The sequence below is a fragment of the Phalacrocorax carbo genome, unplaced genomic scaffold (assembly GCF_963921805.1).
Source record: "Phalacrocorax carbo unplaced genomic scaffold, bPhaCar2.1 SCAFFOLD_38, whole genome shotgun sequence".
NCBI lineage: Eukaryota > Metazoa > Chordata > Aves > Suliformes > Phalacrocoracidae > Phalacrocorax > Phalacrocorax carbo.
In genome coordinates, this window is record NW_026990518.1 from 331,288 (window position 1) to 402,304 (window position 71,017).

A 71,017-nucleotide genomic window follows, 5' to 3' on the forward strand; every position below is an offset into this window, starting at 1 on the left:
ATAGACTTGTTCAATAGTTAGCAAGCGATCGTGTTCGAAATTGTCCGTAAGGTTTTCTGTTGTTAAAAACATAGCAGGATTCAGTATAGCAGTAGTCTTCGATTCCACATGGTCTTGTTCTAACAGAACAACTTGATATTTCAACATTCTGCTAAGGGATAGCCAACGACCCCCCTTTTGTTCTAAAACAGTCACCGCTATGTGCGGGACACATACTGTCATCTTTTGTCCCATTGTTAACTTTGGGGCTTCCTGGATCGGCAGCGCTGCTGTTGCCACTGCCCGTAAACATCCAGGCCATCTTTTACTCACGTGGTCGAGTTGTTTGGAGAAGTAGCCCACGGGTCTCTTCCAGGTTCCCAGTCGCTGTGTCAGCACTCCAAGGGCTAAATGTTGTCTTTCGTGGACAAACAACTCAAAAGGTTTAGCGAAATCGGGTAGGCCTAATGCAGGGGCCATCACTGAGGCTCTTTTCAGTTCTTTGAATGCCGTTTGGCATCCGGGCGTCCAGGTTAAATATTTATCCTTTGATTCTTTCAGTGCCTCGTATAATGGTTTTACATACAGTGTGTAGTTCAGAATCCAGAGCTGACGCTATTTCACTATTTTCAGAAAAGCTCTCAGTTCCTTCGGGCCGCAAGGTTCGGGAATTTGACAAATAGTTTCTTTCTTTTCACTTTCTAATTGTCTTTGTCTTTGAGATATTTCGAATCCTAAATAAATGGCTGTTGCTTCTCCTCCTATTTGGGTTTTGTTTCTGGAAACTCCGCATCTTCCTTGGCCCAGAAAATTTAAAAATTTCAAAACATTATTCTTTACTTTCTGCCACTATCAGAATGTCGTCTGCATTCTGTAACAATATGCCTCTCCCTGGGTTCTGTTTTTTCTAGACATTTCTATATTTCTAATTTTTTTTCTTGCCAGCTGAGTCCCAAATATCGTAGGACTAATTTTAAATCCTTGTGGAAGTACGGTCCATGTTAGCTGTGTCTTTCATTCTGTGGTGGGGCTTTCCCATTCCAAAGCAAATAGGCTTTGACTTTTTATGCCTGGAGGTATGCAAAAGAAGGCATCCTTCAAATCTAGTACAGTAAACCATTTATGCTCCTCCTTTAAAAGAGGTCAGTAAAGTGTATGGATTAGCTACTACCGGATGTAGATCTTGGACCACCTGAGATATAGCCCTTAAATCGTGAACCAGCTAATACTCTTTGCCTCTAGATTTCTTTACTGGCGGCACAGGAGTACTATATTCTGATTCACATTCTATTAAGAGCTCATATTCTGAAACAAATTTATAATTAACTTCTCTAATCCTTTTCGAGCCTCTCGCTTAATACGGTATTGTTTTTGTCTTACCGGCTTGGCTCCAGGCTTTAAGGTTACTTTTACCGGCTCTGCCCGCTTAGGTCGCTCCGGAGCTCCGCTCGCTCAAACCAAAGGAATTACTACGTTTTCCACTTCTTCGGGAACCTGTTCCTCCCTGGAGGAATCCTGTAACATAAACGCTCTCGCCTCTGTGGCTTTTGATTCTGTTCTGGTATTAGTAATTTAATCTCTCCATCTTTAAAAGTTACTTGAGCATCTAATTTACTTAATAGATCTCATCATAACAGAGGCAGTGGACATTCAGGCATATACAGAAACTGGTGAGTTGCCCATTGCTTCTCCAATTTAAACTTTAATGGCTCTAAGAAAGGCTAATTTTTCTTTGCCCTGTCGCACTAACAACACCTACTGGTTTATGATCAACTTTCTCTTTACGTGTATTCAATACCAAAGAAGTGGCTCCCGTATCTACCAAAAATTCTATTTCTTCATTCCCTAGCTTCAGTGTAACCAGGTGTTCAGCTAGGGTTGATTCCTCTGGTCTCCTTCATGCCAAGCTACTTCAAGCATTTTACCCAGATCTCTGGATTCAGGTTCTTCTAGTTTCTGAAGGTTTTTTTACTCCCCCCCCCCGCCCCCCCCAATCTGGGGCTGATTGTCTTATGAATATAGAGACCAACTGAATAGCTTTTTCTGTTTTTTTCTGGGTTCAAATGAGTATATTTTCTGGTGGTCACCTTCAGCCTTTCCATAAAGGCTGAAGGGGGGGACTCCTTTAATTCTTGTCTCACTTAATAAATGGGTCAAAATTTATGGCTTTTGGCATTGCATGTCTTACTCCAAATAAAATCTGTCTCTGACATCTAGTCAACATTCCCCTGGGTCCTGGCTGATTAGGGTCCCACTCGGGATTTGTAGATGGAAAATTCTTATTCGTTGTTCTCTGTAAATTCCTGTTAGCATGTGCTCCCTGCACCTGCCTTCTGGCTGTATTCAATACTATTTTCTTGTCAGTTCCATCAAGTGAAGTATCCAGTATCACAAGTAGAGCAACACTTCAAGTTCTCACCACATTTTCCTCTTTTCAGAAACATTGCCGTAGAATCCTGTGGACATATCTCACGCTGTTTCTGCCACTCTGGATGATTCCACAGTGTAAAGAACAAATCAACATATGCCACTTCTTCCCATTTGCCTTCCCTTTTTACAAAACAACATTAATTGCAAGATGGTATGATATTGCAATGTCTCCTGTTCTGGCCATTCGTGCCCACCTTCCAATTGATACGTTGGGCACCAATGATTGCAATATTCAATTAATGGTTTCCGAGTTAGTGGGTCATCACCCCCGATGTCTTTCCAGTGCTTCAAAGTACATCCCAAAGGTGTTCTCTGTGGGATAGGTTTCTTACTCAGAAATGCTCCCATCTCCCAGTCGACTAGCAGTTGTGATAGTGCACTATCACAAATAGTAGTCAGAGGGACTCCAACCCCCGTTAGAGGTCTCACTGGGATCTGTAGCCCCCTGCTAGATATCCCTGGAGACTTCAACCCCCTGTTGAAGACCCCCCTACCCTCGGGTCCCGCTCCACAGGCTTTCGCCTAGCAGAGACTTACCAGCCGAGGTACCTCTTGGCCCCAACCCTGCGTGGCTTTCGCCGCGCCTTACGGGCAGGCCTGTGGGACTCAAACCCACTATCCTGTCCTATGTGGGAAGCTAACGCCACATATTATTCTACCTAAGTTTCTTCTTAAACGAATGCCTTGTTTACTTCAGTCCAGGGGATCTTTCTCAGAATTCTCTGGCCTGGGGATCGGAAGCTCTCCCCAAGAATTCCTTGGGGCTGGCTGCAGGTCCCACGGTCCTGCGGATCCGTCGAGATTCAAAAGCAGGTTCCCATCTGGGGTGCCAAAACTGTTACCAAAAAACACGGTAAAATCGGAAATATCTATTCAACACCAATCTAGTATTAAAGAGCAGGCGTTCTTTATTCACGGCGCCAGATGCACGGGGGATCGCTCCTCCTGGCGTGCGTACCTCACACACCTTTCCCGTAGAATTTGTAGATCAAAATTTTACGTATTCATACATATTCATTATCGTCCTGTCTACTGATCGGTACAAACTGGCTCGTTCCGTATGTAAATCACTGCGCAGGCTCGGTGGTGGTCCGTGAGTCGGTGGTCGCGATCTCCCCCTGCCAGAATTGCCTTTTACCTTCTTGGCTCTTAATCTTGGCAGTCTTGGCTAGTTTTCTCAGTGCGCTACACGAAACCGCGTTTTGTCATCCTTTTCTGACAGAAGCACGTTGTCTGTTGTTCTGCTGACATTAACGATCGCCTAGGGACTAAAATGCAGATCGACAGATGCGCTGATTCGTACGCTCCGTGTTCCCGTAATGGAACACCGTCTCTGGTTGGTTGATTTCATCGCTTTGGTTACACCTGTTCCTGTTGTTCAGTTTCTTCTTTTTTGGCTTTGTGTGATTCTCTCTGTGATTCTGTTTTTCTCTGCCTCGCTTTTCCCAGCTCCCCGTCCCTCACTTTGAATACCCGTTATCCTTCACCAGCTCACTCTCCCTTGGTTGCCATCCCCGTTTCTGAGTTCCTCCTGCTTTGCCACGTAGCCCGTGACTTTTTTCTTAATCTCTCTCTGTCTGCCTCAACGCTCCCGCCGCGCTTTTTAGTTCGTCTGCTCTGCTCTGTACCCTGCTACTGTTACTTGCCTGCCTGAGTTCTTCTCTGTCCAGCTCCCTTTCCCTATTCTTGAATTCCTGTTCTTCCTGCACCCGCCGCTGTTCCCTGTGATCTCCGTCCCCTCTGTCCAGCTCCCTGTCCCTAGGTTTTAATTCCTGCCTCTGCCCGCCGTAGCCCGTCTAGATTTTTCTCTCGGCCTCTCTCTCTGTCCGGCTCCCCCTCTCTGTGTTCTAATTCCACGTTCTCTGTCACGTAGACCCGTGCTATTTGTTTGTCCTCATCTCTCTCTGTCCAGCTCCTTGCTGCTATGTTTTATTTCTTCCCTCTCTGTCTGTCTTTGTAGCCCATTGCCGTTGTGTGTTTTGTTTTTTTTTTTTTTTCCTACTTGTTTCTTCATGTGTCTCTGTCTGCCTCCCAGTGCCTGATCTTTAATTCCTCCTTCCCTGTAGGCCGCTGTTCCTTTTTTCCATTCTACATTGTGTTCTCTTTGGTCTCCTGTTCTTATTCATCGATTCCCTCCTCGCCGCCCTGTGGCTTGTCCCCATTTTATTGTTGCGCCTCTCTCCCTCTCTCTGGCTTCTTGCCCCTGTTTTGAAAATTCCTCCCTCTCTTCTCTCTTCCCTGTTGGCCGTGTGATCTTCAGCCTTTCTCCATCTCTTTCTGCCCAGCTCTCTGTGTCTATTCATTAATTCTTCCCTCTCTGCCCTGTAGCCTGTAGCTTTTGTCCTTTCTCCATCTTGCTGTCTCTGGCTTCCCCGTGACCCTGTTTTAGAATTGTTTCTCTCTCCTTTCTGTACGCATTGCGATTCCTTTTGCTCCCCATCTCCCTTTGTTTTGGGTGGTTTTTTTTTGTTGTTGTTTCTCTGGCTCCCTGTCCCTAATTCTTAATTCTCTGCCTTCTCGTGCTCTGTACCACGTAGCCCCATGGTTTGTTTTGTGGTGTTCCCTCCCCGGCCCCTTCCCTCCGTTGTTGGCTGTCTCGGCTCCCTGTCCCCGTGGCTTCATTCTTCCCTCTCTGCCCTGTTCTTGTCGCTTGTCTTGTCTGTCTCCATCGCGCTCGGTCCAGCTTCCTGCCCCTATTCTTCTTTCCTCCCTCGCTGTCGTGCTGCCTGCCCCAGGTTCTTTGTGCGTCTCCAGCCTGCTCCTCTTCCTTCTTTGTTGGTCTGTGTCCTGCTCTTCCCCCCTCTTTCTGCTGCCTCTCTTCCCCTCTCTCTGCTGCTTGTATCTCCACCTCCGTCAGGCTCCCTGTCCTTCTCTGGCCGTCCTGTTCCCTGCCTCGTGCCTTCTCACTACACGCACACACGCCCCCCCGCCCCCGTCCAGCTGGCTGCCGCTCTTCTCTTCTCTCTTCCTACTGTCCTGTGCCCTGCTCCTCACCTTTGGTGGCCTCCCCCTCTGCCCAGCAGCCCGTCGCTCCAGGAGCCAGGCGACGGACGGTCCCTTCCCTGCCAAACGCGGACAAGTGCGTGCCGTGGTTTAGCCCCAGCTGGCAACTCTGCACCAGGGAGCTGCTTGCTCGCTCCACCCTCAGTGGGCTGGGGGAGAGAGCTGGAAGGGTAAAAGTGAGAAAAATCATGGGCTGAGATCAAGACTGTTTAATAGGTAAAGCAAAAGCTGTGCGTGGAAGCAAAGCAAGGAATTAATTCACTCCTCCTTTTCGGCGGGCAGGTGTTGAGCCACCTCTGGGAAAGCAGGGCTCTGTCATGTGTCATGGTTACTTAGGGAGAGAAATGCCGTAGCCCCCCCCCCCCCCCCCCCCCAAGGACTCCCCCTTCTTCCCCCAGCTGCGTGTGCTGAGCATGATGTCAAATGGTATGGAATATCCCTTTGGTCAGTTAGCTGGGAAAGCTTTCCCAGCTGTCCCAGCCTACTTGCTGGTGGGGCACTGAGAGAACCAGAAGAGGCCCTGACTGTGGAAGCAGTGCTCAGCAAGAACCAAAACATCTCTACATTATTAACGGTGTTTTGAGCATAAATCCAAAACGTATCCCTTCCTAGCTACTGTGGAGAAAATGAGCACTATCCCAGCCACCACCAGCTCCGTGCGGCTGCGGCAACGGCGGCCGAGGTGGCCTTGGGGCAGGGGGAGCGTTGGGGACCCTGAGCCACGAATCGCTCCTGGGACTTGTTACGTGCGCGCCTGCACCAACAGCTGCCCTCTCCTTTGGCCTGAGGGCTGCGTTTGCGCTCCCTTGGCGTGGGGCAAGGGTCTGTGACGGAGCCCGGGGGAGGAGGTGGTGCACTGTGGGGGTGAGGGGAGGGGGCCCCCCGTTGCTGCTGCGCCTCAGCTGTGGGCGGGGTCTGGCTGGAGGAGCCCCAGGTGCGGGCAGTGGGGCTGGCGGTGCCGGCTCCTCCCTGGAAAAGGGGTGGTGCCCTGCTCCGGGGGGCCAGTGTGAGCCGAGGGCGGGGCGGAGCGGAGCTGTGGCCGAGCGTCAGCGGGCTGCGAGTGTAGCGAGGGAGGAGGTGAGCGGGGGCTGGGTGGGGGGCCGCTGCGTGCCGGGTCAAGCCCCGAGGAGGGCTGCGGCGGGGCAGCGGCGGGTCGGAGCGGGCGGTGGGGAGAGCGAGGCTGTGCTGAGGGCTCGGTGGGGCTTCCGGGTGCATCGGCGGGAGGGGCGGTGCCCCGCAGGGTGAGAGAGCGGGGAGGGCGGGCTCGCGGCGTGGCGGGAGCTGTGGTGGTGCGTGTGGCGGCTGGGCGGGCGGCCGTGTTGTGGCGCAGAGCGTGCCGGGAGCTGTAGTCCTTGCGGCGGGGGGCTGCCGGGCGGCCGTGTTGTGGCGCAGAGCGTGCCGGGAGCTGTAGTCCTTGTGGCGGGGGGCTGCCGGGCGGCCGTGTTGTGGCGCAGAGCATGGCGGGAGCTGTAGTCCTTGTGGCGGGGGGCTGCCGGGCGGCCGTGTTGTGGCGCAGAGCATGCCGGGAGCTGTAGTCCTGGCGCAGTGGCTGCCGGCCCTGTCACGTGGCTCGCCGGGGCGCGGCGGGAGGCGCGGTGTTCCGGCGCTCGGGTGCCGGGCGGCCGTGCCGCGTACGGTAGGCGCGGTGTATTTTTGGGGTTGGATTCGTGTTGATTTCTGGGGGCTTCCAGGTGCGGCCGCTCCCCGAGAAGCGGTGAGTTCCCCGGGAGCTGACAGAAGGGAAGAGGGAAAGGAGGAGGACCTTTTCCCCCTGCCCAGGGCGCAGATGATGGCCGCCGCCTCCCCGGCTCACCGGAGCTCCCGCTCAGCCTCCCCTGGCCCCCCCTTGCCCCGTGCGCCTGCCCCCAGCCCCGGCACCTCCCCTGAAGCGTGCTGCGTAGCCCTTGGCCGCCCCCAGGCCCTGTCGTGAAGGCAGCGAGCCGGCCCTCGAGCGCACTGGATTCCCCCTCGGCGCAGGGGCCCTTAGCAGTAGCGCGGGGAAGGGGCGGTGTGTCCAGAAGCCCCTGCGCAAGGAGGGGCTTTGGCCAGGGTCGATCGACGGTAATGACGGTCGCTGTTTCTTCTTTCCCTCTCCCAGAGACCGTGCTGAGGACGTGGTTGTCTGTCCTTCCCCCGGGGATGCCGTTGACTGCAGCCGTCTCAGGCTTGCGTGGCTTCTCTCTGCCCGGTGTTGCCATCCTCGCAGCGCGGGGGCGAAAAGGGACACACAGAGCCCTTCCCGGCTGTGGACAGGAGCTGCCTCGGCTGAAGCTGGAGACGCCAACGAAAGGTAAAGCAGAAGAAACTGAAGGCGCTCTGGCTGCCAGCTGCCTTCCTGCCGCAGGCGAGAGAGAGCCTGTCCCTGCAGGTGAGGGAGGGAGGATCCCCCTTCGTAGCCCGCAGCGGGCCAGGCCACCAACGTGCACCGCAGGGTCTGTACGCGTAACCGGGAGTTGGGTACGGGCGTGTAGTGCACGAGCGAGCTAGGCTACGTGCCTAGGAAGCCTCATCTCGTAAGAGCGGTAAGACACCCATGTATCCTCTTTAGGTGGAGGACGGCCTAGAGTCTGGAGCTGCAGAAGAGGCAGGGCGGAGAGGAGGGGAAAGAAGCATCTGAACGGCTAAATTGTGCCAGCAGCGCTGAGAGCGAGAGTCGCGGTGAGTCCTGGGCCACTGGGGCCCCGTTGCCTCTCTTGTGCGTCCTGGGCCCTCCCTGTCTCTCCCCTGGCCCCCTCTCTTTCCTTACCTGCTGCAAAATTTTTTTATTTTTTTTTTTTGGCGCCCCCCCGCCCCTTCTTTCTCCATCTCGCTCTGAGTGGCTCCCTGCCTCCCCGTCTTTTCAGGCCTCCCTCTCTCTGTCCTGTAGCCTGTGGCTACTTGTTCTTTCTCCGCCTCTCTCTGCCTGGCTCTGGCTCCGTTTTTATTTTTTTATTCCTCCTGCTCTGTTCTGTAGCCTGTCGGTATTTTGTCTTTCTCTGGCCCTCTTGGTCTGACTCCGTGTGTTACCGAAAAACGCGGTAAAATCGGAAACAACTCCTCAACGCCGATTTAGTATTAAAGAGCAGGCGTTCTTTGTTCACGGCGCCAGATGCACGGGGGATCGCTTCTCCTGGCGTGCGTACCTCACACACCTTTCCCGTAGAATTTGTAGATCAAAATTTTACGTATTCATACATATTCATTATCGTCCTGTCTACTGATCGGTACAAACTGGCTCGTTCCGTATGTAAATCACTGCGCAGGCTCGGTGGTGGTCCGTGAGTCGGTGGTCGCGATCTCCCCCTGCCAGAATTGCCTTTTACCTTCTTGGCTCTTAATCTTGGCAGTCTTGGCTAGTTTTCTCAGTCCGCTACACGAAACCGCGTTTTGTCATCCTTTTCTGACAGAAGCACGTTGTCTGTTGTTCTGCTGACATTAACGATCGCCTAGGGACTAAAATGCAGATCGACAGATGCGCTGATTCGTACGCTCCGTGTTCCCGTAATGGAACACCGTCTCTGGTTGGTTGATTTCATCGCTTTGGTTACATTTCCCCCCTTTGGAAGTTTTGAAATAATCATTTTCTCAATACTTCCATCTTAGATCAATAATATTCCACTATGTCAGTTCAGTGTTTGGTTCATCTTCTCAAAATTTTCACTTGATTGTGGTCTCTAGGGCATATGCAGGTTCCATCTTATACCCAAAATTTTATTAATTTGTTGAACTACCTCTGCAAAAAAATGTGGTCCTCTCTCAGAGGACATTCCTGTTGGCACTCTAAATCTTGGTATTATTTCTTTCAGCAACATCTTAACTACTACTCTAGCTTTGTTGGTGCAGCACGAGAAAGCTTCTGGCCAACTAGAAAACTTGTCCATCAGCACTAACAAATACTGCTATATCTATTTTGTCTGGGTAACTCAGAGAACTTAATTTGCTAATAATTTCCGGGAGAATTTTTTGTTTTGTTACTCCTAAAGGTGGTTTCCTTTGGTTCAGGGGATTATTTCTAGGACAGATTGGACACTTAGCTACCATGGGTTTAACTGTTCTTGTCATGCCTACACACGCTACAGATGCTTTTAAACTCAAAACCGTAGCATCTACACCCTAATGTGTTTGCTCATGCTTTTCTTTTGCAAGTTCTGTCATAACTTGTGGGGTTGTTATTATTATTACTTGTTTTTCTGGTGTTACCTACCATCTCTGTGTTTTGTGATGCTTCCAATTGTTCTGCTAATTGCTCATCCAATTTATTATAATAATCTCGGTTTCAACTTTGGAATTCCGATCTGTTTTACTGGTACTAGTGCAAGGATACCTTGCTCTGCAGTCCTCTTTGCAGCTTTATCTGTCAATCGTTTGCTTATGTTTACAGCCGTCTGGCCGAATTGATGAGCTTTGCAACGCTTTACCGCCACTTCTTTTGGTTTCTGCACGTCTTCCGGAAGTTGGAGAATGTCTTCTTTATGCTGTATCAATGATTCTTGGGCTGATGGCAGTCCTTTTTCCTTCCCAGTAGCTCCATGATCGTGGATCACACCAAATGCATGTTTGGAATCAGTCTAGATATTTATCCTTCGTCCTTCTGCCATTCGCAGAGCTCGCTTCAACGCTACCAATACTGCTTTCTGTGCTGAGGTGTTCGCAGGCAGCGCCCCTGACTCCATTCCCTCGGCGGTGATAACGACAGCATATCCGGCCATTCTCTTCTCGCCCAGAGCTGCTTCCATCTGTAAACAACTCCAGATCAGGATTTTCCCAGAGGTTTGTGTCTCAGGCCTGGTCTGCTGGAATAGACTTGTTCAATAGTTAGCAAGCGATCGTGTTCGAAATTGTCCGTAAGGTTTTCTGTTGTTAAAAACATAGCAGGATTCAGTATAGCAGTAGCCTTCGATTCCACATGGTCTTGTTCTAACAGAACAACTTGATATTTCAACATTCTGCTAAGGGATAGCCAACGACCCCCCTTTTGTTCTAAAACAGTCACCGCTATGTGCGGGACACATACTGTCATCTTTTGTCCCATTGTTAACTTTGGGGCTTCCTGGATCGGCAGCGCTGCTGTTGCCACTGCCCGTAAACATCCAGGCCATCTTTTACTCACGTGGTCGAGTTGTTTGGAGAAGTAGCCCACGGGTCTCTTCCAGGTTCCCAGTCGCTGTGTCAGCACTCCAAGGGCTAAATGTTGTCTTTCGTGGACAAACAACTCAAAAGGTTTAGCGAAATCGGGTAGGCCTAATGCAGGGGCCATCACTGAGGCTCTTTTCAGTTCTTTGAATGCCGTTTGGCATCCGGGCGTCCAGGTTAAATATTTATCCTTTGATTCTTTCAGTGCCTCGTATAATGGTTTTACATACAGTGTGTAGTTCAGAATCCAGAGCTGACGCTATTTCACTATTTTCAGAAAAGCTCTCAGTTCCTTCGGGCCGCAAGGTTCGGGAATTTGACAAATAGTTTCTTTCTTTTCACTTTCTAATTGTCTTTGTCTTTGAGATATTTCGAATCCTAAATAAATGGCTGTTGCTTCTCCTATTTGGGTTTTGTTTCTGGAAACTCCGCATCTTCCTTGGCCCAGAAAATTTAAAAATTTCAAAACATTATTCTTTACTTTCTGCCACTATCAGAATGTCGTCTGCATTCTGTAACAGTATGCCTCTCCCTGGGTTCTGTTTTTTCTAGACATTTCTATATTTCTAATTTTTTTTCTTGCCAGCTGAGTCCCAAATATCGTAGGACTAATTTTAAATGCTTGTGGAAGTACGGTCCATGTTAGCTGTGTCTTTCATTCTGTGGTGGGGCTTTCCCATTCCAAAGCAAATAGGCTTTGACTTTTTATGCCTGGAGGTATGCAAAAGAAGGCATCCTTCAAATCTAGTACAGTAAACCATTTATGCTCCTCCTTTAAAAGAGGTCAGTAAAGTGTATGGATTAGCTACTACCGGATGTAGATCTTGGACCACCTGAGATATAGCCCTTAAATCGTGAACCAGCTAATACTCTTTGCCTCTAGATTTCTTTACTGGCGGCACAGGAGTACTATATTCTGATTCACATTCTATTAAGAGCTCATATTCTGAAACAAATTTATAATTAACTTCTCTAATCCTTTTCGAGCCTCTCGCTTAATACGGTATTGTTTTTGCCTTACCGGCTTGGCTCCAGGCTTTAAGGTTACTTTTACCGGCTCTGCCCGCTTAGGTCGCTCCGGAGCTCCGCTCGCTCAAACCAAAGGAATTACTACGTTTTCCACTTCTTCGGGAACCTGTTCCTCCCTGGAGGAATCCTGTAACATAAACGCTCTCGCCTCTGTGGCTTTTGATTCTGTTCTGGTATTAGTAATTTAATCTCTCCATCTTTAAAAGTTACTTGAGCATCTAATTTACTTAATAGATCTCATCATAACAGAGGCAGTGGACATTCAGGCATATACAGAAACTGGTGAGTTGCCCATTGCTTCTCCAATTTAAACTTTAATGGCTCTAAGAAAGGCTAATTTTTCTTTGCCCTGTCGCACTAACAACACCTACTGGTTTATGATCAACTTTCTCTTTACGTGTATTCAATACCAAAGAAGTGGCTCCCATATCTACCAAAAATTCTATTTCTTCATTCCCTAGCTTCAGTGTAACCAGGTGTTCAGCTAGGGTTGATTCCTCTGGTCTCCTTCATGCCAAGCTACTTCAAGCATTTTACCCAGATCTCTGGATTCAGGTTCTTCTAGTTTCTGAAGGTTTTTTTACTCCCCCCCCCCGCCCCCCCCAATCTGGGGCTGATTGTCTTATGAATATAGAGACCAACTGAATAGCTTTTTCTGTTTTTTTCTGGGTTCAAATGAGTATATTTTCTGGTGGTCACCTTCAGCCTTTCCATAAAGGCTGAAGGGGGGGACTCCTTTAATTCTTGTCTCACTTAATAAATGGGTCAAAATTTATGGCTTTTGGCATTGCATGTCTTACTCCAAATAAAATCTGTCTCTGACATCTAGTCAACATTCCCCTGGGTCCTGGCTGATTAGGGTCCCACTCGGGATTTGTAGATGGAAAATTCTTATTCGTTGTTCTCTGTAAATTCCTGTTAGCATGTGCTCCCTGCACCTGCCTTCTGGCTGTATTCAATACTATTTTCTTGTCAGTTCCATCAAGTGAAGTATCCAGTATCACAAGTAGAGCAACACTTCAAGTTCTCACCACATTTTCCTCTTTTCAGAAACATTGCCGTAGAATCCTGTGGACATATCTCACGCTGTTTCTGCCACTCTGGATGATTCCACAGTGTAAAGAACAAATCAACATATGCCACTTCTTCCCATTTGCCTTCCCTTTTTACAAAACAACATTAATTGCAAGATGGTATGATATTGCAATGTCTCCTGTTCTGGCCATTCGTGCCCACCTTCCAATTGATACGTTGGGCACCAATGATTGCAATATTCAATTAATGGTTTCCGAGTTAGTGGGTCATCACCCCCGATGTCTTTCCAGTGCTTCAAAGTACATCCCAAAGGTGTTCTCTGTGGGATAGGTTTCTTACTCAGAAATGCTCCCATCTCCCAGTCGACTAGCAGTTGTGATAGTGCACTATCACAAATAGTAGTCAGAGGGACTCCAACCCCCGTTAGAGGTCTCACTGGGATCTGTAGCCCCCTGCTAGATATCCCTGGAGACTTCAACCCCCTGTTGAAGACCCCCCTACCCTCGGGTCCCGCTCCACAGGCTTTCGCCTAGCAGAGACTTACCAACCGAGGTACCTCTTGGCCCCAACCCTGCGTGGCTTTTGCCGCGCCTTACGGGCAGGCCTGTGGGACTCAAACCCACTATCCTATCCTATGTGGGAAGCTAACGCCACATATTATTCTACCTAAGTTTCTTCGTAAACGAATGCCTTGTTTACTTCAGTCCAGGGGATCTTTCTCAGAATTCTCTGGCCTGGGGATCGGAAGCTCTCCCCAAGAATTCCTTGGGGCTGGCTGCAGGTCCCACGGTCCTGCGGATCCGTCGAGATTCAAAAGCAGGTTCCCATCTGGGGTGCCAAAACTGTTACCAAAAAACACGGTAAAATCGGAAATATCTATTCAACACCAATCTAGTATTAAAGAGCAGGCGTTCTTTATTCACGGCGCCAGATGCACGGGGGATCGCTCCTCCTGGCGTGCGTACCTCACACACCTTTCCCGTAGAATTTGTAGATCAAAATTTTACGTATTCATACATATTCATTATCGTCCTGTCTACTGATCGGTACAAACTTGCTCGTTCCGTATGTAAATCGCTGCGCAGGCTCGGTGGTGGTCCGTGAGTCGGTGGTCGCGATCTCCCCCTGCCAGAATTGCCTTTTACCTTCTTGGCTCTTAATCTTGGCAGCCTTGGCTAGTTTTCTCAGTCCGCTACACGAAACCGCGTTTTGTCATCCGTTTCTGACAGAAGCACGTTGTCTGTTGTTCTGCTGACATTAACGATCGCCTAGGGACTAAAATGCAGATCGACAGATGCGCTGATTCGTACGCTCCGTGTTCCCGTAATGGAACACCGTCTCTGGTTGGTTGATTTCATCGCTTTGGTTACATTTCCCCCCTTTGGAAGTTTTGAAATAATCATTTTCTCAATACTTCCATCTTAGATCAATAATATTCCACTATGTCAGTTCAGTGTTTGGTTCATCTTCTCAAAATTTTCACTTGATTGTGGTCTCTAGGGCATATGCAGGTTCCATCTTATACCCAAAATTTTATTAATTTGTTGAACTACCTCTGCAAAAAAATGTGGTCCTCTCTCAGAGGACATTCCTGTTGGCACTCTAAATCTTGGTATTATTTCTTTCAGCAACATCTTAACTACTACTCTAGCTTTGTTGGTGCAGCACGAGAAAGCTTCTGGCCAACTAGAAAACTTGTCCATCAGCACTAACAAATACTGCTATATCTATTTTGTCTGGGTAACTCAGAGAACTTAATTTGCTAATAATTTCCGGGAGAATTTTTTGTTTTGTTACTCCTAAAGGTGGTTTCCTTTGGTTCAGGGGATTATTTCTAGGACAGATTGGACACTTAGCTACCATGGGTTTAACTGTTCTTGTCATGCCTACACACGCTACAGATGCTTTTAAACTCAAAACCGTAGCATCTACACCCTAATGTGTTTGCTCATGCTTTTCTTTTGCAAGTTCTGTCATAACTTGTGGGGTTGTTATTATTATTACTTGTTTTTCTGGTGTTACCTACCATCTCTGTGTTTTGTGATGCTTCCAATTGTTCTGCTAATTGCTCATCCAATTTATTATAATAATCTCGGTTTCAACTTTGGAATTCCGATCTGTTTTACTGGTACTAGTGCAAGGATACCTTGCTCTGCAGTCCTCTTTGCAGCTTTATCTGTCAATCGTTTGCTTATGTTTACAGCCGTCTGGCCGAATTGATGAGCTTTGCAACGCTTTACCGCCACTTCTTTTGGTTTCTGCACGTCTTCCGGAAGTTGGAGAATGTCTTCTTTATGCTGTATCAATGATTCTTGGGCTGATGGCAGTCCTTTTTCCTTCCCAGTAGCTCCATGATCGTGGATCACACCAAATGCATGTTTGGAATCAGTCTAGATATTTATCCTTCGTCCTTCTGCCATTCGCAGAGCTCGCTTCAACGCTACCAATACTGCTTTCTGTGCTGAGGTGTTCGCAGGCAGCGCCCCTGACTCCATTCCCTCGGCGGTGATAACGACAGCATATCCGGCCATTCTCTTCTCGCCCAGAGCTGCTTCCATCTGTAAACAACTCCAGATCAGGATTTTCCCAGAGGTTTGTGTCTCAGGCCTGGTCTGCTGGAATAGACTTGTTCAATAGTTAGCAAGCGATCGTGTTCGAAATTGTCCGTAAGGTTTTCTGTTGTTAAAAACATAGCAGGATTCAGTATAGCAGTAGTCTTCGATTCCACATGGTCTTGTTCTAACAGAACAACTTGATATTTCAACATTCTGCTAAGGGATAGCCAACGACCCCCCTTTTGTTCTAAAACAGTCACCGCTATGTGCGGGACACATACTGTCATCTTTTGTCCCATTGTTAACTTTGGGGCTTCCTGGATCGGCAGCGCTGCTGTTGCCACTGCCCGTAAACATCCAGGCCATCTTTTACTCACGTGGTCGAGTTGTTTGGAGAAGTAGCCCACGGGTCTCTTCCAGGTTCCCAGTCGCTGTGTCAGCACTCCAAGGGCTAAATGTTGTCTTTCGTGGACAAACAACTCAAAAGGTTTAGCGAAATCGGGTAGGCCTAATGCAGGGGCCATCACTGAGGCTCTTTTCAGTTCTTTGAATGCCGTTTGGCATCCGGGCGTCCAGGTTAAATATTTATCCTTTGATTCTTTCAGTGCCTCGTATAATGGTTTTACATACAGTGTGTAGTTCAGAATCCAGAGCTGACGCTATTTCACTATTTTCAGAAAAGCTCTCAGTTCCTTCGGGCCGCAAGGTTCGGGAATTTGACAAATAGTTTCTTTCTTTTCACTTTCTAATTGTCTTTGTCTTTGAGATATTTCGAATCCTAAATAAATGGCTGTTGCTTCTCCTATTTGGGTTTTGTTTCTGGAAACTCCGCATCTTCCTTGGCCCAGAAAATTTAAAAATTTCAAAACATTATTCTTTACTTTCTGCCACTATCAGAATGTCGTCTGCATTCTGTAACAATATGCCTCTCCCTGGGTTCTGTTTTTTCTAGACATTTCTATATTTCTAATTTTTTTTCTTGCCAGCTGAGTCCCAAATATCGTAGGACTAATTTTAAATCCTTGTGGAAGTACGGTCCATGTTAGCTGTGTCTTTCATTCTGTGGTGGGGCTTTCCCATTCCAAAGCAAATAGGCTTTGACTTTTTATGCCTGGAGGTATGCAAAAGAAGGCATCCTTCAAATCTAGTACAGTAAACCATTTATGCTCCTCCTTTAAAAGAGGTCAGTAAAGTGTATGGATTAGCTACTACCGGATGTAGATCTTGGACCACCTGAGATATAGCCCTTAAATCGTGAACCAGCTAATACTCTTTGCCTCTAGATTTCTTTACTGGCGGCACAGGAGTACTATATTCTGATTCACATTCTATTAAGAGCTCATATTCTGAAACAAATTTATAATTAACTTCTCTAATCCTTTTCGAGCCTCTCGCTTAATACGGTATTGTTTTTGTCTTACCGGCTTGGCTCCAGGCTTTAAGGTTACTTTTACCGGCTCTGCCCGCTTAGGTCGCTCCGGAGCTCCGCTCGCTCAAACCAAAGGAATTACTACGTTTTCCACTTCTTCGGGAACCTGTTCCTCCCTGGAGGAATCCTGTAACATAAACGCTCTCGCCTCTGTGGCTTTTGATTCTGTTCTGGTATTAGTAATTTAATCTCTCCATCTTTAAAAGTTACTTGAGCATCTAATTTACTTAATAGATCTCATCATAACAGAGGCAGTGGACATTCAGGCATATACAGAAACTGGTGAGTTGCCCATTGCTTCTCCAATTTAAACTTTAATGGCTCTAAGAAAGGCTAATTTTTCTTTGCCCTGTCGCACTAACAACACCTACTGGTTTATGATCAACTTTCTCTTTACGTGTATTCAATACCAAAGAAGTGGCTCCCGTATCTACCAAAAATTCTATTTCTTCATTCCCTAGCTTCAGTGTAACCAGGTGTTCAGCTAGGGTTGATTCCTCTGGTCTCCTTCATGCCAAGCTACTTCAAGCATTTTACCCAGATCTCTGGATTCAGGTTCTTCTAGTTTCTGAAGGTTTTTTTACTCCCCCCCCCCACCCCCCCCAATCTGGGGCTGATTGTCTTATGAATATAGAGACCAACTGAATAGCTTTTTCTGTTTTTTTCTGGGTTCAAATGAGTATATTTTCTGGTGGTCACCTTCAGCCTTTCCATAAAGGCTGAAGGGGGGGACTCCTTTAATTCTTGTCTCACTTAATAAATGGGTCAAAATTTATGGCTTTTGGCATTGCATGTCTTACTCCAAATAAAATCTGTCTCTGACATCTAGTCAACATTCCCCTGGGTCCTGGCTGATTAGGGTCCCACTCGGGATTTGTAGATGGAAAATTCTTATTCGTTGTTCTCTGTAAATTCCTGTTAGCATGTGCTCCCTGCACCTGCCTTCTGGCTGTATTCAATACTATTTTCTTGTCAGTTCCATCAAGTGAAGTATCCAGTATCACAAGTAGAGCAACACTTCAAGTTCTCACCACATTTTCCTCTTTTCAGAAACATTGCCGTAGAATCCTGTGGACATATCTCACGCTGTTTCTGCCACTCTGGATGATTCCACAGTGTAAAGAACAAATCAACATATGCCACTTCTTCCCATTTGCCTTCCCTTTTTACAAAACAACATTAATTGCAAGATGGTATGATATTGCAATGTCTCCTGTTCTGGCCATTCGTGCCCACCTTCCAATTGATACGTTGGGCACCAATGATTGCAATATTCAATTAATGGTTTCCGAGTTAGTGGGTCATCACCCCCGATGTCTTTCCAGTGCTTCAAAGTACATCCCAAAGGTGTTCTCTGTGGGATAGGTTTCTTACTCAGAAATGCTCCCATCTCCCAGTCGACTAGCAGTTGTGATAGTGCACTATCACAAATAGTAGTCAGAGGGACTCCAACCCCCGTTAGAGGTCTCACTGGGATCTGTAGCCCCCTGCTAGATATCCCTGGAGACTTCAACCCCCTGTTGAAGACCCCCCTACCCTCGGGTCCCGCTCCACAGGCTTTCGCCTAGCAGAGACTTACCAACCGAGGTACCTCTTGGCCCCAACCCTGCGTGGCTTTTGCCGCGCCTTACGGGCAGGCCTGTGGGACTCAAACCCACTATCCTATCCTATGTGGGAAGCTAACGCCACATATTATTCTACCTAAGTTTCTTCGTAAACGAATGCCTTGTTTACTTCAGTCCAGGGGATCTTTCTCAGAATTCTCTGGCCTGGGGATCGGAAGCTCTCCCCAAGAATTCCTTGGGGCTGGCTGCAGGTCCCACGGTCCTGCGGATCCGTCGAGATTCAAAAGCAGGTTCCCATCTGGGGTGCCAAAACTGTTACCAAAAAACACGGTAAAATCGGAAATATCTATTCAACACCAATCTAGTATTAAAGAGCAGGCGTTCTTTATTCACGGCGCCAGATGCACGGGGGATCGCTCCTCCTGGCGTGCGTACCTCACACACCTTTCCCGTAGAATTTGTAGATCAAAATTTTACGTATTCATACATATTCATTATCGTCCTGTCTACTGATCGGTACAAACTTGCTCGTTCCGTATGTAAATCGCTGCGCAGGCTCGGTGGTGGTCCGTGAGTCGGTGGTCGCAATCTCCCCCTGCCAGAATTGCCTTTTACCTTCTTGGCTCTTAATCTTGGCAGCCTTGGCTAGTTTTCTCAGTCCGCTACACGAAACCGCGTTTTGTCATCCGTTTCTGACAGAAGCACGTTGTCTGTTGTTCTGCTGACATTAACGATCGCCTAGGGACTAAAATGCAGATCGACAGATGCGCTGATTCGTACGCTCCGTGTTCCCGTAATGGAACACCGTCTCTGGTTGGTTGATTTCATCGCTTTGGTTACATTTCCCCCCTTTGGAAGTTTTGAAATAATCATTTTCTCAATACTTCCATCTTAGATCAATAATATTCCACTATGTCAGTTCAGTGTTTGGTTCATCTTCTCAAAGTTTTCACTTGATTGTGGTCTCTAGGGCATATGCAGGTTCCATTTTATACCCAAAATTTTATTAATTTGTTGAACTACCTCTGCAAAAAAATGTGGTCCTCTCTCAGAGGACATTCCTGTTGGCACTCTAAATCTTGGTATTATTTCTTTCAGCAACATCTTAACTACTACTCTAGCTTTGTTGGTGCAGCACGAGAAAGCTTCTGGCCAACTAGAAAACTTGTCCATCATCACTAACAAATACTGCTATATCTATTTTGTCTGGGTAACTCAGAAAACTTAATTTGCTAATAATTTCCGGGAGAATTTTTTGTTTTGTTACTCCTAAAGGTGGTTTCCTTTGGTTCAGGGGATTATTTCTAGGACAGATTGGACACTTAGCTACCATGGGTTTAACTGTTCTTGTCATGCCTACACACGCTACAGATGCTTTTAAACTCAAAACCGTAGCATCTACACCCTAATGTGTTTGCTCATGCTTTTCTTTTGCAAGTTCTGTCATAACTTGTGGGGTTGTTATTATTATTACTTGTTTTTCTGGTGTTACCTACCATCTCTGTGTTTTGTGATGCTTCCAATTGTTCTGCTAATTGCTCATCCAATTTATTATAATAATCTCGGTTTCAACTTTGGAATTCCGATCTGTTTTACTGGTACTAGTGCAAGGATACCTTGCTCTGCAGTCCTCTTTGCAGCTTTATCTGTCAATCGTTTGCTTATGTTTACAGCCGTCTGGCCGAATCGATGAGCTTTGCAACGCTTTACCGCCACTTCTTTTGGTTTCTGCACGTCTTCCGGAAGTTGGAGAATGTCTTCTTTATGCTGTATCAATGATTCTTGGGCTGATGGCAGTCCTTTTTCCTTCCCAGTAGCTCCATGATCGTGGATCACACCAAATGCATGTTTGGAATCAGTCTAGATATTTATCCTTCGTCCTTCTGCCATTCGCAGAGCTCGCTTCAACGCTACCAATACTGCTTTCTGTGCTGAGGTGTTCGCAGGCAGCGCCCCTGACTCCATTCCCTCGGCGGTGATAACGACAGCATATCCGGCCATTCTCTTCTCGCCCAGAGCTGCTTCCATCTGTAAACAACTCCAGATCAGGATTTTCCCAGAGGTTTGTGTCTCAGGCCTGGTCTGCTGGAATAGACTTGTTCAATAGTTAGCAAGCGATCGTGTTCGAAATTGTCCGTAAGGTTTTCTGTTGTTAAAAACATAGCAGGATTCAGTATAGCAGTAGTCTTCGATTCCACATGGTCTTGTTCTAACAGAACAACTTGATATTTCAACATTCTGCTAAGGGATAGCCAACGACCCCCCTTTTGTTCTAAAACAGTCACCGCTATGTGCGGGACACATACTGTCATCTTTTGTCCCATTGTTAACTTTGGGGCTTCCTGGATCGGCAGCGCTGCTGTTGCCACTGCCCGTAAACATCCAGGCCATCTTTTACTCACGTGGTCGAGTTGTTTGGAGAAGTAGCCCACGGGTCTCTTCCAGGTTCCCAGTCGCTGTGTCAGCACTCCAAGGGCTAAATGTTGTCTTTCGTGGACAAACAACTCAAAAGGTTTAGCGAAATCGGGTAGGCCTAATGCAGGGGCCATCACTGAGGCTCTTTTCAGTTCTTTGAATGCCGTTTGGCATCCGGGCGTCCAGGTTAAATATTTATCCTTTGATTCTTTCAGTGCCTCCTATAATGGTTTTACATACAGTGTGTAGTTCAGAATCCAGAGCTGACGCTATTTCACTATTTTCAGAAAAGCTCTCAGTTCCTTCGGGCCGCAAGGTTCGGGAATTTGACAAATAGTTTCTTTCTTTTCACTTTCTAATTGTCTTTGTCTTTGAGATATTTCGAATCCTAAATAAATGGCTGTTGCTTCTCCTATTTGGGTTTTGTTTCTGGAAACTCCGCATCTTCCTTGGCCCAGAAAATTTAAAAATTTCAAAACATTATTCTTTACTTTCTGCCACTATCAGAATGTCGTCTGCATTCTGTAACAGTATGCCTCTCCCTGGGTTCTGTTTTTTCTAGACATTTCTATATTTCTAATTTTTTTTCTTGCCAGCTGAGTCCCAAATATCGTAGGACTAATTTTAAATCCTTGTGGAAGTACGGTCCATGTTAGCTGTGTCTTTCATTCTGTGGTGGGGCTTTCCCATTCCAAAGCAAATAGGCTTTGACTTTTTATGCCTGGAGGTATGCAAAAGAAGGCATCCTTCAAATCTAGTACAGTAAACCATTTATGCTCCTCCTTTAAAAGAGGTCAGTAAAGTGTATGGATTAGCTACTACCGGATGTAGATCTTGGACCACCTGAGATATAGCCCTTAAATCGTGAACCAGCTAATACTCTTTGCCTCTAGATTTCTTTACTGGCGGCACAGGAGTACTATATTCTGATTCACATTCTACTAAGAGCTCATATTCTGAAAAAAATTTATAATTAACTTCTCTAATCCTTTTCGAGCCTCTCGCTTAATACGGTATTGTTTTTGTCTTACCGGCTTGGCTCCAGGCTTTAAGGTTACTTTTACCGGCTCTGCCCGCTTAGGTCGCTCCGGAGCTCCGCTCGCTCAAACCAAAGGAATTACTACGTTTTCCACTTCTTCGGGAACCTGTTCCTCCCTGGAGGAATCCTGTAACATAAACGCTCTCGCCTCTGTGGCTTTTGATTCTGTTCTGGTATTAGTAATTTAATCTCTCCATCTTTAAAAGTTACTTGAGCATCTAATTTACTTAATAGATCTCATCATAACAGAGGCAGTGGACATTCAGGCATATACAGAAACTGGTGAGTTGCCCATTGCTTCTCCAATTTAAACTTTAATGGCTCTAAGAAAGGCTAATTTTTCTTTGCCCTGTCGCACTAACAACACCTACTGGTTTATGATCAACTTTCTCTTTACGTGTATTCAATACCAAAGAAGTGGCTCCCGTATCTACCAAAAATTCTATTTCTTCATTCCCTAGCTTCAGTGTAACCAGGTGTTCAGCTAGGGTTGATTCCTCTGGTCTCCTTCATGCCAAGCTACTTCAAGCATTTTACCCAGATCTCTGGATTCAGGTTCTTCTAGTTTCTGAAGGTTTTTTTACTCCCCCCCCCCACCCCCCCCAATCTGGGGCTGATTGTCTTATGAATATAGAGACCAACTGAATTGCTTTTTCTGTTTTTTTCTGGGTTCAAATGAGTATATTTTCTGGTGGTCACCTTCAGCCTTTCCATAAAGGCTGAAGGGGGGGACTCCTTTAATTCTTGTCTCACTTAATAAATGGGTCAAAATTTATGGCTTTTGGCATTGCATGTCTTACTCCAAATAAAATCTGTCTCTGACATCTAGTCAACATTCCCCTGGGTCCTGGCTGATTAGGGTCCCACTCGGGATTTGTAGATGGAAAATTCTTATTCGTTGTTCTCTGTAAATTCCTGTTAGCATGTGCTCCCTGCACCTGCCTTCTGGCTGTATTCAATACTATTTTCTTGTCAGTTCCATCAAGTGAAGTATCCAGTATCACAAGTAGAGCAACACTTCAAGTTCTCACCACATTTTCCTCTTTTCAGAAACATTGCCGTAGAATCCTGTGGACATATCTCACGCTGTTTCTGCCACGCTGGATGATTCCACAGTGTAAAGAACAAATCAACATATGCCACTTCTTCCCATTTGCCTTCCCTTTTTACAAAACAACATTAATTGCAAGATGGTATGATATTGCAATGTCTCCTGTTCTGGCCATTCGTGCCCACCTTCCAATTGATACGTTGGGCACCAATGATTGCAATATTCAATTAATGGTTTCCGAGTTAGTGGGTCATCACCCCCGATGTCTTTCCAGTGCTTCAAAGTACATCCCAAAGGTGTTCTCTGTGGGATAGGTTTCTTACTCAGAAATGCTCCCATCTCCCAGTCGACTAGCAGTTGTGATAGTGCACTATCACAAATAGTAGTCAGAGGGACTCCAACCCCCGTTAGAGGTCTCACTGGGATCTGTAGCCCCCTGCTAGATATCCCTGGAGACTTCAACCCCCTGTTGAAGACCCCCCTACCCTCGGGTCCCGCTCCACAGGCTTTCGCCTAGCAGAGACTTACCAGCCGAGGTACCTCTTGGCCCCAACCCTGCGTGGCTTTCGCCGCGCCTTACGGGCAGGCCTGTGGGACTCAAACCCACTATCCTGTCCTATGTGGGAAGCTAACGCCACATATTATTCTACCTAAGTTTCTTCTTAAACGAATGCCTTGTTTACTTCAGTCCAGGGGATCTTTCTCAGAATTCTCTGGCCTGGGGATCGGAAGCTCTCCCCAAGAATTCCTTGGGGCTGGCTGCAGGTCCCACGGTCCTGCGGATCCGTCGAGATTCAAAAGCAGGTTCCCATCTGGGGTGCCAAAACTGTTACCAAAAAACACGGTAAAATCGGAAATATCTATTCAACACCAATCTAGTATTAAAGAGCAGGCGTTCTTTATTCACGGCGCCAGATGCACGGGGGATCGCTCCTCCTGGCGTGCGTACCTCACACACCTTTCCCGTAGAATTTGTAGATCAAAATTTTACGTATTCATACATATTCATTATCGTCCTGTCTACTGATTGGTACAAACTGGCTCGTTCCGTATGTAAATCACTGCGCAGGCTCGGTGGTGGTCCGTGAGTCGGTGGTCGCGATCTCCCCCTGCCAGAATTGCCTTTTACCTTCTTGGCTCTTAATCTTGGCAGTCTTGGCTAGTTTTCTCAGTGCGCTACACGAAACCGCGTTTTGTCATCCTTTTCTGACAGAAGCACGTTGTCTGTTGTTCTGCTGACATTAACGATCGCCTAGGGACTAAAATGCAGATCGACAGATGCGCTGATTCGTACGCTCCGTGTTCCCGTAATGGAACACCGTCTCTGGTTGGTTGATTTCATCGCTTTGGTTACATTTCCCCCCTTTGGAAGTTTTGAAATAATCATTTTCTCAATACTTCCATCCTAGATCAATAATATTCCACTATGTCAGTTCAGTGTTTGGTTCATCTTCTCAAAATTTTCACTTGATTGTGGTCTCTAGGGCATATGCAGGTTCCATTTTATACCCAAAATTTTATTAATTTGTTGAACTACCTCTGCAAAAAAATGTGGTCCTCTCTCAGAGGACATTCCTGTTGGCACTCTAAATCTTGGTATTATTTCTTTCAGCAACATCTTAACTACTACTCTAGCTTTGTTGGTGCAGCACGAGAAAGCTTCTGGCCAACTAGAAAACTTGTCCATCAGCACTAACAAATACTGCTATATCTATTTTGTCTGGGTAACTCAGAAAACTTAATTTGCTAATAATTTCCGGGAGAATTTTTTGTTTTGTTACTCCTAAAGGTGGTTTCCTTTGGTTCAGGGGATTATTTCTAGGACAGATTGGACACTTAGCTACCATGGGTTTAACTGTTCTTGTCATGCCTACACACGCTACAGATGCTTTTAAACTCAAAACCGTAGCATCTACACCCTAATGTGTTTGCTCATGCTTTTCTTTTGCAAGTTCTGTCATAACTTGTGGGGTTGTTATTATTATTACTTGTTTTTCTGGTGTTACCTACCATCTCTGTGTTTTGTGATGCTTCCAATTGTTCTGCTAATTGCTCATCCAATTTATTATAATAATCTCGGTTTCAACTTTGGAATTCCGATCTGTTTTACTGGTACTAGTGCAAGGATACCTTGCTCTGCAGTCCTCTTTGCAGCTTTATCTGTCAATCGTTTGCTTATGTTTACAGCCGTCTGGCCGAATTGATGAGCTTTGCAACGCTTTACCGCCACTTCTTTTGGTTTCTGCACGTCTTCCGGAAGTTGGAGAATGTCTTCTTTATGCTGTATCAATGATTCTTGGGCTGATGGCAGTCCTTTTTCCTTCCCAGTAGCTCCATGATCGTGGATCACACCAAATGCATGTTTGGAATCAGTCTAGATATTTATCCTTCGTCCTTCTGCCATTCGCAGAGCTCGCTTCAACGCTACCAATACTGCTTTCTGTGCTGAGGTGTTCGCAGGCAGCGCCCCTGACTCCATTCCCTCGGCGGTGATAACGACAGCATATCCGGCCATTCTCTTCTCGCCCAGAGCTGCTTCCATCTGTAAACAACTCCAGATCAGGATTTTCCCAGAGGTTTGTGTCTCAGGCCTGGTCTGCTGGAATAGACTTGTTCAATAGTTAGCAAGCGATCGTGTTCGAAATTGTCCGTAAGGTTTTCTGTTGTTAAAAACATAGCAGGATTCAGTATAGCAGTAGTCTTCGATTCCACATGGTCTTGTTCTAACAGAACAACTTGATATTTCAACATTCTGCTAAGGGATAGCCAACGACCCCCCTTTTGTTCTAAAACAGTCACCGCTATGTGCGGGACACATACTGTCATCTTTTGTCCCATTGTTAACTTTGGGGCTTCCTGGATCGGCAGCGCTGCTGTTGCCACTGCCCGTAAACATCCAGGCCATCTTTTACTCACGTGGTCGAGTTGTTTGGAGAAGTAGCCCACGGGTCTCTTCCAGGTTCCCAGTCGCTGTGTCAGCACTCCAAGGGCTAAATGTTGTCTTTCGTGGACAAACAACTCAAAAGGTTTAGCGAAATCGGGTAGGCCTAATGCAGGGGCCATCACTGAGGCTCTTTTCAGTTCTTTGAATGCCGTTTGGCATCCGGGCGTCCAGGTTAAATATTTATCCTTTGATTCTTTCAGTGCCTCGTATAATGGTTTTACATACAGTCTGTAGTTCAGAATCCAGAGCTGACGCTATTTCACTATTTTCAGAAAAGCTCTCAGTTCCTTCGGGCCGCAAGGTTCGGGAATTTGACAAATAGTTTCTTTCTTTTCACTTTCTAATTGTCTTTGTCTTTGAGATATTTCGAATCCTAAATAAATGGCTGTTGCTTCTCCTATTTGGGTTTTGTTTCTGGAAACTCCGCATCTTCCTTGGCCCAGAAAATTTAAAAATTTCAAAACATTATTCTTTACTTTCTGCCACTATCAGAATGTCGTCTGCATTCTGTAACAGTATGCCTCTCCCTGGGTTCTGTTTTTTCTAGACATTTCTATATTTCTAATTTTTTTTCTTGCCAGCTGAGTCCCAAATATCGTAGGACTAATTTTAAATCCTTGTGGAAGTACGGTCCATGTTAGCTGTGTCTTTCATTCTGTGGTGGGGCTTTCCCATTCCAAAGCAAATAGGCTTTGACTTTTTATGCCTGGAGGTATGCAAAAGAAGGCATCCTTCAAATCTAGTACAGTAAACCATTTATGCTCCTCCTTTAAAAGAGGTCAGTAAAGTGTATGGATTAGCTACTACCGGATGTAGATCTTGGACCACCTGAGATATAGCCCTTAAATCGTGAACCAGCTAATACTCTTTGCCTCTAGATTTCTTTACTGGCGGCACAGGAGTACTATATTCTGATTCACATTCTACTAAGAGCTCATATTCTGAAAAAAATTTATAATTAACTTCTCTAATCCTTTTCGAGCCTCTCGCTTAATACGGTATTGTTTTTGCCTTACCGGCTTGGCTCCAGGCTTTAAGGTTACTTTTACCGGCTCTGCCCGCTTAGGTCGCTCCGGAGCTCCGCTCGCTCAAACCAAAGGAATTACTACGTTTTCCACTTCTTCGGGAACCTGTTCCTCCCTGGAGGAATCCTGTAACATAAACGCTCTCGCCTCTGTGGCTTTTGATTCTGTTCTGGTATTAGTAATTTAATCTCTCCATCTTTAAAAGTTACTTGAGCATCTAATTTACTTAATAGATCTCATCATAACAGAGGCAGTGGACATTCAGGCATATACAGAAACTGGTGAGTTGCCCATTGCTTCTCCAATTTAAACTTTAATGGCTCTAAGAAAGGCTAATTTTTCTTTGCCCTGTCGCACTAACAACACCTACTGGTTTATGATCAACTTTCTCTTTACGTGTATTCAATACCAAAGAAGTGGCTCCCGTATCTACCAAAAATTCTATTTCTTCATTCCCTAGCTTCAGTGTAACCAGGTGTTCAGCTAGGGTTGATTCCTCTGGTCTCCTTCATGCCAAGCTACTTCAAGCATTTTACCCAGATCTCTGGATTCAGGTTCTTCTAGTTTCTGAAGGTTTTTTTACTCCCCCCCCCCACCCCCCCCAATCTGGGGCTGATTGTCTTATGAATATAGAGACCAACTGAATTGCTTTTTCTGTTTTTTTCTGGGTTCAAATGAGTATATTTTCTGGTGGTCACCTTCAGCCTTTCCATAAAGGCTGAAGGGGGGGACTCCTTTAATTCTTGTCTCACTTAATAAATGGGTCAAAATTTATGGCTTTTGGCATTGCATGTCTTACTCCAAATAAAATCTGTCTCTGACATCTAGTCAACATTCCCCTGGGTCCTGGCTGATTAGGGTCCCACTCGGGATTTGTAGATGGAAAATTCTTATTCGTTGTTCTCTGTAAATTCCTGTTAGCATGTGCTCCCTGCACCTGCCTTCTGGCTGTATTCAATACTATTTTCTTGTCAGTTCCATCAAGTGAAGTATCCAGTATCACAAGTAGAGCAACACTTCAAGTTCTCACCACATTTTCCTCTTTTCAGAAACATTGCCGTAGAATCCTGTGGACATATCTCACGCTGTTTCTGCCACTCTGGATGATTCCACAGTGTAAAGAACAAATCAACATATGCCACTTCTTCCCATTTGCCTTCCCTTTTTACAAAACAACATTAATTGCAAGATGGTATGATATTGCAATGTCTCCTGTTCTGGCCATTCGTGCCCACCTTCCAATTGATACGTTGGGCACCAATGATTGCAATATTCAATTAATGGTTTCCGAGTTAGTGGGTCATCACCCCCGATGTCTTTCCAGTGCTTCAAAGTACATCCCAAAGGTGTTCTCTGTGGGATAGGTTTCTTACTCAGAAATGCTCCCATCTCCCAGTCGACTAGCAGTTGTGATAGTGCACTATCACAAATAGTAGTCAGAGGGACTCCAACCCCCGTTAGAGGTCTCACTGGGATCTGTAGCCCCCTGCTAGATATCCCTGGAGACTTCAACCCCCTGTTGAAGACCCCCCTACCCTCGGGTCCCGCTCCACAGGCTTTCGCCTAGCAGAGACTTACCAACCGAGGTACCTCTTGGCCCCAACCCTGCGTGGCTTTTGCCGCGCCTTACGGGCAGGCCTGTGGGACTCAAACCCACTATCCTATCCTATGTGGGAAGCTAACGCCACATATTATTCTACCTAAGTTTCTTCGTAAACGAATGCCTTGTTTACTTCAGTCCAGGGGATCTTTCTCAGAATTCTCTGGCCTGGGGATCGGAAGCTCTCCCCAAGAATTCCTTGGGGCTGGCTGCAGGTCCCACGGTCCTGCGGATCCGTCGAGATTCAAAAGCAGGTTCCCATCTGGGGTGCCAAAACTGTTACCAAAAAACACGGTAAAATCGGAAATATCTATTCAACACCAATCTAGTATTAAAGAGCAGGCGTTCTTTATTCACGGCGCCAGATGCACGGGGGATCGCTCCTCCTGGCGTGCGTACCTCACACACCTTTCCCGTAGAATTTGTAGATCAAAATTTTACGTATTCATACATATTCATTATCGTCCTGTCTACTGATTGGTACAAACTTGCTCGTTCCGTATGTAAATCACTGCGCAGGCTCGGTGGTGGTCCGTGAGTCGGTGGTCGCGATCTCCCCCTGCCAGAATTGCCTTTTACCTTCTTGGCTCTTAATCTTGGCAGCCTTGGCTAGTTTTCTCAGTGCGCTACACGAAACCGCGTTTTGTCATCCGTTTCTGACAGAAGCACGTTGTCTGTTGTTCTGCTGACATTAACGATCGCCTAGGGACTAAAATGCAGATCGACAGATGCGCTGATTCGTACGCTCCGTGTTCCCGTAATGGAACACCGTCTCTGGTTGGTTGATTTCATCGCTTTGGTTACATTTCCCCCCTTTGGAAGTTTTGAAATAATCATTTTCTCAATACTTCCATCTTAGATCAATAATATTCCACTATGTCAGTTCAGTGTTTGGTTCATCTTCTCAAAATTTTCACTTGATTGTGGTCTCTAGGGCATATGCAGGTTCCATTTTATACCCAAAATTTTATTAATTTGTTGAACTACCTCTGCAAAAAAATGTGGTCCTCTCTCAGAGGACATTCCTGTTGGCACTCTAAATCTTGGTATTATTTCTTTCAGCAACATCTTAACTACTACTCTAGCTTTGTTGGTGCAGCACGAGAAAGCTTCTGGCCAACTAGAAAACTTGTCCATCAGCACTAACAAATACTGCTATATCTATTTTGTCTGGGTAACTCAGAAAACTTAATTTGCTAATAATTTCCGGGAGAATTTTTTGTTTTGTTACTCCTAAAGGTGGTTTCCTTTGGTTCAGGGGATTATTTCTAGGACAGATTGGACACTTAGCTACCATGGGTTTAACTGTTCTTGTCATGCCTACACACGCTACAGATGCTTTTAAACTCAAAACCGTAGCATCTACACCCTAATGTGTTTGCTCATGCTTTTCTTTTGCAAGTTCTGTCATAACTTGTGGGGTTGTTATTATTATTACTTGTTTTTCTGGTGTTACCTACCATCTCTCTGTGTTTTGTGATGCTTCCAATTGTTCTGCTAATTGCTCATCCAATTTATTATAATAATCTCGGTTTCAACTTTGGAATTCCGATCTGTTTTACTGGTACTAGTGCAAGGATACCTTGCTCTGCAGTCCTCTTTGCAGCTTTATCTGTCAATCGTTTGCTTATGTTTACAGCCGTCTGGCCGAATTGATGAGCTTTGCAACGCTTTACCGCCACTTCTTTTGGTTTCTGCACGTCTTCCGGAAGTTGGAGAATGTCGTCTTTATGCTGTATCAATGATTCTTGGGCTGATGGCAGTCCTTTTTCCTTCCCAGTAGCTCCATGATCGTGGATCACACCAAATGCATGTTTGGAATCAGTCTAGATATTTATCCTTCGTCCTTCTGCCATTCGCAGAGCTCGCTTCAACGCTACCAATACTGCTTTCTGTGCTGAGGTGTTCGCAGGCAGCGCCCCTGACTCCATTCCCTCGGCGGTGATAACGACAGCATATCCGGCCATTCTCTTCTCGCCCAGAGCTGCTTCCATCTGTAAACAACTCCAGATCAGGATTTTCCCAGAGGTTTGTGTCTCAGGCCTGGTCTGCTGGAATAGACTTGTTCAATAGTTAGCAAGCGATCGTGTTCGAAATTGTCCGTAAGGTTTTCTGTTGTTAAAAACATAGCAGGATTCAGTATAGCAGTAGTCTTCGATTCCACATGGTCTTGTTCTAACAGAACAACTTGATATTTCAACATTCTGCTAAGGGATAGCCAACGACCCCCCTTCTGTTCTAAAACAGTCACCGCTATGTGCGGGACACATACTGTCATCTTTTGTCCCATTGTTAACTTTGGGGCTTCCTGGATCGGCAGCGCTGCTGTTGCCACTGCCCGTAAACATCCAGGCCATCTTTTACTCACGTGGTCGAGTTGTTTGGAGAAGTAGCCCACGGGTCTCTTCCAGGTTCCCAGTCGCTGTGTCAGCACTCCAAGGGCTAAATGTTGTCTTTCGTGGACAAACAACTCAAAAGGTTTAGCGAAATCGGGTAGGCCTAATGCAGGGGCCATCACTGAGGCTCTTTTCAGTTCTTTGAATGCCGTTTGGCATCCGGGCGTCCAGGTTAAATATTTATCCTTTGATTCTTTCAGTGCCTCATATAATGGTTTTACATACAGTCTGTAGTTCAGAATCCAGAGCTGACGCTATTTCACTATTTTCAGAAAAGCTCTCAGTTCCTTCGGGCCGCAAGGTTCGGGAATTTGACAAATAGTTTCTTTCTTTTCACTTTCTAATTGTCTTTGTCTTTGAGATATTTCGAATCCTAAATAAATGGCTGTTGCTTCTCCTATTTGGGTTTTGTTTCTGGAAACTCCGCATCTTCCTTGGCCCAGAAAATTTAAAAATTTCAAAACATTATTCTTTACTTTCTGCCACTATCAGAATGTCGTCTGCATTCTGTAACAATATGCCTCTCCCTGGGTTCTGTTTTTTCTAGACATTTCTATATTTCTAATTTTTTTTCTTGCCAGCTGAGTCCCAAATATCGTAGGACTAATTTTAAATCCTTGTGGAAGTACGGTCCATGTTAGCTGTGTCTTTCATTCTGTGGTGGGGCTTTCCCATTCCAAAGCAAATAGGCTTTGACTTTTTATGCCTGGAGGTATGCAAAAGAAGGCATCCTTCAAATCTAGTACAGTAAACCATTTATGCTCCTCCTTTAAAAGAGGTCAGTAAAGTGTATGGATTAGCTACTACCGGATGTAGATCTTGGACCACCTGAGATATAGCCCTTAAATCGTGAACCAGCTAATACTCTTTGCCTCTAGATTTCTTTACTGGCGGCACAGGAGTACTATATTCTGATTCACATTCTATTAAGAGCTCATATTCTGAAAAAAATTTATAATTAACTTCTCTAATCCTTTTCGAGCCTCTCGCTTAATACGGTATTGTTTTTGTCTTACCGGCTTGGCTCCAGGCTTTAAGGTTACTTTTACCGGCTCTGCCCGCTTAGGTCGCTCCGGAGCTCCGCTCGCTCAAACCAAAGGAATTACTACGTTTTCCACTTCTTCGGGAACCTGTTCCTCCCTGGAGGAATCCTGTAACATAAACGCTCTCGCCTCTGTGGCTTTTGATTCTGTTCTGGTATTAGTAATTTAATCTCTCCATCTTTAAAAGTTACTTGAGCATCTAATTTACTTAATAGATCTCATCATAACAGAGGCAGTGGACATTCAGGCATATACAGAAACTGGTGAGTTGCCCATTGCTTCTCCAATTTAAACTTTAATGGCTCTAAGAAAGGCTAATTTTTCTTTGCCCTGTCGCACTAACAACACCTACTGGTTTATGATCAACTTTCTCTTTACGTGTATTCAATACCAAAGAAGTGGCTCCCGTATCTACCAAAAATTCTATTTCTTCATTCCCTAGCTTCAGTGTAACCAGGTGTTCAGCTAGGGTTGATTCCTCTGGTCTCCTTCATGCCAAGCTACTTCAAGCATTTTACCCAGATCTCTGGATTCAGGTTCTTCTAGTTTCTGAAGGTTTTTTTACTCCCCCCCCCACCCCCCCCAATCTGGGGCTGATTGTCTTATGAATATAGAGACCAACTGAATTGCTTTTTCTGTTTTTTTCTGGGTTCAAATGAGTATATTTTCTGGTGGTCACCTTCAGTCTTTCCATAAAGGCTGAAGGGGGGGACTCCTTTAATTCTTGTCTCACTTAATAAATGGGTCAAAATTTATGGCTTTTGGCATTGCATGTCTTACTCCAAATAAAATCTGTCTCTGACATCTAGTCAACATTCCCCTGGGTCCTGGCTGATTAGGGTCCCACTCGGGATTTGTAGATGGAAAATTCTTATTCGTTGTTCTCTGTAAATTCCTGTTAGCATGTGCTCCCTGCACCTGCCTTCTGGCTGTATTCAATACTATTTTCTTGTCAGTTCCATCAAGTGAAGTGTCCAGTATCACAAGTAGAGCAACACTTCAAGTTCTCACCACATTTTCCTCTTTTCAGAAACATTGCCGTAGAATCCTGTGGACATATCTCACGCTGTTTCTGCCACTCTGGATGATTCCACAGTGTAAAGAACAAATCAACATATGCCACTTCTTCCCATTTGCCTTCCCTTTTTACAAAACAACATTAATTGCAAGATGGTATGATATTGCAATGTCTCCTGTTCTGGCCATTCGTGCCCACCTTCCAATTGATACGTTGGGCACCAATGATTGCAATATTCAATTAATGGTTTCCGAGTTAGTGGGTCATCACCCCCGATGTCTTTCCAGTGCTTCAAAGTACATCCCAAAGGTGTTCTCTGTGGTATAGGTTTCTTACTCAGAAATGCTCCCATCTCCCAGTCGACTAGCAGTTGTGATAGTGCACTATCACAAATAGTAGTCAGAGGGACTCCAACCCCCGTTAGAGGTCTCACTGGGATCTGTAGCCCCCTGCTAGATATCCCTGGAGACTTCAACCCCCTGTTGAAGACCCCCCTACCCTCGGGTCCCGCTCCACAGGCTTTCGCCTAGCAGAGACTTACCAACCGAGGTACCTCTTGGCCCCAACCCTGCGTGGCTTTTGCCGCACCTTACGGGCAGGCCTGTGGGACTCAAACCCACTATCCTATCCTATGTGGGAAGCTAACGCCACATATTATTCTACCTAAGTTTCTTCGTAAACGAATGCCTTGTTTACTTCAGTCCAGGGGATCTTTCTCAGAATTCTCTGGCCTGGGGATCGGAAGCTCTCCCCAAGAATTCCTTGGGGCTGGCTGCAGGTCCCACGGTCCTGCGGATCCGTCGAGATTCAAAAGCAGGTTCCCATCTGGGGTGCCAAAACTGTTACCAAAAAACACGGTAAAATCGGAAATATCTATTCAACACCAATCTAGTATTAAAGAGCAGGCGTTCTTTATTCACGGCGCCAGATGCACGGGGGATCGCTCCTCCTGGCGTGCGTACCTCACACACCTTTCCCGTAGAATTTGTAGATCAAAATTTTACGTATTCATACATATTCATTATCGTCCTGTCTACTGATCGGTACAAACTTGCTCGTTCCGTATGTAAATCGCTGCGCAGGCTCGGTGGTGGTCCGTGAGTCGGTGGTCGCAATCTCCCCCTGCCAGAATTGCCTTTTACCTTCTTGGCTCTTAATCTTGGCAGTCTTGGCTAGTTTTCTCAGTGCGCTACACGAAACCGCGTTTTGTCATCCGTTTCTGACAGAAGCACGTTGTCTGTTGTTCTGCTGACATTAACGATCGCCTAGGGACTAAAATGCAGATCGACAGATGCGCTGATTCGTACGCTCCGTGTTCCCGTAATGGAACACCGTCTCTGGTTGGTTGATTTCATCGCTTTGGTTACATTTCCCCCCTTTGGAAGTTTTGAAATAATCATTTTCTCAATACTTCCATCTTAGATCAATAATATTCCACTATGTCAGTTCAGTGTTTGGTTCATCTTCTCAAAATTTTCACTTGATTGTGGTCTCTAGGGCATATGCAGGTTCCATTTTATACCCAAAATTTTATTAATTTGTTGAACTACCTCTGCAAAAAAATGTGGTCCTCTCTCAGAGGACATTCCTGTTGGCACTCTAAATCTTGGTATTATTTCTTTCAGCAACATCTTAACTACTACTCTAGCTTTGTTGGTGCAGCACGAGAAAGCTTCTGGCCAACTAGAAAACTTGTCCATCAGCACTAACAAATACTGCTATATCTATTTTGTCTGGGTAACTCAGAAAACTTAATTTGCTAATAATTTCCGGGAGAATTTTTTGTTTTGTTACTCCTAAAGGTGGTTTCCTTTGGTTCAGGGGATTATTTCTAGGACAGATTGGACACTTAGCTACCATGGGTTTAACTGTTCTTGTCATGCCTACACACGCTACAGATGCTTTTAAACTCAAAACCGTAGCATCTACACCCTAATGTGTTTGCTCATGCTTTTCTTTTGCAAGTTCTGTCATAACTTGTGGGGTTGTTATTATTATTACTTGTTTTTCTGGTGTTACCTACCATCTCTGTGTTTTGTGATGCTTCCAATTGTTCTGCTAATTGCTCATCCAATTTATTATAATAATCTCGGTTTCAACTTTGGAATTCCGATCTGTTTTACTGGTACTAGTGCAAGGATACCTTGCTCTGCAGTCCTCTTTGCAGCTTTATCTGTCAATCGTTTGCTTATGTTTACAGCCGTCTGGCCGAATTGATGAGCTTTGCAACGCTTTACCGCCACTTCTTTTGGTTTCTGCACGTCTTCCGGAAGTTGGAGAATGTCTTCTTTATGCTGTATCAATGATTCTTGGGCTGATGGCAGTCCTTTTTCCTTCCCAGTAGCTCCATGATCGTGGATCACACCAAATGCATGTTTGGAATCAGTCTAGATATTTATCCTTCGTCCTTCTGCCATTCGCAGAGCTCGCTTCAACGCTACCAATACTGCTTTCTGTGCTGAGGTGTTCGCAGGCAGCGCCCCTGACTCCATTCCCTCGGCGGTGATAACGACAGCATATCCGGCCATTCTCTTCTCGCCCAGAGCTGCTTCCATCTGTAAACAACTCCAGATCAGGATTTTCCCAGAGGTTTGTGTCTCAGGCCTGGTCTGCTGGAATAGACTTGTTCAATAGTTAGCAAGCGATCGTGTTCGAAATTGTCCGTAAGGTTTTCTGTTGTTAAAAACATAGCAGGATTCAGTATAGCAGTAGTCTTCGATTCCACATGGTCTTGTTCTAACAGAACAACTTGATATTTCAACATTCTGCTAAGGGATAGCCAACGACCCCCCTTTTGTTCTAAAACAGTCACCGCTATGTGCGGGACACATACTGTCATCTTTTGTCCCATTGTTAACTTTGGGGCTTCCTGGATCGGCAGCGCTGCTGTTGCCACTGCCCGTAAACATCCAGGCCATCTTTTACTCACGTGGTCGAGTTGTTTGGAGAAGTAGCCCACGGGTCTCTTCCAGGTTCCCAGTCGCTGTGTCAGCACTCCAAGGGCTAAATGTTGTCTTTCGTGGACAAACAACTCAAAAGGTTTAGCGAAATCGGGTAGGCCTAATGCAGGGGCCATCACTGAGGCTCTTTTCAGTTCTTTGAATGCCGTTTGGCATCCGGGCGTCCAGGTTAAATATTTATCCTTTGATTCTTTCAGTGCCTCGTATAATGGTTTTACATACAGTCTGTAGTTCAGAATCCAGAGCTGACGCTATTTCACTATTTTCAGAAAAGCTCTCAGTTCCTTCGGGCCGCAAGGTTCGGGAATTTGACAAATAGTTTCTTTCTTTTCACTTTCTAATTGTCTTTGTCTCTGAGATATTTCGAATCCTAAATAAATGGCTGTTGCTTCTCCTATTTGGGTTTTGTTTCTGGAAACTCCGCATCTTCCTTGGCCCAGAAAATTTAAAAATTTCAAAACATTATTCTTTACTTTCTGCCACTATCAGAATGTCGTCTGCATTCTGTAACAATATGCCTCTCCCTGGGTTCTGTTTTTTCTATACATTTCTATATTTTTAATTTTTTTTCTTGCCAGCTGAGTCCCAAATATCGTAGGACTAATTTTAAATCCTTGTGGAAGTACGGTCCATGTTAGCTGTGTCTTTCATTCTGTGGTGGGGCTTTCCCATTCCAAAGCAAATAGGCTTTGACTTTTTATGCCTGGAGGTATGCAAAAGAAGGCATCCTTCAAATCTAGTACAGTAAACCATTTATGCTCCTCCTTTAAAAGAGGTCAGTAAAGTGTATGGATTAGCTACTACCGGATGTAGATCTTGGACCACCTGAGATATAGCCCTTAAATCGTGAACCAGCTAATACTCTTTGCCTCTAGATTTCTTTACTGGCGGCACAGGAGTACTATATTCTGATTCACATTCTATTAAGAGCTCATATTCTGAAAAAAATTTATAATTAACTTCTCTAATCCTTTTCGAGCCTCTCGCTTAATACGGTATTGTTTTTGTCTTACCGGCTTGGCTCCAGGCTTTAAGGTTACTTTTACCGGCTCTGCCCGCTTAGGTCGCTCCGGAGCTCCGCTCGCTCAAACCAAAGGAATTACTACGTTTTCCACTTCTTCGGGAACCTGTTCCTCCCTGGAGGAATCCTGTAACATAAACGCTCTCGCCTCTGTGGCTTTTGATTCTGTTCTGGTATTAGTAATTTAATCTCTCCATCTTTAAAAGTTACTTGAGCATCTAATTTACTTAATAGATCTCATCATAACAGAGGCAGTGGACATTCAGGCATATACAGAAACTGGTGAGTTGCCCATTGCTTCTCCAATTTAAACTTTAATGGCTCTAAGAAAGGCTAATTTTTCTTTGCCCTGTCGCACTAACAACACCTACTGGTTTATGATCAACTTTCTCTTTACGTGTATTCAATACCAAAGAAGTGGCTCCCGTATCTACCAAAAATTCTATTTCTTCATTCCCTAGCTTCAGTGTAACCAGGTGTTCAGCTAGGGTTGATTCCTCTGGTCTCCTTCATGCCAAGCTACTTCAAGCATTTTACCCAGATCTCTGGATTCAGGTTCTTCTAGTTTCTGAAGGTTTTTTTACTCCCCCCCCCCACCCCCCCCAATCTGGGGCTGATTGTCTTATGAATATAGAGACCAACTGAATTGCTTTTTCTGTTTTTTTCTGGGTTCAAATGAGTATATTTTCTGGTGGTCACCTTCAGCCTTTCCATAAAGGCTGAAGGGGGGGACTCCTTTAATTCTTGTCTCACTTAATAAATGGGTCAAAATTTATGGCTTTTGGCATTGCATGTCTTACTCCAAATAAAATCTGTCTCTGACATCTAGTCAACATTCCCCTGGGTCCTGGCTGATTAGGGTCCCACTCGGGATTTGTAGATGGAAAATTCTTATTCGTTGTTCTCTGTAAATTCCTGTTAGCATGTGCTCCCTGCACCTGCCTTCTGGCTGTATTCAATACTATTTTCTTGTCAGTTCCATCAAGTGAAGTATCCAGTATCACAAGTAGAGCAACACTTCAAGTTCTCACCACATTTTCCTCTTTTCAGAAACATTGCCGTAGAATCCTGTGGACATATCTCACGCTGTTTCTGCCACTCTGGATGATTCCACAGTGTAAAGAACAAATCAACATATGCCACTTCTTCCCATTTGCCTTCCCTTTTTACAAAACAACATTAATTGCAAGATGGTATGATATTGCAATGTCTCCTGTTCTGGCCATTCGTGCCCACCTTCCAATTGATACGTTGGGCACCAATGATTGCAATATTCAATTAATGGTTTCCGAGTTAGTGGGTCATCACCCCCGATGTCTTTCCAGTGCTTCAAAGTACATCCCAAAGGTGTTCTCTGTGGTATAGGTTTCTTACTCAGAAATGCTCCCATCTCCCAGTCGACTAGCAGTTGTGATAGTGCACTATCACAAATAGTAGTCAGAGGGACTCCAACCCCCGTTAGAGGTCTCACTGGGATCTGTAGCCCCCTGCTAGATATCCCTGGAGACTTCAACCCCCTGTTGAAGACCCCCCTACCCTCGGGTCCCGCTCCACAGGCTTTCGCCTAGCAGAGACTTACCAACCGAGGTACCTCTTGGCCCCAACCCTGCGTGGCTTTTGCCGCGCCTTACGGGCAGGCCTGTGGGACTCAAACCCACTATCCTATCCTATGTGGGAAGCTAACGCCACATATTATTCTACCTAAGTTTCTTCGTAAACGAATGCCTTGTTTACTTCAGTCCAGGGGATCTTTCTCAGAATTCTCTGGCCTGGGGATCGGAAGCTCTCCCCAAGAATTCCTTGGGGCTGGCTGCAGGTCCCACGGTCCTGCGGATCCGTCGAGATTCAAAAGCAGGTTCCCATCTGGGGTGCCAAAACTGTTACCAAAAAACACGGTAAAATCGGAAATATCTATTCAACACCAATCTAGTATTAAAGAGCAGGCGTTCTTTATTCACGGCGCCAGATGCACGGGGGATCGCTCCTCCTGGCGTGCGTACCTCACACACCTTTCCCGTAGAATTTGTAGATCAAAATTTTACGTATTCATACATATTCATTATCGTCCTGTCTACTGATCGGTACAAACTGGCTCGTTCCGTATGTAAATCGCTGCGCAGGCTCGGTGGTGGTCCGTGAGTCGGTGGTCGCAATCTCCCCCTGCCAGAATTGCCTTTTACCTTCTTGGCTCTTAATCTTGGCAGTCTTGGCTAGTTTTCTCAGTGCGCTACACGAAACCGCGTTTTGTCATCCGTTTCTGACAGAAGCACGTTGTCTGTTGTTCTGCTGACATTAACGATCGCCTAGGGACTAAAATGCAGATCGACAGATGCGCTGATTCGTACGCTCCGTGTTCCCGTAATGGAACACCGTCTCTGGTTGGTTGATTTCATCGCTTTGGTTACATTTCCCCCCTTTGGAAGTTTTGAAATAATCATTTTCTCAATACTTCCATCTTAGATCAATAATATTCCACTATGTCAGTTCAGTGTTTGGTTCATCTTCTCAAAATTTTCACTTGATTGTGGTCTCTAGGGCATATGCAGGTTCCATTTTATACCCAAAATTTTATTAATTTGTTGAACTACCTCTGCAAAAAAATGTGGTCCTCTCTCAGAGGACATTCCTGTTGGCACTCTAAATCTTGGTATTATTTCTTTCAGCAACATCTTAACTACTACTCTAGCTTTGTTGGTGCAGCACGAGAAAGCTTCTGGCCAACTAGAAAACTTGTCCATCAGCACTAACAAATACTGCTATATCTATTTTGTCTGGGTAACTCAGAAAACTTAATTTGCTAATAATTTCCGGGAGAATTTTTTGTTTTGTTACTCCTAAAGGTGGTTTCCTTTGGTTCAGGGGATTATTTCTAGGACAGATTGGACACTTAGCTACCATGGGTTTAACTGTTCTTGTCATGCCTACACACGCTACAGATGCTTTTAAACTCAAAACCGTAGCATCTACACCCTAATGTGTTTGCTCATGCTTTTCTTTTGCAAGTTCTGTCATAACTTGTGGGGTTGTTATTATTATTACTTGTTTTTCTGGTGTTACCTACCATCTCTGTGTTTTGTGATGCTTCCAATTGTTCTGCTAATTGCTCATCCAATTTATTATAATAATCTCGGTTTCAACTTTGGAATTCCGATCTGTTTTACTGGTACTAGTGCAAGGATACCTTGCTCTGCAGTCCTCTTTGCAGCTTTATCTGTCAATCGTTTGCTTATGTTTACAGCCGTCTGGCCGAATTGATGAGCTTTGCAACGCTTTACCGCCACTTCTTTTGGTTTCTGCACGTCTTCCGGAAGTTGGAGAATGTCTTCTTTATGCTGTATCAATGATTCTTGGGCTGATGGCAGTCCTTTTTCCTTCCCAGTAGCTCCATGATCGTGGATCACACCAAATGCATGTTTGGAATCAGTCTAGATATTTATCCTTCGTCCTTCTGCCATTCGCAGAGCTCGCTTCAACGCTACCAATACTGCTTTCTGTGCTGAGGTGTTCGCAGGCAGCGCCCCTGACTCCATTCCCTCGGCGGTGATAACGACAGCATATCCGGCCATTCTGTTCTCGCCCAGAGCTGCTTCCATCTGTAAACAACTCCAGATCAGGATTTTCCCAGAGGTTTGTGTCTCAGGCCTGGTCTGCTGGAATAGACTTGTTCAATAGTTAGCAAGCGATCGTGTTCGAAATTGTCCGTAAGGTTTTCTGTTGTTAAAAACATAGCAGGATTCAGTATAGCAGTAGTCTTCGATTCCACATGGTCTTGTTCTAACAGAACAACTTGATATTTCAACATTCTGCTAAGGGATAGCCAACGACCCCCCTTCTGTTCTAAAACAGTCACCGCTATGTGCGGGACACATACTGTCATCTTTTGTCCCATTGTTAACTTTGGGGCTTCCTGGATCGGCAGCGCTGCTGTTGCCACTGCCCGTAAACATCCAGGCCATCTTTTACTCACGTGGTCGAGTTGTTTGGAGAAGTAGCCCACGGGTCTCTTCCAGGTTCCCAGTCGCTGTGTCAGCACTCCAAGGGCTAAATGTTGTCTTTCGTGGACAAACAGCTCAAAAGGTTTAGCGAAATCGGGTAGGCCTAATGCAGGGGCCATCACTGAGGCTCTTTTCAGTTCTTTGAATGCCGTTTGGCATCCGGGCGTCCAGGTTAAATATTTATCCTTTGATTCTTTCAGTGCCTCGTATAATGGTTTTACATACAGTGTGTAGTTCAGAATCCAGAGCTGACGCTATTTCACTATTTTCAGAAAAGCTCTCAGTTCCTTCGGGCCGCAAGGTTCGGGAATTTGACAAATAGTTTCTTTCTTTTCACTTTCTAATTGTCTTTGTCTTTGAGATATTTCGAATCCTAAATAAATGGCTGTTGCTTCTCCTATTTGGGTTTTGTTTCTGGAAACTCCGCATCTTCCTTGGCCCAGAAAATTTAAAAATTTCAAAACATTATTCTTTACTTTCTGCCACTATCAGAATGTCGTCTGCATTCTGTAACAGTATGCCTCTCCCTGGGTTCTGTTTTTTCTAGACATTTCTATATTTCTAATTTTTTTTCTTGCCAGCTGAGTCCCAAATATCGTAGGACTAATTTTAAATCCTTGTGGAAGTACGGTCCATGTTAGCTGTGTCTTTCATTCTGTGGTGGGGCTTTCCCATTCCAAAGCAAATAGGCTTTGACTTTTTATGCCTGGAGGTATGCAAAAGAAGGCATCCTTCAAATCTAGTACAGTAAACCATTTATGCTCCTCCTTTAAAAGAGGTCAGTAAAGTGTATGGATTAGCTACTACCGGATGTAGATCTTGGACCACCTGAGATATAGCCCTTAAATCGTGAACCAGCTAATACTCTTTGCCTCTAGATTTCTTTACTGGCGGCACAGGAGTACTATATTCTGATTCACATTCTACTAAGAGCTCATATTCTGAAAAAAATTTATAATTAACTTCTCTAATCCTTTTCGAGCCTCTCGCTTAATACGGTATTGTTTTTGCCTTACCGGCTTGGCTCCAGGCTTTAAGGTTACTTTTACCGGCTCTGCCCGCTTAGGTCGCTCCGGAGCTCCGCTCGCTCAAACCAAAGGAATTACTACGTTTTCCACTTCTTCGGGAACCTGTTCCTCCCTGGAGGAATCCTGTAACATAAACGCTCTCGCCTCTGTGGCTTTTGATTCTGTTCTGGTATTAGTAATTTAATCTCTCCATCTTTAAAAGTTACTTGAGCATCTAATTTACTTAATAGATCTCATCATAACAGAGGCAGTGGACATTCAGGCATATACAGAAACTGGTGAGTTGCCCATTGCTTCTCCAATTTAAACTTTAATGGCTCTAAGAAAGGCTAATTTTTCTTTGCCCTGTCGCACTAACAACACCTACTGGTTTATGATCAACTTTCTCTTTACGTGTATTCAATACCAAAGAAGTGGCTCCCGTATCTACCAAAAATTCTATTTCTTCATTCCCTAGCTTCAGTGTAACCAGGTGTTCAGCTAGGGTTGATTCCTCTGGTCTCCTTCATGCCAAGCTACTTCAAGCATTTTACCCAGATCTCTGGATTCAGGTTCTTCTAGTTTCTGAAGGTTTTTTTACTCCCCCCCCCCACCCCCCCCAATCTGGGGCTGATTGTCTTATGAATATAGAGACCAACTGAATTGCTTTTTCTGTTTTTTTCTGGGTTCAAATGAGTATATTTTCTGGTGGTCACCTTCAGCCTTTCCATAAAGGCTGAAGGGGGGGACTCCTTTAATTCTTGTCTCACTTAATAAATGGGTCAAAATTTATGGCTTTTGGCATTGCATGTCTTACTCCAAATAAAATCTGTCTCTGACATCTAGTCAACATTCCCCTGGGTCCTGGCTGATTAGGGTCCCACTCGGGATTTGTAGATGGAAAATTCTTATTCGTTGTTCTCTGTAAATTCCTGTTAGCATGTGCTCCCTGCACCTGCCTTCTGGCTGTATTCAATACTATTTTCTTGTCAGTTCCATCAAGTGAAGTATCCAGTATCACAAGTAGAGCAACACTTCAAGTTCTCACCACATTTTCCTCTTTTCAGAAACATTGCCGTAGAATCCTGTGGACATATCTCACGCTGTTTCTGCCACTCTGGATGATTCCACAGTGTAAAGAACAAATCAACATATGCCACTTCTTCCCATTTGCCTTCCCTTTTTACAAAACAACATTAATTGCAAGATGGTATGATATTGCAATGTCTCCTGTTCTGGCCATTCGTGCCCACCTTCCAATTGATACGTTGGGCACCAATGATTGCAATATTCAATTCATGGTTTCCGAGTTAGTGGGTCATCACCCCCGATGTCTTTCCAGTGCTTCAAAGTACATCCCAAAGGTGTTCTCTGTGGGATAGGTTTCTTACTCAGAAATGCTCCCATCTCCCAGTCGACTAGCAGTTGTGATAGTGCACTATCACAAATAGTAGTCAGAGGGACTCCAACCCCCGTTAGAGGTCTCACTGGGAATCCGCCACTGGGATCTGTAGCCCCCTGCTAGATATCCCTGGAGACTTCAACCCCCTGTTGAAGACCCCCCTACCCTCGGGTCCCGCTCCACAGGCTTTCGCCTAGCAGAGACTTACCAACCGAGGTACCTCTTGGCCCCAACCCTGCGTGGCTTTCGCCGCGCCTTACGGGCAGGCCTGTGGGACTCAAACCCACTATCCTGTCCTATGTGGGAAGCTAACGCCACATATTATTCTACCTAAGTTTCTTCTTAAACGAATGCCTTGTTTACTTCAGTCCAGGGGATCTTTCTCAGAATTCTCTGGCCTGGGGATCGGAAGCTCTCCCCAAGAATTCCTTGGGGCTGGCTGCAGGTCCCACGGTCCTGCGGATCCGTCGAGATTCAAAAGCATTAAAACCGTATCGGGGATCTCTTAACTCACCGATTCTTCTGTCATAAATGAAAGTTTAAAAAAAGCTAACAGCGTCTGATTTACGACGTGACTTGCGCTGTTTCAGCTGTAACTGCCGAGCAGATGTAGCGTACGATTTGTTAGGTGTAATTAAGCAGGTAGGTATTTGTTGTAAATATTTAACGAGGGGCGACTGAATGTTGGGGTGGGGGCGGTTTTTTCCTGCCGGTATTTTGAGGGAGCGCTCTTAAGTATTTTATTTCAGTCTCGCTTTCGATGCGCGTTTCCCTGGCAGTTCAGCAGCATCTCTCGGGCGGGGCAGCTGGGCGGACGTCCCTCCCGACTCCATAACACGCCAAAACCCCCCAGTCACGTTGCTGCTGTGTATTTTGGAGATAGATAATCTTATGGCGGGTGTGAACGGCTGTGTGAGTTAAATGAACGCAGAAGGAAAATGGAAAGCTTTCAGAGCCTAGACGCTCATATTGGATGTGCGTAAACACGCGCCCGCCTTCTCAGCACAAAGTGCATTACTGAGATTTATTCTTAATTTTTTACGTTACTCTTTCAAGTTTGACGCTTCGCTTCAGGCTTCATGGAGCCAGGCAGCAAGACGTGCGGCGGCAGGGCGAGGGCTGTAGCTGCTGCGGCGGATCTGTAAGCGGAGGTTCCGGTTACGGTACAACTTTGCCCCGCAGCCTCACGGGGTTATCTCCCCGCAGCGGTGCCGTAAGGAAGGGATGAGACGTTTTCCAGCACCAGCCAGAGCGTTCAGTGTTACGCGAAGAATCTGTTCAAAATGGTATCGGTTAGTCTTAATACCGTTTTCAAGTGTTCCAGTCCCTCTAGCTTTTAAAGGAGGTGTTGTGTTTTGACATGACCCGTTTGCCCAGAATCTTGCTGCGGCTCGATTTCCTTCCTATCCCTTGTGCTGACTGAGTTCCTCCATTTTCTTCTGTGCTATTTTATTCACGTGCTGAAATATAGTTTGGGATTTCTGTTTTTCAGATGTCTTCTCAGTGTCTCGTGATGCTCAAGAGATGCCCCCCGGCCCGGGTTTGCCTGCCGGTCGTTAAGCGTGGTGAAGGTAAGGGGCCATCCCTCTGCCTGGGGGCTCCCGGCTCTGTCTCCAGCGGGTGCCCCGCAGGTGCGGCCGCGAGGGCTGCCTGGTGGGGAGAGTCGGGGCCCCCAGGGGCCGGGGCTGTTTGTCGCCCCGGGGAGCCCGTCCCAGCGCGGGAACATGTCCGAGCAGAGCCCGAGAGAGACGTGACACCGTCCTCTGGCACGCTCCCGCTCCGCCGTGGGGCGGCCGCTAGCCTGCGGACAGGGGCTGGGGGGGCTGCAGCTGTTTGGGGGGCTGCCCCACCTTTTAGATTTTAGCAGAGCTCCCCCTTTTCTGGGGGGTGGGGTGTGTGTGTGTGTGTGTACCTTTGTAAATGGCACTATTAAAGTAATGAGCTGCAGGTTGGAGTAGATTCCCTTGTTTAGTGCCCTTCTTGGGGGTGAATAAAATTGGGGGGGGGGGGGGGGGGGGCGGTGTGATGATGTCATGCGGGGCGCCCCGGTGTCACTGGGGGAGCTGATAATGCGTCAGAGGAACAGGTGAGTGGGGGCGTCATGTAGGGGTTCCCCCCCAAAAAGGGGGGTTGCAGCCCCAAAATGCCTGAAAATTGAGGGGGGCTATTACAAAAACCTCTTATTTTATATATATTGACATGTCATATTAATTGATAGATGTATAAAGGGATTTTAAAATAAGAACTTCTCTCTCCTATATTATATAACGGATTTCAGGATACAAAAATTCTACATTGAGATACAGGGTTTTAAACCACAAAAGTAACTCGACTGTCTAAATATCTAAATTAAAAAATAAAGGAGTTTAAAATGAAGAAAAAGGATAGATGAAGGAATTCAAAGCAGAAGAAAGTCTGACTAGAGCGAGCATCTACGCTTAGTGTGTGTTACATAGTCTAAGCAGATGTGTAATCTAAATAGAGGTTATATAGAGTGAAATAAGCCTAGGTATAACTGTAAGTAGATGTCTAAATAGAGAAGTCGAAAAAGATTGAAGTGTCAAAGGGTAAGTCAGCAGATAGCTAGCCTAAATAGGTGGTTTATATACGTGTTAAAATGGAAGTCTGAACAGGTATGTGTAAATAGATATGCTGTGTAAGTGTAAATAGCCTAAGTAGGTGTAAGTGTAAATTTAATAGCTAAGTCTAAACAGGTGTTGTATGTAAATGTAAAATAGATAGTATATATAAACTATAGATGTACTCTGTAAGGATGTGTAAGTAGACACACAAGTGCAAATGTCTATGCTATATAAGGTTTTAAAATGCAAAGAAACCATGTTGACAGAGATGTTTATAGAGAGGATTTAAAAATTGGACACACACCCCACCCCCACCCCCCAATCAACTGAAGACACAAAAGCGCTTTCAAATGCTGCCCCTTTCCCGTTCTCCTTCTCCCATCCCGATTTGGGGCCGATTCCCCCAGATGGGGACTTCCCCCTCTGGGGCTGCGCAGGCAGCCTGGGAGCTGCTGCCAGGGCAGACAAACACCCCAAAGCCCTCGAGTCTGGGTCTGCAGTGGGGGGTGAAAAACCCCAAACAGGCAAAACACCCAAACAGGTTTGGGGGAAAGAAAACAATTGGGGGCTCCTGGGAAAGCCCACTCCTGCTGGGTTTGTGCAGCTGGAAAGGAAGGGGGGGGGAAAAAAAGCGGTGGGGGGTTGGATGGGTTGGAACCCCACTAACCATTCTCATGCACAAAACCAGGAGCAAAAATCACCGATTTCTTTGTTGTGGAAAGGGCCAAAGAGACCCAGAAGTGAACCGTTTGGAAAAGCAATCCCAACTTTGTTCCTTTGGCTTTTTTTGCTTTTCCATAAGGTAAAACCCCCAAAACCCCCAACAACAAAAAAAGCCAAGCCATCCAAACAGAAATCACCACCACCAAACGACCGCCCCAAAAACCCCAAATTGGGGAAAATTTGGGGTGAAACAGCAGCAGTTTGAGGGGCATTGCTGGGGCTTATCCGGAATGGATTCTCCGGAGTGGGTCGGTTATCTGGAGCGGATCATCTGCTGCAGGTGAGCCCAGGTGAGTTGCCCGTTGTGGATTATCCTGGGGGGACCCCCCTGGTGTCAGTCATCCCCATGCATGTTCCCCATGGCGTGTCTGCCCAGACATGCCCCTGTCCGGCAGTGTCCGCCTCCTCCCCCGCCCTCCCTCTGCGTGTGTCTGTGCCCTCCCAGACGCTGTCCCCTGAGATGGCCCCCCTGCATGACTTTTTTTCCCCGGTGACATTCCTCCCCCCCGCTTCCCCTGGCCTCCTGTTCTGTGCTCGCTGAAGCCTCGTGCTTACGCAGGATGAGCAGTGGCGAGGCGAGGCGCTGCCAAGCCAACGAAGCCCAAGGCTCAGCAGCGCACAACTCCTTTGCAGGGCAGCCGCTGGCATCTGGTCTGCCTGGCTGCCCTGTGCCCCGACGCACAGCTGCCCCCCTCACCCCGGGCAGCCTGCCTTCAGAAGGGCAGCTGTGTTCCCCTGATGGATTTTCTTCTTTAACCCTCCAGGACTTGCTGCTCTCCCTGTCCCAGCCCTGATGCCGCAGGCCTACAGCAACTGATGGGGCTTACTCCGGGGGGGGTGTGGGGGTGGGAAAGGGGACCTTTTTCCCCAGGTGGTTTGTGCTGCTTCTCCTCCCTCGGGCGTGGGGTGGGGGCGAGTGGGGCAGGCGGGAGGACAGTGCGCATGCGCAGTGGCGCCTTTGCTGCTCTCTGCTGCCACCGTGCGGCCAAACCGCGGTACTGCAGGCGGGCAGCCGCGCATGCGCAGTGGCGCCCTTTTCTGCTCTCTGCCGCCACCGTGCGGCCAAACCGCGGTACTGCAGGCGGGCGGACGCGCATGCGCAGTGGCGCCCTTTTCTGCTCTCTGCCGCCACCGTGCGGCCAAACCGCGGTACTGCAGGCGGGCAGCCGCGCATGCGCACTGGCCACCTGTTGTTTTCTGCTCGCTGCTTTCACCGAGCGACCGAACCCCGGGACTGCAGGCGGGAGCTCCGCTACCCTGGTAGAGATTTCCACCCGCCCCATATCCGATCGCGGCAGTCACCGGTCGATCAAAACCGGGTACGGCAGACGGGAAGCCGCCCGTTCCCGAGGGTGAAGTTTTCCTCTGGCCGCTGCTGTTGCCGTGCAAGCAGATGCTGGTACTGCAGGCGGGCGGCCGCGCATGCGCAGTGGCGCCCTTTTCTGCTCTCTGCCGCCACCGTGCGGCCAAACCGCGGTACTGCAGGCGGGCGGACGCGCATGCGCAGTGGCGCCCTTTTCTGCTCTCTGCCGCCACCGTGCGGCCAAACCGCGGTACTGCAGGCGGGCAGCCGCGCATGCGCAGTGACGCCCTTTTCTGCTCCCTACTGCCACCGTGCGACCAAACAGCGGTACTGCAGGCGGGCAGCCGCGCATGCGCAGTGGCGCCCTTTTCTGCTCTCTGCCGCCACCGTGCGACCAAGGCGCGGTACTGCAGGCGGGCAGCCGCGCATGCGCAGTGGCGCCATTTTAGCTCTCTACCGCCACCGTGCGACCAAACCGCGGTACTGCAGGCGGGCAGCCGCGCATGCGCAGTGGCGCCCTTTTCTGCTCTCTGCCGCCACCGTGCGACCAAACGGCGGTACTGCAGGCGGGCAGCCGCGCATGCGCAGTGGCGCCCTTTCCTGCTCTCTGCCGCCACCGTGCGACCAAACCGCGGTACTGCAGCCAGCAGCCGTGCACGGGCTGTAGCGACACTTCGCCGCGCTCACTTCTCCACGCCACTTAGTGACCCCCCCCCCCGCTACCTGGTGACGGCACCGTGGGGGCTGGAGCCGTGTACCACAGCCCTTAGCGACAGGTGTTGACCCCTTGCGATAGCCCGGTGAGGGTGGTGCTGATACTCCTCGCCACGCTCTTAGCAACGGGCCCCGCCCCCGGCGATGGGCGGGCAGGCGGTCTGATGGCTGACCCACCTGGCCCCACCCACCTTAGCGACAGGCCCCGCCCCCTGGCAACGGCCCGGGGGGCGGTGCCGGCTCTCTCCCCTTAGCGACAGGCCCCGCCCCCTGGCAACGGCCCGGGGGCGGTGCCGGCTCTCTCCCCTTAGCGACAGGCCCCACCTCCTGGCAACGGCCCGGGGGGCGGTGCCGGCTCTCTCCCCTTAGCGACAGGCCCCGCCCCCTGGCAACGGCCCGGGGGGCGGTGCCGGCTCTCTCCCCTTAGCGACAGGCCCCGCCCCCTGGCAACGGCCTGGGGGGCGGTGCCGGCTCTCTCCCCTTAGCGACAGGCCCCGCCCCCTGGCAACGGCCCGGGGGGCGGTGCCGGCTCTCTCCCCTTAGCGACAGGCCCCGCCCCCTGGCAACGGCCCGGGGGGCGGTGCCGGCTCTCTCCCCTCAGCGACAGGCCCAGCCCCCTGGCAACGGCCCGGGGGGCGGTGCCGGCTCTATCCCCTTAGCGACAGGCCCAGCCCCCTGGCAACGGCCCGGGGGGCGGTGCCGGCTCTCTCCCCTTAGCGACAGGCCCCGCCCCCTGGCAACGGCCCGGGGGGCGGTGCCGGCTCTCTCCCCTTAGCGACAGGCCCCGCCCCCTGGCAACGGCCCGGGGGGCGGTGCCGGCTCTCTCCCCTTAGCGACAGGCCCCGCCCCCTGGCAACGGCCCGGGGGGCGGTGCCGGCTCTCTCCCCTTAGCGACAGGCCCCGCCCCTGGCAACGGCCCGGGGGGCGGTGCCGGCTCTCTCCCCTTAGCGACAGGCCCCGCCCCCTGGCAACGGCCCGGGGGGCGGTGCCGGCTCTCTCCCCTTAGCGACAGGCCCCGCCCCCTGGCAACGGCCCGGGGGGCGGTGCCGGCTCTATCCCCTTAGCGACAGGCCCCGCCCCCTGGCAACGGCCCGGGGGGCGGTGCCGGCTCTATCCCCTTAGCGACAGGCCCCGCCCCCTGGCAACGGCCCGGGGGGCGGTGCCGGCTCTATCCCCTTAGCGACAGGCCCCGCCCCCTGGCAACGGCCCGGGGGGCGGTGCCGGCTCTATCCCCTTAGCGACAGGCCCCGCCCCCTGGCAACGGCCCGGGGGGCGGTGCCGGCTCTCTCCCCTTAGCGACAGGCCCCGCCCCCTGGCAACGGCCCGGGGGGCGGTGCCGGCTCTCTCCCCTCAGCGACAGGCCCCGCCCCCTGGCAACGGCCCGGGGGGCGGTGCCGGCTCTCTCCCCTTAGCGACAGGCCCAGCCCCCTGGCAACGGCCCGGGGGGCGGTGCCGGCTCTCTCCCCTTAGCGACAGGCCCCGCCCTCTGGCAACGGCCCGGGGGGCGGTGCCGTCTCTCTCCCCTTAGCGACAGGCCCCGCCCCCTGGCAACGGCCCGGGGGGCGGTGCCGGCTCTCTCCCCTTAGCGACAGGCCCCGCCCCCTGGCAACGGCCCGGGGGGCGGTGCCGGCTCTCTCCCCTTAGCGACAGGCCCCGCCCCCTGGCAACGGCCCGGGGGGCGGTGCCGGCTCTCTCCCCTTAGCGACAGGCCCCGCCCCCTGGCAACGGCCCGGGGGGCGGTGCCGGCTCTCTCCCCTTAGCGACAGGCCCCGCCCCCTGGCAACGGCCCGGGGGGCGGTGCCGGCTCTCTCCCCTTAGCGACAGGCCCCGCCCCCTGGCAACGGCCCGGGGGGCGGTGCCGGCTCTCTCCCCTTAGCGACAGGCCCAGCCCCCTGGCAACGGCCCGGGGGGCGGTGCCGGCTCTCTCCCCTTAGCGACAGGCCCCGCCCCCTGGCAACGGCCCGGGGGGCGGTGCCGGCTCTCTCCCCTTAGCGACAGGCCCCGCCCCCTGGCAACGGCCCGGGGGGCGGTGCCGGCTCTCTCCCCTTAGCGACAGGCCCCGCCCCCTGGCAACGGCCCGGGGGGCGGTGCCGGCTCTCTCCCCTTAGCGACAGGCCCCGCCCCCTGGCAGCGGCCCGGGGGGCGGTGCCGGCTCTCTCCCCTTAGCGACAGGCCCCGCCCCCTGGCAACGGCCCGGGGGCGGTGCCGGCTCTCTCCCCTTAGCGACAGGCCCAGCCCCCTGGCAACGGCCCGGGGGGCGGTGCCGGCTCTCTCCCCTTAGCGACAGGCCCCACCCCCTGGCAACGGCCCGGGGGGCGCTGCCGGCTCTCTCCCCTTAGCGACAGGCCCCACCCCCTGGCAACGGCCCGGGAGGCGGTGCCGGCTCTATCCCCTTAGCGACAGGCCCCGCCCCCTGGCAACGGCCCGGGGGGCGGTGCCGGCTCTCTCCCCTTAGCGACAGGCCCCACCCCCTGGCAACGGCCCGGGGGGCGGTGCCGGCTCTCTCCCCTTAGCGACAGGCCCCGCCCCCCGGCAACGGCCCGAGCCTGTGTTTGCTCCGCTCGGGGGGGGCTCGGTTTGGGTGTTTTCTCTCCCCCCCCCCTCCCGTGCCGGGAACTCCAGGCGGCTCCCGTACGGCTCCCGGGGCCTTCACCCCTCGGGGGGCTCGGCCCGCCCCTTTCGCGGGGCGCTGTGGGAAGGGCGGGGGCGGGGCCCGGGGGTCGAAGAGCCCCAGCCGGGGCTCGGGCAGCTCTCGCTGCCCCCAGGCTCCTCTGGCGCCGGGGCTCCCGTGTTCCCTCGGGCGGTCGCAGCTCTGGGGCTGTCTCAGCCCCCCGGGCAGGCGTGCTCTGGCGCTTAGAGAAGCGGAGGCGTTGCCTGAGGTAAGGCTTCCAGAGCTTGGCGCTCTTTGGCAGCAGCTGTACTAGAAAGGTCCCTTGTGGCCTGCTTTGCTTTTTTCCTCCCGGGATGCTGTTTTGGGCGCTGAGGGGGCGGTGAGGCGGTTTAGTGGTATGGTGTTCTGTTTGGGGTTTGGTTTTTGCTTTGCTGGTTTTCTTCCCCCTTGTGAGATCATTTTATTCGTTTATCATTTCACATTATCATTTACCCCGCGCCGTTTCCGTCCCCTCTGGGCAGCAGCGGATCCGCCGCTCGAGGGCGAGGAGCTGGGCCGACAACGGGCCGCTGCAGACTCTGGTCAGGGTACGAGGCTGCTCCCTGGGGAGCCGGCGCAGGGGGCGCGGAGGTACGCGCGGGCACTTGTCGGTGCCCCTGACCAGTGAAGGGGAGGTTAAATTGTTAGAGTGCAAATAAACACATATTATTTAGGGAGGAGTCGTGACTCAATTTAATCGCAGCTATTACTGAACAAACCAGGCAGTCATTATTCCTAATCTGTAATTAAAAAAAATAAAGGCAGTCCTTTTTTATGCCATAAATAGAGTTGCGAGTCATTAATAGCTCAATCTAAATGCAGCCGTTATTAAATCAACTGCAGGCATTAATGACTCCTGATCAGAAACAAAATAAGGAAATTTTAGAATCTAGAATGAAAATCGACCCGGAAAGCTAAATTGGGAGCGGGTAGTACTGAAATTGTAACAGGGCTGTTAGAAAGTTCGGAGGCAGCGACAGCTCCTGCTTCCAACCCAAGCAGTAAACGAAGCTTTGGGTTCTTAAATGAAGAGAAATAAAGGTGAGCTGTTAAACAGTGGCTGGGTTCAAGCGTAGCTATTAAGAAAATTTGCAGGTACGGGTGATTCCTGACCAGAACTAACAATTCCAGAAGATTTAGATTTAAAAATTACAAAGCTAATGGAGTGCCACAACCGCCCGGATGTAACCGCAGCCGCTTTGGGGGAATGCCCCAGCCCCCCCCGCCACCGCTATTAATTACTGCCAAGGAGAGCGAGAGTGAAAGTAGAAGCGGTGCAGGTGAAATGCGAGCAGTACGCTTTTCCTAAGTCATCCCTTCGTGTCAGGAGAGGAAAGCAAATGGAAAGAAGATGTTTGCAGGGGGTCTGTGCTGGGTTACCTGCGCGTCTCTTCCGTGCATCCTTGAGGAGACATTTAGCTCCTGTTGGGCGCTCGCAGGTGGGGACAGGGCGAGCTGGAGGCAGGATCGGTGCCGGCACTGGTAAAGGGACGGGCGACGAGCTGAGAGAAGAGGGGGCAAGGGCTGAAAAAGGGTCTCCAGTTCTGCAGGGAAGGCAGCGGGATGTGACTCGGCAACCGCTCTGACGAGTGCAGGGTCATTCGCTGCGATGAAGTCGGGGTCTGTGGCTGGCCCGGAGAGGCAGCAGAAATCCCAAACTCTTTGCGGGGGTACCGGCCAGATTAGGGCAACACCTGAACAGTAAAACCATTTAGGGGAAGCAGAGCTGGGCTGCACCGCGTGGCCAACCTCCCTCTTCTCCGTGAGTCCCAAAGGGGCAGCTCCAAGAATGTGCTGAGAATTAATGTCTTGCGCTAAAAATGAGACGCAAGTAGCACCCACCCGTGAATTTTATTTTCTCTCTCGCTCTGCGGCTCCTGCCTGCTTGTCTCTCCTCAGTGCTCACCTGCACCTGTGCTCGGATGGGGCAGCTGAGGGAAGGTGCTGCCATCTCCCCAGCCCCGGCGGACCGCCCCTCAGCTGTGTCCTCTGTCAGGGAGCGTCGTCATCTCTCCTGCCCCCCAGAGCGTGTCCTGTAGTGGCAGACGCGCGGGCTTTTCCCTGCACGCGCATACGGGAAGGGAAGGGAAGGGAAGGGAAGGGAAGCACAGTGAGAGCTGGGCTTGTCAAAGCGTAATGGGGGTGGTGGGAAGCGTAGCTAGAACCGGAGAGCTACAGCACAAAAGCGAAGCGGACGGGACACAAAAGTAAAATGGTGCACAGGAATGCTGAGGAGAGAACTCCCGCAGCACGCAGGAAATCAGTGTCAGAATCTATTTTCTTCTGACTGCCAAATTAAAAATAATGGCACGCTTTGCAACGCTAAGCTCACTCTAATCGTCTGAACTGTTTCTTTCCAGCCCCCCACTGCCCCCAGCACACCGTTCAGCCTCCTCAGCCTGAAATGCCTTGTTTTTCTTCTTTTTTTTTTTTTTAATGACAGGGCAACTTCTGTTCCCGAGGTGGTGCCTACAGTACAGCTATCTCTTCGAAGGCAGTTTGGTTTAGGTCAGAGAATGTTTAGCCTGGACTGAATCAGCCTCTGTTTCTATTTCTGGAAATCGTCGGTCCTGTGCATCAAGCCCGGAAAAAAGGAAATATGAACCAAAGGACCTGGGGCCTGCAGGGCTAGGAAAATATTTGAGAAGAGGTTCAGCGGGGAAATGACTGTTTGTCTGTGGGGCGTCCAGGCAAGCAACCCAGCTGCTAGAAAGCGGCGCTGTCCCCAGGGTGGCCTCGGCGGTCCCGTCGGAGTCGGGGGAACAAGGACAAGGCAGGGGGAAGCATCTGGCCTGCCGTGTGGACCGTGACTGTACAAAGCACGTGTGATGCACTGCAAGTTTACCTGTTTAAACTGTGAGTTAAAGAAGGTGTGCAGTTGCTTTGTAAACAGCCGACGCTCTAAAGCTACACCCATCTAATTGCTAGCTGTATTAAATCTATCGTATTGCTGTTTCTGCATTAAAAAAGAAAAAACCAACACACCTATGTAAGCACGTCTAAGTACAATGGAAAACCACTGTTTAACGCGTGGCATGTGCGGGTGGTTTTTTTGAGGCGGGGGGGTGGGGTGTATGACAAAAACCTGCGAGAGACACACGCACACACGCACATGTCATGTTTAGCGCTCACCTAAACCCAAAAAAGAAAATCCACTCTTTATTTTGCAGCATTAGCATTAGCTTCCAGCGCACAGCCTGAGCGCGCACCTCTGCTCTCACCGTCTGCTCCCTCTTCAACCGTGCGTGGCTGTCATCAGCTTGCACAGGCTTTGCTCGTGCAAGTTTCCGCGACGGCTTACGAGAAAGCAGGCAAACAGACCCAGCAAGACGCGTAGTGCCTTCCTCTATGGGCTCCGTCCAGCCTTTGTTAAAATGAGCAGAAAAGACATCTGCTGCGGCCTTTGTCCTGACTGACTCTTACAGAGAGCATCTGACTTGACCTGCAGCAAAGCCATGCCCCAGGCAGCAGCACGTACTGGCGCGGACCGCGGTTTCACCCACCTGCTTTACTGCGCCGGTCCTTTCCCACGGCCGATGCCGCAGATGTGGCGCGGCCCACCCCCAGACCTCTTTACGAGGGTTCCCTGGGCTCTGCAAGTCGCCTGCTGGACGTGTTGCTGATTCAGGCACGGGCAAAGTCAGCTTCTTCGCTGGCCTCGGGCCAGGGCAGCCCCGTACCTGAGGGAAACTGAGAATATCTCCAGCGAGATCTCACCGGGAGGCTGGGACCTCGTCAGTAGGGGAGAAGGCCAAGCGACTGACACTGAAAGGGAGCTCTTTGCTAGGCTGTAGATCGTAAAGTTAAAAAAGAAAACAAACCTGCCTTTTTTAAAATGCCCCCCTTTGAGTCTGCCACGTTTGATACAGATTTTTTAAATTGCAGGGTCTATCTCCTACAGGCCTCATGCAAAGGGAAGCGAGTACCTCTGGCTCTCAGGACAAGGGGGTCCCTCAGGAGCCCAGGTGCTCACGCCAGCCGGCATCTGGCACAGCACAGGGCAGGAGCTTTGGCAGTAGTACGTGAGCTGAGAATGAGAGTCCGGCAGCGCCACACGCTTCTCCTGTGAGCCGCCGAGGCTCGCGCGCTGTGCCTTCCGCAAATAAAAGGCCAGAAGAGTCAGCATTTCTGCTAGTTCCAGCCTCATCCGCACCCTCGTCGGTGTAGCTGTAAGCAAGCGTCCCGTAGCGACTGGGAGCGTGGCAGCTGGGCTTCCTGCGCTGCCTTAGGTTGTGCCCTTGGAGAGACCCTTCTCCGAGCCCCGTGAGCCCCGGGGTGGGTGGGCTGCGGTGCCGTTCAACGCTGAATAGGCACGAAGGCCTGTAAACAAAATGTATTTATATCGCACCCGTACCCGGCAGCCAACCGCCGCTTTATTTACGTATCCTGCACCTCCTGCCGACGCTTTTAAACTTAGCCGATATTGCCGCAGTTTTCACTGACGGGGCAGGGGACTGCCACGCTGCAGGGGCAGTGTCTGGGTGTCTCTCACGGACACAGACGTCCTCAGCTGGGTAGGGACAGGGTGAGAGCTGGAACAACTCTGCTGACATGTACGGGCCGTCCCAGGGCAAGGCTCCTGGGTCTGGGGGCTGAAAGGCGAGCCGCGCTGGGTGGTTGGTGTGGGAGTTGTGGAGCAAGTAGGGGGGAAAAAAAGCAACAGGAAAAAAACATCCAAATGTTTCACAGCAGGTAGAAAGCTTGGCAGAAAGCAAACTGAATGCTGTAAAGACAAAAGCCGAAAGCCGGCTATGGACTGGACGAAAAGAGTCAGTGCCACGGAAGGAGGTTATTTCTTCCACTGACTGTAGGAGGCTTTTTTGTGAGAAAACACAACACCTCTTCTTTCGGCTACGGCGCGGTACCGCAGCAGTAACGGGCCAGAGCGTGCGAGCGCCTCTGGCAGTATCGGTAACGGCCGGGGCACGGCCGAACGGCCAGCCCACCTTCCGCACAAGGAGAACACCGTTCCCCTGGAACGCCACGCAGACCCAGGACGGGTACGGCGGAGGCCGAGCCCAGGCGCCCCCATTGCCAAGGACCACCTTGGCCTCGCAGCGTCTCACGCTGCGGGGTGTTTTGCAGGCCGTGGCTAAGCTCAGGCCCCCTGCTCGTGGCTGCCCCCGGTCCCCCGGCGCCGGTCGGGCCCCAGCCCCCAGCGCGGTGCGGCGCAGGGCAGCGGCCCAGCAGGGCGGCCCCACGGGCCCCAGCCCGCACCCCCCCCCCGTGCCTGCGGGCAGGGCCCCGCGGCCGCCGGCCCCTTCCTCCTCTGCTCGCTCCCGTCGCGGACGGCTCGGTACGTGTCACGAGCGGCAGCCCCGTTCAGCCGCTCCCGGAGGGCGCGCGGCTCTGCCCGGCCGTGACCGGGGCCCGCAGGGGTCTCTCGCTCGCCCGCTCGCCCCGAAAGGAGCCGGCCCCGAGCCGGCGCGTCCCGCCCCGCCCGGCCCTCGGCGCCCTCGCGAGCTGAGCGCGGCCCGGCCAGCAGGGGGCGCTGGCGCTCACCGGCTGGGCGCGGGGGCGGTCCGGCGCGGGGGCGGGGCCGGTGGGGGCCGGTCCTTCCGGCCGCCCTCTAAGGGCCGCCCCGCGGGGCCCGGGCTTCCGGTGGCGCGTGCGCGGCGGAGCGGAGGTGGGAGAGGTGCGTGGGGCGGCCGGGTCGCGAGGGGTCTCTTTGCGGTGCCGGGGCCCCTCTGCGGCCCGGCGTGGGAAGCCCGTGGCCGGCGGAGACTGCTCGGAGCTGGGCGGGGAGCGCCGCGGCAGTCCGGCCGCAGGCAGCCATCCCCTGCGGTGGCCGGCATCCCCTCGGGACTCCTGGAGGCCTGGCGGCTCCCGATCCTCGTCTGCGGCAGCCGCCTGAGAGAGCAGCGCGGCCGTAGCCGGGGGCCGGAGAGCGCTGGTGGGTGAGTTCGGACAGCGGTGGGGGCTCCTTGTGGGCCGGGGGTGGGGGGGGCTCCGTGCGGGCCCGACCCTGGGCCGGGCGGGGGGGGCTCCGTCGCGCCGGGCCTGGGCCGGGCTCGGTGCCGGGCGGGAGGAGCTCCGTCGCGCCGGGCCCGGGGCCGGGCGGGGCGGGGGACGCCTCCGTCGCGCCGGGCCCGGGGCCGGGCGGGTGAGGGGGGGGCTGGCTCCTCCGTGCCGGGCCCGGGGCCGGGCGGGTGAGGGGGGGGCTGGCTCCTCCGTGCCGGGCCCGGGGCCGGGCGGGGGAGGGGGGGGCTGGCTCCTCCGTGCCGGGCCCGGGGCCGGGCGGGGGAGGGGGGGGCTGGCTCCTCCGTGCCGGGCCCGGGGCCGGGCGGGGGAGGGGGGGGCTGGCTCCTCCGTGCCGGGCCCGGGGCCGGGCGGGGGAGGGGGGGGCTGGCTCCTCCGTGCCGGGCCCGGGGCCGGGCGGGGGAGGGGGGGGCTGGCTCCTCCGTGCCGGGCCCGGGGCCGGGCGGGGGAGGGGGGGGCTGGCTCCTCCGTGCCGGGCCCGGGGCCGGGCGGGGGAGGGGGGGGCTGGCTCCTCCGTGCCGGGCCCGGGGCCGGGCGGGGGAGGGGGGGGCTGGCTCCTCCGTGCCGGGCCCGGGGCCGGGCGGGGGAGGGGGGGGCTGGCTCCTCCGTGCCGGGCCCGGGGCCGGGCGGGGGAGGGGGGGGCTGGCTCCTCCGTGCCGGGCCCGGGGCCGGGCGGGGGAGGGGGGGGCTGGCTCCTCCGTGCCGGGCCCGGGGCCGGGCGGGGGAGGGGGGGGCTGGCTCCTCCGTGCCGGGCCCGGGGCCGGGCGGGGGAGGGGGGGGCTGGCTCCTCCGTGCCGGGCCCGGGGCCGGGCGGGGGAGGGGAGGGCTCCGGCTCCTCCGTGCCGGGCCCGGGGCCGGGCGGGGGGGGGCTCCGGCTCCTCCGTGCCGGGCCCGGGGCCGGGCGGGGGGGGGCTCCGTGACCGGCCCGGGCCCGTGCTCGTGCCGGGGGGGGGCTCCGTGCCGAGCCCGGGCCCCGCAGAGAAGCCCTGGTCGGGCATCGTTCGCTTTTGCACAATGTAGGGCTTTCCCCGTTTATTTTCTGTGTACTGTGTTTTGGGCCACCTGAAACCCTTTGGCCGGGGAGGTTTGGTGCGGGGAGATGGCAGGTCTGGAGCCTGAAAGATCTCGGGTGGGGGGCGGGGGAGGTATTTTTGCCTTAAAACTCTGGGCCCACCTCGTGTGTCATGTCGTGAGTCTCGTGACTGTGGCAAATGGCTCAGTCGGGCGTTTTCTGAAAATGTATTCATCCCATGCAGATGTCATCGGGATACAGATCATCTGCATCTTCATGCTCTGACAAGACAAGATGCTGAGACAGGGATGAGCTCCAGAAGGACTGCTGAAAAGAAGAAAAAACCGCACTCCACAAAGTCATGGGGTTTATTTTTACGTTTGGGGGGGCGGGGTGGCTTTAACAAAAGAGTGCAGTGTTGGCTGGCAGCAGCCTGCAGGGCATTTTTGCTGCCTGATCTCTCCTTTTCTTCTCTTCCACTCCTCTTTCAGGGCTGTAATTGTCATTTGGATAGTTTTAGAAGAGCAGTTAAGTTCCTCGCCTGTGTCAATGTGCTGATAATACCAGGAAGGTGAACGCTTGAACCGGTCGGGCGGGTGGGAATAACTTGGCTGCAGGTAGAACTTCTGAGGGAAGACCAGCAAAACCAGGAAGCAAATAGCAAGTTCCCCAAAAATGTGCGGGTGTCAAACACGTAAGCGTTTCATTGCCGAATGTTTTTGGGAATATGTTCCAAATGGCTATTTTTGGTAAACATAAATTTTCAGGAGATTCAGGGTTGTGTGTGGCAAAACATGTCCCTCTGTTTTTGTGTCCTGCCGCACAAACGGCGGGCGGCAGGGCTCTTGTTCCCCGCTCTCGATATTGCCCCAGCAGGGCTGCGATATTTAGACCTAAGTGGGGATGGGTTTAGGAGTGGAAGGCGAGAGAACGCCTGTGTTCTGTAAGGGCTGTGAATGCTGACCCTTTGTCTCCGTCTGCTGCTTTTCCTGTGCGGGTGATGAAGCTGTTTTACTTTTCTCTGTTGTTCCTGGTCTAAATAGCTGCAAGGCTGTCGCCGCTGTGGGTGTGCAATTTGTGTTGCTGTGTTTCTGTGGAGTCCTAGCCACGGCTCGCTTCTAGTGTGGCCAAGGGTCAAGGTAGGGCTTTCAGCTTAAAGCTTCAGAAGCGCTGCGCGCTGAGATGGGTGTAGGTGAAACTGCTGTTGCGCCTGCAGCTGTGCTCTCAGGGATGCTGGGCGGCTCCGCATCAAACCGGCGAGGTGCCCGTGGACCTCCGTCGGGCTGCGCCCTGGGTGCGCGAGCGTGCTGTGTGTTTGCTGTTCCGGCTTGTACGTGCGAGGGCTTAACGTTTGATTTAACGCATTTCCTTTAACGGCAGGCTGTAGTTGGGCTCTAGATGGTATTCCTACGGGGGCGCAAGAGCTGTGGAATGGTTAAGCTGTTGCTGTGCCTCCAGGTGACTTGTTCAGTAACACTGTTTTTCCAGGTGCAGATGGATGAGTCGTGCAGGGCAACGGAGGAGAGCCCAGGGGAGCGCTGTAAGAAGGTGAGTCTGTGTGTAGTACTGGAGGGAAGATGTGACTGATGGCTATAGGGCTCCATTATGGGTTTTACTCTTTTTTTTTTTTTTGTGATCTGAGGGCACTAAGTGATGAGCCGAGCGTGATCTGGGCCCTGGAGGTGAGTCAGGCAAGGTGACGGGTGCTTGGTGGGCTGGAGTAGGTGTTCTTTTTCAGGTTATTCAGGATTTTTTTTCCCCTTGTCTTCACTTTCCCATCCCAATTTGGGGCCGATTCCCTCAAACGGGGACTTCCCCCTGTGGGGCTGCTTATGCAGCCTGGGAGCTGCTGCCTGGGCACAAAAATACCTCAAACCCCCTGACTCTGGGTCTGCAATGGGGGGTGAAAATACAGGAAGAATTCTGGTGGAAAGAAAACAACTTGGGGCTTCTGGGAAAGCCAACTCAGCTGGATTTGTGCAGCTGGAAAGGAAAAAAAGGGTGGTGGTGGGGAAGGAACAACCACCTAAAAGCACCCACCAACCATTCTCATGCACAAAACCGAAAGTGAAAATGACCATTTTTTGTAGGGTAAAAGCACAAAAAGTCCCCACAGAACTCAGTAGTTTGGAAAAGCAACCCCAATTATTACATTATGTAAAGAAGGCAGGGGAAAAAAAAGAAAACCAAAACAAAACCCTATCACAACCCTGATGCCACATGCCTACAAGCAGTTCCTGGGGCTTATTCTGCGGGGGTGGGGGACCCAACCTTGTTCCCCAGGTTTGCTGTGCTGCTTCTCCTCCCTCGGGCATGGGGGGGGCGGGCAGTGGCATGGACAGTAGCAAGCACCAGATTTTTTTAAGCAGTCGAGAGGAAAGGACTGAAATGCTCGAGACGCTTTGCTGTTTGGTGCAGAGGCAATGAACGGTGCTGCCGGGGCTGCGAGGGGGAAAGGTGCAGAGGAATAGAAGCTCTGTGGATGCAGCCAAGTTACGGTTTCTGGATGGTATTAATCGAGAAGAGTAATTCAGATAATGCTGCTGCCCAGCGACCAGAGTTGGGTACTGAGCCCGGGAGCCGCGCACGCGCGGTGGCGTCCCTGTGATCCCCATTGCTCTCTCCGCAGGTGACAGCCCTGCGATGCTGCGGTGCCTGCGAGGTGATGCCGCCGTGCTCGTTGCTGCTTCCTGGTAAGGAAAGGCCTCCTCCGCTCCTGCTGCAGCGTGGTGGTGTGTCGGACACAATTCCCTGTGTCGGGTGAGGCCTAGGGCTGCCGGTGAGGTGAGCGAGCCCCTTTGGTGGGTGCCGGGGTGTCTCCTTGTGTGCCTGCACTACTGGGGCTGGTGGGATGGGAAGCTTCAAACGACCTGCCGAGGCAGGCTTCTGGTATGCTAAAGGCGAGCGGGTGAGGGCAGCCCCAGGAGTTACCCGGGAGCTGATAGAAGGGAAGAGGGAAAGGAGGAGGAGGATGATGACATTTTCCCCCTGCCCAGGGTGCAGAAGATAGCCGACTCCCCAGCTCACCAGAGCTCCCCCTCAGCCTCCCCTGGCCCCACTTGCCCCGTGCTCCTGCCCCCAGCTCCGGCACGAGCGAGCTAGGCTACGTGCCTAGGAAGCCTCATCTCGTAAGAGCTGTGAGACACCCTTGTATTCTCTTCAGGTGGAGGATGGCCTAGAGTCTGGAGCTGCAGAAGAGGCAGGGCGGAGAGGAGGGGAAAGAAGCATCTGAACGGCTAAATTGTGCCAGCAGCGCTGAGAGCGAGAGTCGCGGTGAGTCCTGGGCCACTGGGGCCCCGTTGCCTCTCTTGTGCATCCTGGGCCCTCCCTGTCTCTCCCCTGGCCCCCTCTCTTTCCTTACCTGCTGCAAAATTTTTTTAGTTTTTTTTTTTTGCACCCCCCCCCGCCCCTTCTTTCTCCATCTCGCTCTGAGTGGCTCCCTGCCTCCCCGTCTTTTCAGGCCTCCCTCTCTCTGTCCTGTAGCCTGTGGCTACTTGTTCTTTCTCCGCCTCTCTCTGCCTGGCTCTGGCTCCGTTTTTATTTTTTCATTCCTCCTGCTCTGTCCTGTAGCCTGTCGGTATTGTGTCTTTCTCTGGCTCTCTTCGTCTGACTCCCTGTGTTACCGAAAAACGCGGTAAAATCGGAAATATCTATTCAACACCAATCTAGTATTAAAGAGCAGGCGTTCTTTATTCACGGCGCCAGATGCACGGGGGATTGCTCCTCCTGGCGTGCGTACCTCACACACCTTTCCCGTAGAATTTGTAGATCAAAATTTTACATACTCATATATAGTCGTTATTGTCCTGTCTACTGATCGGTACAAACTGGCTCGTTCCGTATGTAAATCGCTGCGCAGGCTCGGTGGTGGTCCGTGAGTCGGTGGTCGCAATCTCCCCCTGCCAGAATTGCCTTTTACCTTCTTGGCTCTTAATCTTGGCAGTCTTGGCTAGTTTTCTCAGTGCGCTACACGAAACCGCGTTTTGTCATCCGTTTCTGACAGAAGCACGTTGTCTGTTGTTCTGCTGACATTAACGATCGCCTAGGGACTAAAATGCAGATCGACAGATGCGCTGATTCGTACGCTCCGTGTTCCCGTAATGGAACACCGTCTCTGGTTGGTTGATTTCATCGCTTTGGTTACACCTGTTCCTGTTGTTCAGTTTCTTCTTTTTTGGCTTTGTGTGATTCTCTCTGTGATTCTGTTTTTCTCTGCCTCGCTTTTCCCAGCTCCCCGTCCCTCACTTTGAATACCCGTTATCCTTCACCAGCTCACTCTCCCTTGGTTGCCATCCCCGTTTCTGAGTTCCTCCTGCTTTGCCACGTAGCCCGTGACTTTTTTCTTAATCTCTCTCTGTCTGCCTCAACGCTCCCGCCGCGCTTTTTAGTTCGTCTGCTCTGCTCTGTACCCTGCTACTGTTACTTGCCTGCCTGAGTTCTTCTCTGTCCAGCTCCCTTTCCCTATTCTTGAATTCCTGTTCTTCCTGCACCCGCCGCTGTTCCCTGTGATCTCCGTCCCCTCTGTCCAGCTCCCTGTCCCTAGGTTTTAATTCCTGCCTCTGCCCGCCGTAGCCCGTCTAGATTTTTCTCTCGGCCTCTCTCTCTGTCCGGCTCCCCCTCTCTGTGTTCTAATTCCACGTTCTCTGTCACGTAGACCCGTGCTATTTGTTTGTCCTCATCTCTCTCTGTCCAGCTCCTTGCTGCTATGTTTTATTTCTTCCCTCTCTGTCTGTCTTTGTAGCCCATTGCCGTTGTGTGTGTTGTTTTTTTTTTTTTTCCTACTTGTTTCTTCATGTGTCTCTGTCTGCCTCCCAGTGCCTGATCTTTAATTCCTCCTTCCCTGTAGGCCGCTGTTCCTTTTTTCCATTCTACATTGTGTTCTCTTTGGTCTCCTGTTCTTATTCATCGATTCCCTCCTCGCCGCCCTGTGGCCTGTCCCCATTTTATTGTTGCGCCTCTCTCCCTCTCTCTGGCTTCTTGCCCCTGTTTTGAAAATTCCTCCCTCTCTTCTCTCTTCCCTGTTGGCCGTGTGATCTTCAGCCTTTCTCCATCTCTTTCTGCCCAGCTCTCTGTGTCTATTCATTAATTCTTCCCTCTCTGCCCTGTAGCCTGTAGCTTTTGTCCTTTCTCCATCTTGCTGTCTCTGGCTTCCCCGTGACCCTGTTTTAGAATTGTTTCTCTCTCCTTTCTGTACGCATTGCGATTCCTTTTGCTCCCCATCTCCCTTTGTTTTGGGTGTTTTTTTTTGTTGTTGTTTCTCTGGCTCCCTGTCCCTAATTCTTAATTCTCTGCCTTCTCGTGCTCTGTACCACGTAGCCCCATGGTTTGTTTTGTGGTGTTCCCTCCCCGGCCCCTTCCCTCCGTTGTTGGCTGTCTCGGCTCCCTGTCCCCGTGGCTTCATTCTTCCCTCTCTGCCCTGTTCTTGTCGCTTGTCTTGTCTGTCTCCATCGCGCTCGGTCCAGCTTCCTGCCCCTATTCTTCTTTCCTCCCTCGCTGTCGTGCTGCCTGCCCCAGGTTCTTTGTGCGTCTCCAGCCTGCTCCTCTTCCTTCTTTGTTGGTCTGTGTCCTGCTCTTCCCCCCTCTTTCTGCTGCCTCTCTTCCCCTCTCTCTGCTGCTTGTATCTCCACCTCCGTCAGGCTCCCTGTCCTTCTCTGGCCGTCCTGTTCCCTGCCTCGTGCCTTCTCACTACACGCACACACGCCCCCCCGCCCCCGTCCAGCTGGCTGCCGCTCTTCTCTTCTCTTCTCTCTTCCTACTGTCCTGTGCCCTGCTCCTCACCTTTGGTGGCCTCCCCCTCTGCCCAGCAGCCTGTCGCTCCAGGAGCCAGGCGACGGACGGTCCCTTTCCTGCCAAACGCGGACAAGCGCGTGCCGTGGTTTAGCCCCAGCTGGCAACTCTGCACCAGGGAGCTGCTTGCTCGCTCCACCCTCAGTGGGCTGGGGGAGAGAGCTGGAAGGGTAAAAGTGAGAAAAATCATGGGCTGAGATCAAGACTGTTTAATAGGTAAAGCAAAAGCTGTGCGTGGAAGCAAAGCAAGGAATTAATTCACTCCTCCTTTTCGGCGGGCAGGTGTTGAGCCACCTCTGGGAAAGCAGGGCTCTGTCATGTGTCATGGTTACTTAGGGAGAGAAATGCCGTAGCCCCCCCCCCCCCAAGGACTCCCCCTTCTTCCCCCAGCTGCGTGTGCTGAGCATGATGTCAAATGGTATGGAATATCCCTTTGGTCAGTTAGCTGGGAAAGCTTTCCCAGCTGTCCCAGCCTACTTGCTGGTGGGGCACTGAGAGAACCAGAAGAGGCCCTGACTGTGGAAGCAGTGCTCAGCAAGAACCAAAACATCTCTACATTATTAACGGTGTTTTGAGCATAAATCCAAAACGTATCCCTTCCTAGCTACTGTGGAGAAAATGAGCACTATCCCAGCCACCACCAGCTCCGTGCGGCTGCGGCAATGGCGGCCGAGGTGGCCTTGGGGCAGGGGGAGCGTTGGGGACCCTGAGCCACGAATCGCTCCTGGGACTTGTTACGTGCGCGCCTGCACCAACAGCTGCCCTCTCCTTTGGCCTGAGGGCTGCGTTTGCGCTCCCTTGGCGTGGGGCAAGGGGCTGTGATGGAGCCCGGGGGAGGAGGTGGTGCACTGTGGGGGTGAGGGGAGGGGGCCCCCCGTTGCTGCTGCGCCTCAGCTGTGGGCGGGGTCTGGCTGGAGGAGCCCCAGGTGCGGGCAGTGGGGCTGGCGGTGCCGGCTCCTCCCTGGAAAAGGGGTGGTGCCCTGCTCCGGGGGGCCAGTGTGAGCCGAGGGCGGGGCGGAGCGGAGCTGTGGCCGAGCGTCAGCGGGCTGCGAGTGTAGCGAGGGAGGAGGTGAGCGGGGGCTGGGTGGGGGGCCGCTGCGTGCCGGGTCAAGCCCCGAGGAGGGCTGCGGCGGGGCAGCGGCGGGTCGGAGCGGGCGGTGGGGAGAGCGAGGCTGTGCTGAGGGCTCGGTGGGGCTTCCGGGTGCATCGGCGGGAGGGACGGTGCCCCGCAGGGTGAGAGAGCGGGGAGGGCGGGCTCGCGGCGTGGCGGGAGCTGTGGTGGTGCGTGTGGCGGCTGGGCGGGCGGCCGTGTTGTGGCGCAGAGCATGCCGGGAGCTGTAGTCCTTGTGGCGGGGGGCTGCCGGGCGGGCGTGTTGTGGCGCAGAGCATGGCGGGAGCTGTAGTCCTTGTGGCGGGGGGCTCCCGGGCGGCCATGTTGTGGCGCAGAGCGTGCCGGGAGCTGTAGTCCTTGTGGCGGGGGGCTGCCGGGCGGCCGTGTTGTGGCGCAGAGCATGCCGGGAGCTGTAGTCCTTGTGGCGGGGGGCTGCCGGGCGGCCGTGTTGTGGCGCAGAGCATGCCGGGAGCTGTAGTCCTTGTGGCGGGGGGCTGCCGGGCGGCCATGTTGTGGCGCAGAGCATGCCGGGAGCTGTAGTCCTTGTGGCGGGGGGCTGCCGGGCGGCCGTGTTGTGGCGCAGAGCATGGCGGGAGCTGTAGTCCTTGCGGCGGGGGGCTGCCGGGCGGCCGTGTTGTGGCGCAGAGCATGCCGGGAGCTGTAGTCCTGGCGCAGTGGCTGCCGGCCCTGTCACGTGGCTCGCCGGGGCGCGGCGGGAGGCGCGGTGTTCCGGCGCTCGGGTGCCGGGCGGCCGTGCCGCGTACGGTAGGCGCGGTGTATTTTGGGGGTTGGATTCGTGTTGATTTCTGGGGGCTTCCAGGTGCGGCCGCTCCCCGAGAAGCGGTGAGTTCCCCGGGAGCTGACAGAAGGGAAGAGGGAAAGGAGGAGGACCTTTTCCCCCTGCCCAGGGCGCAGATGATGGCCGCCGCCTCCCCGGCTCACCGGAGCTCCCGCTCAGCCTCCCCTGGCCCCCCCCTTGCCCCGTGCGCCTGCCCCCAGCCCCGGCACCTCCCCGTAAGCGTGCTGCGTAGCCCTTGGCCGCCCCCAGGCCCTGTCGTGAAGGCAGCGAGCCGGCCCTCGAGCGCACTGGATTCCCCCTCGGCGCAGGGGCCCTTAGCAGTAGCGCGGGGAAGGGGCGGTGTGTCCAGAAGCCCCTGCGCAAGGAGGGGCTTTGGCCAGGGTCGATCGACGGTAATGACGGTCGCTGTTTCTTCTTTCCCTCTCCCAGAGACCGTGCTGAGGACGTGGTTGTCTGTCCTTCCCCCGGGGATGCCGTTGACTGCAGCCGTCTCAGGCTTGCGTGGCTTCTCTCTGCCCGGTGTTGCCATCCTCGCAGCGCGGGGGCGAAAAGGGACACACAGAGCCCTTCCCGGCTGTGGACAGGAGCTGCCTCGGCTGAAGCTGGAGACGCCAACGAAAGGTAAAGCAGAAGAAACTGAAGGCGCTCTGGCTGCCAGCTGCCTTCCTGCCGCAGGCAAGAGAGAGCCTGTCCCTGCAGGTGAGGGAGGGAGGATCCCCCTTCGTAGCCCGCAGCGGGCCAGGCCACCAACGTGCACCGCAGGGTCTGTACGCGTAACCGGGAGTTGGGTACGGGCGTGTAGTGCACGAGCGAGCTAGGCTACGTGCCTAGGAAGCCTCATCTCGTAAGAGCGGTAAGACACCCGTGTATCCTCTTTAGGTGGAGGACGGCCTAGAGTCTGGAGCTGCAGAAGAGGCAGGGCGGAGAGGAGGGGAAAGAAGCATCTGAACGGCTAAATTGTGCCAGCAGCGCTGAGAGCGAGAGTCGCGGTGAGTCCTGGGCCACTGGGGCCCCGTTGCCTCTCTTGTGCGTCCTGGGCCCTCCCTGTCTCTCCCCCCTGGCCCCCTCTCTTTCCTTACCTGCTGCAAAATTTTTTTATTTTTTTTTTTTGGCGCCCCCCCGCCCCTTCTTTCTCCATCTCGCTCTGAGTGGCTCCCTGCCTCCCCGTCTTTTCAGGCCTCCCTCTCTCTGTCCTGTAGCCTGTGGCTACTTGTTCTTTCTCCGCCTCTCTCTGCCTGGCTCTGGCTCCGTTTTTATTTTTTTATTCCTCCTGCTCTGTCCTGTAGCCTGTCGGTATTTTGTCTTTCTCTGGCCCTCTTGGTCTGACTCCGTGTGTTACCGAAAAACGCGGTAAAATCGGAAACAACTCCTCAACGCCGATTTAGTATTAAAGAGCAGGCGTTCTTTGTTCACGGCGCCAGATGCACGGGGGATCGCTTCTCCTGGCGTGCGTACCTCACACACCTTTCCCGTAGAATTTGTAGATCAAAATTTTACGTATTCATACATATTCATTATCGTCCTGTCTACTGATCGGTACAAACTGGCTCGTTCCGTATGTAAATCACTGCGCAGGCTCGGTGGTGGTCCGTGAGTCGGTGGTCGCGATCTCCCCCTGCCAGAATTGCCTTTTACCTTCTTGGCTCTTAATCTTGGCAGTCTTGGCTAGTTTTCTCAGTGCGCTACACGAAACCGCGTTTTGTCATCCGTTTCTGACAGAAGCACGTTGTCTGTTGTTCTGCTGACATTAACGATCGCCTAGGGACTAAAATGCAGATCGACAGATGCGCTGATTCGTACGCTCCGTGTTCCCGTAATGGAACACCGTCTCTGGTTGGTTGATTTCATCGCTTTGGTTACATTTCCCCCCTTTGGAAGTTTTGAAATAATCATTTTCTCAATACTTCCATCCTAGATCAATAATATTCCACTATGTCAGTTCAGTGTTTGGTTCATCTTCTCAAAGTTTTCACTTGATTGTGGTCTCTAGGGCATATGCAGGTTCCATTTTATACCCAAAATTTTATTAATTTGTTGAACTACCTCTGCAAAAAAATGTGGTCCTCTCCCAGAGGACATTCCTGTTGGCACTCTAAATCTTGGTATTATTTCTTTCAGCAACATCTTAACTACTACTCTAGCTTTGTTGGTGCAGCACGAGAAAGCTTCTGGCCAACTAGAAAACTTGTCCATCAGCACTAACAAATACTGCTATATCTATTTTGTCTGGGTAACTCAGAGAACTTAATTTGCTAATAATTTCCGGGAGAATTTTTTGTTTTGTTACTCCTAAAGGTGGTTTCCTTTGGTTCAGGGGATTATTTCTAGGACAGATTGGACACTTAGCTACCATGGGTTTAATTATTCTTGTCATGCCTACACACGCTACAGATGCTTTTAAACTCAAAACCGTAGCATCTACACCCTAATGTGTTTGCTCATGCTTTTCTTTTGCAAGTTCTGTCATAACTTGTGGGGTTGTTATTATTATTACTTGTTTTTCTGGTGTTACCTACCATCTCTCTGTGTTTTGTGATGCTTCCAATTGTTCTGCTAATTGCTCATCCAATTTATTATAATAATCTCGGTTTCAACTTTGGAATTCCGATCTGTTTTACTGGTACTAGTGCAAGGATACCTTGCTCTGCAGTCCTCTTTGCAGCTTTATCTGTCAATCGTTTGCTTATGTTTACAGCCGTCTGGCCGAATCGATGAGCTTTGCAACGCTTTACCGCCACTTCTTTTGGTTTCTGCACGTCTTCCGGAAGTTGGAGAATGTCTTCTTTATGCTGTATCAATGATTCTTGGGCTGATGGCAGTCCTTTTTCCTTCCCAGTAGCTCCATGATCGTGGATCACACCAAATGCATGTTTGGAATCAGTCTAGATATTTATCCTTCGTCCTTCTGCCATTCGCAGAGCTCGCTTCAACGCTACCAATACTGCTTTCTGTGCTGAGGTGTTCGCAGGCAGCGCCCCTGACTCCATTCCCTCGGCGGTGATAACGACAGCATATCCGGCCATTCTCTTCTCGCCCAGAGCTGCTTCCATCTGTAAACAACTCCAGATCAGGATTTTCCCAGAGGTTTGTGTCTCAGGCCTGGTCTGCTGGAATAGACTTGTTCAATAGTTAGCAAGCGATCGTGTTCGAAATTGTCCGTAAGGTTTTCTGTTGTTAAAAACATACAGGATTCAGTATAGCAGTAGCCTTCGATTCCACATGGTCTTGTTCTAACAGAACAACTTGATATTTCAACATTCTGCTAAGGGATAGCCAACGACCCCCCTTTTGTTCTAAAACAGTCACCGCTATGTGCGGGACACATACTGTCATCTTTTGTCCCATTGTTAACTTTGGGGCTTCCTGGATCGGCAGCGCTGCTGTTGCCACTGCCCGTAAACATCCAGGCCATCTTTTACTCACGTGGTCGAGTTGTTTGGAGAAGTAGCCCACGGGTCTCTTCCAGGTTCCCAGTCGCTGTGTCAGCACTCCAAGGGCTAAATGTTGTCTTTCGTGGACAAACAGCTCAAAAGGTTTAGCGAAATCGGGTAGGCCTAATGCAGGGGCCATCACTGAGGCTCTTTTCAGTTCTTTGAATGCCGTTTGGCATCCGGGCGTCCAGGTTAAATATTTATCCTTTGATTCTTTCAGTGCCTCATATAATGGTTTTACATACAGTCTGTAGTTCAGAATCCAGAGCTGACGCTATTTCACTATTTTCAGAAAAGCTCTCAGTTCCTTCGGGCCGCAAGGTTCGGGAATTTGACAAATAGTTTCTTTCTTTTCACTTTCTAATTGTCTTTGTCTCTGAGATATTTCAAATCCTAAATAAATGGCTGCTTCTTCTCCTATTTGGGTTTTGTTTCTGGAAACTCCGCATCTTCCTTGGCCCAGAAAATTTAAAAATTTCAAAACATTATTCTTTACTTTCTGCCACTATCAGAATGTCGTCTGCATTCTGTAACAGTATGCCTCTCCCTGGGTTCTGTTTTTTCTATACATTTCTATATTTCTAATTTTTTTTCTTGCCAGCTGAGTCCCAAATATCGTAGGACTAATTTTAAATCCTTGTGGAAGTACGGTCCATGTTAGCTGTGTCTTTCATTCTGTGGTGGGGCTTTCCCATTCCAAAGCAAATAGGCTTTGACTTTTTATGCCTGGAGGTATGCAAAAGAAGGCATCCTTCAAATCTAGTACAGTAAACCATTTATGCTCCTCCTTTAAAAGAGGTCAGTAAAGTGTATGGATTAGCTACTACCGGATGTAGATCTTGGACCACCTGAGATATAGCCCTTAAATCGTGAACCAGCTAATACTCTTTGCCTCTAGATTTCTTTACTGGCGGCACAGGAGTACTATATTCTGATTCACATTCTACTAAGAGCTCATATTCTGAAAAAAATTTATAATTAACTTCTCTAATCCTTTTCGAGCCTCTCGCTTAATACGGTATTGTTTTTGCCTTACCGGCTTGGCTCCAGGCTTTAAGGTTACTTTTACCGGCTCTGCCCGCTTAGGTCGCTCCGGAGCTCCGCTCGCTCAAACCAAAGGAATTACTACGTTTTCCACTTCTTCGGGAACCTGTTCCTCCCTGGAGGAATCCTGTAACATAAACGCTCTCGCCTCTGTGGCTTTTGATTCTGTTCTGGTATTAGTAATTTAATCTCTCCATCTTTAAAAGTTACTTGAGCATCTAATTTACTTAATAGATCTCATCATAACAGAGGCAGTGGACATTCAGGCATATACAGAAACTGGTGAGTTGCCCATTGCTTCTCCAATTTAAACTTTAATGGCTCTAAGAAAGGCTAATTTTTCTTTGCCCTGTCGCACTAACAACACCTACTGGTTTATGATCAACTTTCTCTTTACGTGTATTCAATACCAAAGAAGTGGCTCCCGTATCTACCAAAAATTCTATTTCTTCATTCCCTAGCTTCAGTGTAACCAGGTGTTCAGCTAGGGTTGATTCCTCTGGTCTCCTTCATGCCAAGCTACTTCAAGCATTTTACCCAGATCTCTGGATTCAGGTTCTTCTAGTTTCTGAAGGTTTTTTTACTCCCCCCCCCACCCCCCCCCAATCTGGGGCTGATTGTCTTATGAATATAGAGACCGACTGAATTGCTTTTTCTGTGTTTTTCTGGGTTCAAATGAGTATATTTTCTGGTGGTCACCTTCAGTCTTTCCATAAAGGCTGAAGGGGACTCCTTTAATTCTTGTCTCACTTAATAAATGGGTCAAAATTTATGGCTTTTGGCATTGCATGTCTTACTCCAAATAAAATCTGTCTCTGACATCTAGTCA